Source organism: Caretta caretta, chromosome 7 (assembly GCF_965140235.1).
Source record: "Caretta caretta isolate rCarCar2 chromosome 7, rCarCar1.hap1, whole genome shotgun sequence".
Taxonomy (NCBI): Eukaryota; Metazoa; Chordata; order Testudines; family Cheloniidae; genus Caretta; species Caretta caretta.
The window spans coordinates 116,541,542-116,613,630 of record NC_134212.1 but is presented as its reverse complement, the minus strand read 5'-3'; positions in this window follow the sequence as shown (position 1 = coordinate 116,613,630).

Sequence of the window (72,089 nt, the reverse complement as noted above, 5' to 3'; positions counted from 1 at the left end):
TCTAATGTTGAGTCTTGTGCACAAACACAATGTTTCTAGTGACTGTCACATTTGGGGTGGCAAGAATTTGGTCCTCTTCTTGCCCCAGGCATATTGACCATGCATGTTTCCACCTTTGTCCGGTTCAGTGATACATGCAATGATCAAGTAGGCTAATCCAACATCCTTTTTCCTGTGGCTGTGTGTGAAGGGGAGGGGGCAATTGGTACTTTCTAATTTTTTCCTATCTTTATGTGTTTAATGTAATGGCTCTTGGGGGAAGTTGGGGGGGGGGGAATCTCCAGAAATATTTAAACCCTTACACCGTTGTCACTGTATGTGACACTCTCACTTAACAGCTGGCTCCATTGGAAGAAAAAATGCTTACATCAGGAATTTGGATTTATATCTCAGTTTTCAATCAAAGAGACCACACACTGCCTTCTTGGGAACCAGGTACTGCATTTTTGACAGATGGCTTTGTGAAGGGGTAGACAATGGTGTCTAACTTTAGCGTTGCTTGGGATCCTGGATGAGCAGAGATCAGAAGTGCCTGCTGGCTTGTGTCAAGGCTGATTCCTCACTCTGGCACTTCGAGTGCGGGGGGGGGGGGGCCTGCAAGGATTCTAAAAATGAATACTGGCCACTCCAGGCTTGTATTAAAGTCCCGAGGTTACAGCTTTTCTCTGACCTTGGCTTGGTAAACGCTGCCAGCACCCAAATGCAAGAAAACCCTCTGGGACCCAGGAAGGAGCACTTGGGAATTCCTCCCAGTGGGGTACCCTCAAGCCCTTTCACCCCCAGGCCCCCAGGGAAGAGCTGAGAAAGAAAATAAAGGAAATCAGCTGTTGCCACCAGCTAATCAAACAACATGCACAAACCTCTTAGGACACAAAAGCCCAATCCTGTTCTTAAAAAAGGTAAATTTTATTAAAAACGAAAAGAAAGAAAATCCCTCTGGAACTTAGGCTTTTGCTAGATTTTAAAAGAGCAATTCCAAAAACTAAGCACCCAAAATAGCTTTCTTGGGGGTTCATCTTAAAGGTTACAAGCAAACAAAAGCATCTGGAGTTAGCACAGAGGAGTCCACTAGCCATAAGAAATAAACCTAATCGTGTCTTTCTAAACATTCGTGATCTATTTACGCATCTGGGGGTTCCAAATAAGTAGTTCAGATATGATCTATGATCATACCTGGCTTTCAGCTTCTCATAGCACAGGGGTGGCCAACTGTGGCTCCGGAGCCCCATGCAGCTCTTCAGAAGTTAATATGCGGCTCCTTGCATAGGCGCCGACTCTGGGGCTGGAGCTACAGGTGCCAACTTTCCACTGTGCTGTGGGGTGCTCAACCCCCTGCTCTTCCCCAGGTCGTGCCACCACTCCACCCCTTCCCCCGAGCCTGCCATGCCCTCGCTCCTCCCCCCTCCCCACCAGAGCCTCCTGCGCACTGCAAAACAGCTGACTGCGGCAGGTGGGAGGCGTGGGGAGGGAGAGGAAGATGCTGATTGGCGGGGCTGCCGGTGGGCGGGAGGTGCTGGGGGCTGGAAGGGGGGTAGCAGATGGGGGACTGCTGATGTATTACTGTGGCTCTTTGGCAATGTTCATTGGTAAATTCTGGCTCCTTCTCAGGCTCAGGTTGGTCACCCCTGTCATAACATAACTGCTGCCCTGCTCCCCTCTTTCCCGGAGAACAACAACAGACACAAAGGGGAAGTGTTTTCCCCATTTTAAAAAGTTCTAGCCTTCCCACTGGCTCTTTTGGTCAGGTGCCCACTTCCTTTCCTTTACCTGGGGGACTTTGTTAACCCTTTACAGGTAAAGCAAGCAGAGAACAGCCACCAAGAGGGACTTTATAGCTAGCTGGCTGGGTGTCCATAAAAGGGAGCTCGCCCATCACACCTCATTTATCACATCTTGTTACCCATCTTCTGTTGATTAACTCAGGGAAACTGTGATAGAGTGGTTTCTACCCAGAGACCCATAGATAATACCTGTATTTAAGCAGCTGCTTGCAATGTATGTGTATTGTAAATTGCCTGATTTTCCTTGCACTTACACCAGTTCTAAATGAATTAACACAATTTACTGCAGTGAACTTCATCTGCATTTCGTGTGTAAGATGTGAATCAGACCCTGCCTGCCTGTGTACCATTGCCTGATACACATTAAAGAAGTAAGAAGGGTTTAAATTCTACTGAGCTTACTAGAACAATCACTGCAAACTCACTTCCTTTCTTATTAATTTGTGTGTTCAGGTAAGAGAAATGCACTGTACATCATTTAAAAATCTAATGAACCCTGGTTACCCTGACTTGCTCTGATTTAGCACCGCAATATTATTCTGTCATTGTGCTGCAAGCCAGGCCTGTAGTGTGCAGTATTCAGAGCTCTTATAAAAAAATTGGCTTTAACCTTATCAGAGGGCTAGATTCTGCTCTAATTTACATCACACTTGACCACTGAAGAGAACAGAATGACACCAGCGTATATCAGGGCAGAATCAGGCTCTAAATTTTTGCTTGCAAGAGATATGGTTAAAGATGCTGATGGATGTGCAGAAGATCGGCTCTATTCTGAAGCCACTTCCCGGGAGGTGTCACAGTCAAATAAAACACATTAAACCAAATTAAAGGAATCCGTTTCCCCTACTGTGCCTGCTGACGGGATGATCACGCAATGCTTGCTGTGGCCAGGCGTCCTGATGCTAGCAGGGCTGGAGACACAGGGGTTCCTGCGGCTTTTCCCTCTCTAACGAATAAGCCCTGCTGGGCTTGCAGTGCTCATTGGCATTCTGACATCAGATAGTCGCTTCTCAGCCCACTCCATGCCCTGCGCTCACAGAGGGCCTCCAGCCGAATCCTTCTGTCAGTTGAATACTGTGGCATGGCTTGCTTCGTTGGTAAATTTGCAGCACAGCGGGGGACAAACGAGCAGGTTTTTTTGCCCTCCAGTGGGCTTATTGGTTTTTATCTGGCTTTTTGGATGCAGCCATTCCTTGGACCATATTGCAGAGCACTGGCCAAATCTTGAAGTCGTTCCTCTAGGGTAAGAGGGTGGCTTGCTCTATGCACTCACCTAGAGGCGCATGGATGCATCAGGGGTCTCTAACTCCCATATATTGGCTACCCACATTGCAGGTGATAATGTAGGTGGGCATGCAGCCTCCATAGGGGCCACTACTCCCTCTCCCTCCACCATGCAGGTGGGCAGGGAGTGATCAGGCATGATTAGGGGAATGGGCGAAGCTTTGCCTTCTCCCCCCACCTCAATGCGCCGGCCAACACAGCTGAGCCCATACTGAAGGGGCAGTGATCTGTGCTTGGTAAAGAGCTAGATGACGTTATTTCCACACTAGAGCAAGTGGAAAACCAGGCAATAAGGCTTTGTCTACACTTAAAAATGAGGTCAACCTAGTTACAACCCTCAGGGTGGTGAAAAATTTCCTGCCTCGAGCGCTGTAGTAGTTAGGTTGACCTAATCTCTGGTGTTCATGTGGGTCCACGAAAGAATTCGTCCATCGACCTAACTACTGCATCTCAGAGAAGTGCATTAATTCCATTGATGGAATGCAGGTTTTTTCCGTCGAGGTAGGAAGCGTCTACACTACAGTGGCAGAGCTGTTGGTGCAGAGATAATGGCCGAAATTGTGGCTGTCTCAGGCAGCAAAATTATGCATGGCCCCGCATTAGCCCTGCAAACTTTGTTGGAGTAAACTCTGAATGTGGTCAGCAGCAGGACTCAGCTGTTATCGGGAAACGTGTGACTCGTACATCCAAGAATTCCATTAAATGGCGGATAAACCTGCCCTCCGTATAACTTTCCCATCCTGCCAAAATGTGGAACACCCTGGGTAGTCCCACATTCCAAGCCTTCTGAGCATTGCCTGTCAGCAGTGTAAATCCCTGTAGTGAGCAACTGTACAGAGGCACTGGACTTTCTCCGCCCTCTCCCCAGTCGGGCTCTTGGTATGTTAAACACAGCCGGTGGCAGCAGGTACTAATAACTATCTTCCAGAGAAATGTGCATTCTTATCAAGTTTCAGAGTAACAGCTGTGTTAGTCTGTATTCGCAAAAAGAAAAGGAGTACTTGTGGCACCTTAGAGACTAACCAATTTATTTGAGCATAAGCTTTTGTGAGCTACAGCTCACTTCATCGGATGCATACTGTGGAAAGTATAGAAGATCTTTGTGTGTGATCTTCTATACTTTCCACAGTATGCATCCGATGAAGTGAGCTGTAGCTCACGAAAGCTTATGCTCAAATAAATTGGTCATTCTTATCAACAACACAGGGTTCTGGAGTTTGCTGCCTGATTTGCTTCAGACTCAGGGGTCAGGCTGAACTGCTGTGCTTAGAGGAGCAGGAAAAGCTGGTCGTTGTAGTCACTTCATTCAGAATACAATCCGGGCTCACTGTTGCCCTGCACTATGGTGCAAAGGAAATTGGTGCACAAAAAAGGGGAGGGGAAGGGAGTACCTATTTTAGGACTAGCTTTCCTTCATTCCAAGCACACAGGATCTGGCTGCCGGTCTCTACTCCTTGGAATTTGAAAGGGGGCAGGACAGAGGTAAAAATAGGCCGGTACGGGCCTGTAAGGCATACCGGTAAGTAGTGGCTGCCGGTACCAGCCCGTGCGCAGCCGACGTTAAAGTCGCTGCCTCTTTTGTGCGCCCCTCCCACCCAGGGAGGGAGGATGCTCAAAGGGGCAGCTCCCCCAGGGCCCAGCGATCTACAGCCTTAGCAAACAGTGAGTTGGGTTTTAGCTCATGAGGTAGAGGCTCATGCAGTAAGCTCCAGAGGCCCCAGGTTTGATCCTGCCCGCCGACGACCGGCTTCTGTCAGTGTTACAAGTGGGGGCTCGTCCGGGATTCCAACTGGGAAGTCTCTGAAGCTCCAGACTTGCTTCCTCAGCTAGGGGAAGTATGTAACCCACGCACCTTCTGCGTGTGGTGTTCTGTCCCATAGAATCATAGAATATCAGGGTTGGAAGGGAACTCAGGAGGTCATCTAGTCCCCAGGTTCGATCCTGCCCGCCGACGTCCGGCGTCTGTCAGTGTTACAAGTGGGGGCTCGTCCGGGATTCCAACTGGGAAGTCTCTGAAGCTCCAGACTTGCTTCCTCAGCTAGGGGAAGTATGTAACCCACGCACCTTCTGGGTGTGGTGTTCTGTCCCATAGAATCATAGAATATCAGGGTTGGAAGGGAACTCAGGAGGTCATCTAGTCCAACCCCCTGCTCAAAGCAGGACCAATCCCCAACTAAATCTAGTGGCACCGAGAGAGAGAAAATGAGTCTGCTCTACAGCCTTAGTTAACAGGCAGTTGGCTTTTAGCTCATGCAGTAGCGTGTTATGCACTAAGCTCCAGAGGCACCATGTTCAATCCTGCCCGCTGATGACCGAGGTCTGTCAGTGTTACAGTTGCACATTATTAGAGATTTCTGTAGGCTGACCATTAAGAATGGATTGTTGAATCTATTACTTGACTTGGGGACTGATTGTAACCAGGAGGAAGGGTTTGTAGGACTGGGGCTTAATTTTAATGATTCACAATATTATCCTTGCAAATATTTCCCAGATACATAAGCAGCTTGTGTCTACCACAAGCTGGGATAACATTCCATACCTCGATCATAAGCAACTGAGCATCTCCTGTGGAAGTTAACGGATATCAACCACCATGCTGTGCTTTTAAACCCCTCCAATAGTCAGCATGACTAACTAGGAATCCAAGCACGTTTTAAGTATTGTAACAGCAAGAGGAGACTATTTAATCATTCCTAATCAGTCAAATATTTAAAGCTGTTAAAGAAGGATTAGTATGCTAGAGCAATTTCCTACTTTTTTCAGCAATTGTTAAGATATTGAGAGAATTCAGTATAAAGCTGCAGGGAGAGGGGAAAAGGAAGATGATGTAATGTTCAAATAGTAAGAAAAGTGGGTAACATTCCCCAGTGTTTATTTCCATGACTGTATTCCTTTCGTCTTTGTCCCTTTTCCCTCTGGTTTGCCATGAGCACATAAATGTGTAATATTTTCTGTGTTGTATGACAGAGCGCTGCAAGAATTTGACCTTTTCAGTATTCCATAAATTAATAACCTAAATCATTCCTCATGTCAGAGTAAACAGCAAATACTATAAACAAAAAAGACTTTGCATGCAGATCCGCAGATCTGCCCCACCTGTCTCTGCCAATGAGGCATGAAGTTTACCCGTTACTTATTTCATTTCCGCCTCTCCCCAGAAGACTTCCTTAATCCAAATAAAAAGTCAGTTTAATACATTGCCAGATAAAAGGGAGTTCAAGGTTATAAGCACAGCCAAGCTCCAAATGGAAGGGTGTTTGGATGTGGGGTTTGGTTCACTCTGTTATAGAAATAGGAGCCCAGTTTTGATATAAATATATATGAGCATCCAAACTTCCCTAAATGTCTAAGGCCAGATTCTCTATTGCTTTCTCTATAGTCATTTAGATCAGTACAAAATCAGTTTGAAATACTGTTAAATCAACATGGGAATGATTTGCATTCACTTTGTACTGGTGTAAATAACTACACAAGGTGCCCGGCACTGCTGATGCAACTCTAGTGTGTCCAGATTGGGGCCACCTTTAGCTACAAGTACTTTCAAGGTGTTAAAATACACTAAAATCTGACTGATAAACTGTACATGCTGGTGCATTGCTGGGTTTGGTGGGTTTTTTTGTTTTTGTTTTTTAAACCCATGTCCAATATATACTGGGTTTGGAAAAGCTATTTGAAGAGAAAATTTAAAAGATACTAAGATATTTGTAAAGCACAAGTTACTTGGTCTGTCTCCTTCTGTCCTTTAATTTGTTTTCCCTCTGCCTTCCCAATGAAAGGTCAATTACCAGCGAAATACTTTTGCACAAGGGCCAGTAATAATTTCATTTCTGTCCACCCATTTTAATTTTCCTAAGAAAACATGGATAGAACCTTTGGCGGGAGGAGAGCTTTTTTCCCAAATATTACTTCCAAGAGGATTTTCTTTTCCCATTTTTCTGTGGACCTGTCTTCACATATTACTTCGGATCATGATTTTGTTATATATCATAATCTAAGCAAGGTTGGGTCAGTTATTGAACATGGGAAATCAAGGGGATCCGCAGGCGTTGCAGGAAGTAGCATTAACGATTCACTGGATGGCGCTATAGAGTCAGCACTGAAGCGGTGCCCTCTTGTGATGCCAACAGACTTTCCGATAAGAGGTGAATCTCAGGCCTTTGCTACTGGAACAGTTTCTAGAAGAGCTGGTTAACCCTGGTCCCCCTGGCCAAACACCAGCTTGAAATTCTCCCCATGCTTGGAAGAGTTATTTTTCATTTCTTCTTTGGAAAATTATTCTGTTTGCCAAAAATGGCTGCCACTTGAGTGATGGGTTTGTTTGTAACCCACATATATAAAGGGCCTTATGCTCCCCTTCAGAAACTGTTACAGAGGGCTCAGGACTGTTGGGGTTCCGGCTCACTACTCTCTACAGAACCAACCCCCTTCAATCCCATATAAATGCCACATAGTCATCCTTCCCGTACATGGAGATGCCCTGCACTGAGTGGAACCCCGAAATGAGGGTAGGGGGAATCCATTTAATTAATTTTCCCTCAGATCACACACAGGGTCCACTGGGCCAGATTCTCAGATGGAATAAGTTGGCGCTGCACCACTGAAAACAATTAGTTCTTCAGTGGGGCTACCCCAGCTGACAATGTGGCTCGTTATCTCCTATGGTGTGGCAAGGGTTACATAATGTCCATTTGGGAGCTACAAGTACCACTTTGGCTGGAGGCATGACGTACCTCTGAGGTACTCAAGGGGTCAATGATGATTGGGATCACTTACCTACCTTTTGGCTAGCTCTTACAAGTTATCATGTTGAGGGCTCATTCCATACAAAAGCCACCAATTTTAGGAAAGGTCATCTTTCTTCTCTTCAACCTCTTCCTTCCCCCAACAAAACCCAAGACTGTTTTGTAGGAATATAGTGTATCTTAATAAACAAAGGGAATTGCTGAGCTTTTCTAGCAAGACATTGTTGTGATAACTGGGCCTATAAATTTACCTGCTTTGTAAGCTCAACTGTAAAAAGTGACAGGTTTCAGAGTAGCAGCCATGTTAGTCTGTGTTCGCAAAAAGAAAAGGAGTACTAGTGGCACCTTAGAGACTAACCCATTTATTTGAGCATAAGCTTTCGTGAGCTCATGAAAGCTCATGCTCAAATAAATTGGTTAGTCTCTAAGGTGCCACTAGTACTCCTTTTCTTTTTGTAAAAAGTGAGTGTAAGGTCGTAAGACATAACAACCTATAACAACAAATGTTGATGGGAAAAGGTGCAAAAATGAGACAAAGACTGAAGTAGTCCAAACAAAGAGGCCTACTGAGGTAACCCAGGGACTGTGTTAAGATTGTGCTTGGTAAACAAGAAAAGTGTGGAACTGGAAATCAGTTAACCAAAACTGGTGTTAAACTAGCCTAACTGGTGGACAAAATAATGAGGATGGGCTATTCCACTTACCTCTCCCTTTTGGAGAGAAAAATTGAATACCAGAGTGAGTTTCACCATCATGGCTACCACCTCATCTCAGTTAACCTTCTCTTTTCCCCCAAAAGAACAGTTATTGTCTTTGATACCATCTCAGACACTGTCAAACAGTTATTTCCTCCTAAAATTTCTCTCTAGCTAAAGGGACAATGAACTAGGGCTGTTGTTAAAACAAGAACCTTACTACTTTACATTTCAAATACTTTAACTGTTTCTCCTTTTCCGTATCTTTAATAAAAAGTTGAAAAAGATTTTTAATGGTGGGTTTGCCATGGTATTAAAGAGGCTGAGCTCCCTGGATTCCCAACCCCAAATCTTGTTTAAAACTGTTTAATGTTGGACAGTGACTAGATTATATTAGCACCTTTAGCCCATACATTCCACCTAAATTGATACACCACCACCAGATGTAGGCAATTAAAACAATCTCTTATTTATCCGGATGTTAAACTGGATTGTTGTGGAAAAATATCACTTGCCTTGAACATCTTGATTTATGATCGGATTCTTATCCTGCTTAGAGAATTCATTAAGCCAGACAATATTTACTGTGGGTGCATTCTAAATGAGAGAGGTCTTGCAGGAGCACTGACTACACTGCTTGGGATTTTTATGAAAATGCAGATGCTGATCAGGATACCAGATTAATTAGCAGTTGTTTATGTGCTGGTTCTCTCAGCCATATTTCAACACACGGAACTGACTAATAAAATCCCATCGCAAACACTTTGCCTTGTACCTACTTGACTCATGATTGCAAAAATCAATAGCAATTTTAATTAGCAGAGAAATGTAGGTGCTGAATTATTTAGCTTGTGTTTACATTCCCATGTATTCATCATCCAGTTTTGATGGGCTTTGCGTTAACAGGCCTCCTTCCACTGTAGTCTTGGACTGAGCTGCATAAACCTGGGAATGCCACCAGCCATGGAAGGTGAAATCCCGGCTCCACTGAAGTCAGTGGCAGAATCCCATTGACTTCAATGGGGCCAGGATTTCATCTGAAAGGCTGATTCCTGGCACTTGCACAGAACCCCAAGGAAGTCAAAGGGGCTCGGGTCCATGCCTGTAGAGCTTCCTGAAGGATCAGGGCCTAAAACTGCCCTTCTCACTGTCCCCCTTCTTGGCATTTAAGATCAACTTGCAGGCTCCAGAAGTTGGTCCCAGAAGTTAACACTCAGGGATGGTTGGGAGGGCTTTCTGAGCTTAGTACTGCTGCCTATAGACATGGATTTTGTTCTTCCTCTGCCAGTGCCTATGTCTACCAAGATTGAGAGCGATGTGTGAGACAGCTGGGGTTTCACTTTTGTCCGATTATTGTTCTGCTTGTTTTTTTTACCCAGTGTGATATAATTCCTGACAAAATTAGTGGTTTTTAATTGCACCCATTGTGTGTGTGTGTGTGTGTTTGTGTAATTGATGAGCTTGAATCTGGAACACTGTACAGTACATAAGCACCTAAGTGCTCTGGCAAGAGTGGCTTGCCAAATGCAATCACAATGGAGTTCTCAGACTGCAACAATTACCCCAGGCAGCAACACCCACAGACAATGAAACATTTGGATTCTTTCAAGGGCATCAAGACTGATGAGGAAAATCATATTGTTTGGTTCTTTTGAGGCTGTGCTTAATTCTCTTGCCTGCTGTTGTTTTGGAGGTTCTGCTATATCATCAGAAAAATAATGCATATTTATTTTCTCTTGCATATTTATTTTCTGCAACTAACTTCTAAGTTCAAGTCAAGCAGCAGTTAATACTAACGGTTCATGTACACTGCAAGGGCCAACCTGGGATCTTAAAAATCATTATTACAATCACAGCATTAATGGTCCAGCAGAACAGTAGAGAATGTTGACCCTTCCCCCCAAAAGGATGCATAGGCAGCTCAAATTTCATTACCTTTATTGCGGTCATTGGGCCCAAACTCTGCTGCAGGGAGCAAAGGCTGCAATCATAGGCTACACTCCTTGCTGTACTGAGGTTGAGGGATCTTTACCCTCAACTGGCCAGGCTATCTACCTTAGCAGTTTCCCAAGCATCTCTTCCCATGATAGCTACCTTATCTGCAATGCTCGGCTGCATGTGCTACAGGGAACGGGTAGCAGAGAATTCTCTGCTTCCTTTCCATGTGGATTTTTGTGCTGTGCATAGACCCATTGGCCCTGGCCATCCCACACCCTTTCTATATATTTCAGTCGCTGAGCAGTGTGTTGTGGACCTGGGTATATAAGGCAGCTTAAGTCAACCTAACTCTGTATGTGTCTACACTACAGTGTTGCTCCCGCCACTGTAAGTCCCCACTACATAGACTTAATAACTCCACCTCCACGAGAGGCGTAGCGCTTAGGTTGATGTAGTTAGGGTGACACAATGTCTGTGTAGACATTGTGTTGCTTATGTTGTCTGTCAGCTCGGTGCGGAGCTCACAGCTGGAGCTCTGCTGCCTGGTGTCAACAGCCCCCAGCCCCGTCCCCCCTGCACTACCCTAGTTAAGTCTGTGCCACCACCAGCAGAAGGAGGGTAGTGTGGACACAAAAACCTGCAGTAATGACTGTAGTGGCTGTACGTCGACTGAGCATAGGTTGACTTAATCGTGTAGTGTAGATAAGGCCTCAGAAGATGCTACTTATGCTGACAGGAGGGGTTCTCCAGTCAGTGTAGGTAATTCACCTCCCTGAGAGATGGTAGCTAGGTCCATGGGAGAATTCTCCTATGGACCTAGCACTGTCTACACGGGAGGTTAGGATGTGGATTTTTCACACCCCTGAGTGACATAGCTATCCTGACTGAATTTCCTAGTGTAGACCAGACCTAAGAAAGGGGACATTTTCCCCACCCTGAATACCCATGAGTCACCGTACCAAGAGAGAAAAAACCCAATATTTTAAAAGCACCTCTAAACTTTAAATCCCTTAACTCAAGGTAGGCTCCAAAACTTGATGTAGTAGATTCCAGCATATAAAAAAATCTTTCTTTCAATTTGCTCTATGATATTACTGAATTATTAATGACAGGTTTCAGAGTAACAGCCGTGTTAGTCTGTATTCGCAAAAAGAAAAGGAGTACTTGTGGCACCTTAGAGACTAACCAATTTATTTGAGCATAAGCTTTCATGAGGTGAGCTGTAGCTCACGAAAGCTTATGCTTGAATTATTAATCTGATTATATTTATTTTATCATAACTTTCCTATCTCAGTTACTGCAATTGCTGCTTTGGTATCATCCTCATGTATTGGAAGAAACAGATACTATTTAAGAACCTTGGCAAACATTTTCCAGTTTGCTGTGATAAATGACTTGTCTCAGGGGAGATCAAGATATCAAACTTCAAAGACTTAGACCTTACTCTGAACAATTCATCAAGAATTTTCATCAACATACTTAAGTTTACTGCAGGACAAAATCCAAAATTCAAAGATGTTCTGAAAACCTTTAAAAAAACCCTTCAAAGTTCACTTTTGCTGAAATTCAGAACGAAATAATTGATATTAGGAAGAAGGGTTTGAAAAATATTGTTGAAGATATTCACAAAAATGTTGATTGGGGTCACATTTCAGGCAGAAGAACTTGACAAGGGATGCTGTGAATATATGTTTTATGCTACTCTGTTCACAGCAAAGGCAAGGAGTCTTAGTGGAGTAGCCCAATTGCACGGTCTCACTGCTGAAGCTAAAACACAATAAATTTTGAAAGACTTTCACTAACTGGGTCTTGACCCTCAAAATATTTCATAATCTTGCTTTGATTGTGCCAAAATGATGTCAAGGTGCAAAGGAGGTATAATTTACTACAGAAATTAAACAAGCAAATACCTTGCACGCACTACTTGAATCACCAGTTACATCCAGTGGTTACTCATGTGTTTGAGAAATTCTCAAATTGTAAGTGTATACACTTTTTTTTCAGGCATGAATTGAGTGTGCTGTGCAATGCCAGCACCTGCAAGGGTCTTATAGAAACAAGAGGGTTTGGTCACCTGGAAACCATGGAAATAATCAGTAATTTGGAAGAGATTCAGGCTATTCTGTCAAACTTTGCAAATGGACATGGCGACCTATCCATTGAAGCAAAAGGGCTGTTGGAAGTTATGGAATCATCCAAATTTTTGTTCTTAGCTCAGGTTATGAGAATGTTTTTGAAAGATTTTGCTCGTGTGAAAAGTTAGCTTCAAAAGGAACTAATGCACTTTGCTAAAGGAGTTGAATTGATTACTGTTGCCTGAGAAGAACTTCAACAAAAGAGACATTTGAAGATTTTTTCCGTCAGATTTCATCCAAGCACCCCGTATTGAAAGATGCATGGGATGAAGCCTCGGTATTAAGATGTGCCTCCAAAAAAGCTAAGGTATTGTCCCCAAAATTTCAAGATTCCATAGTCAGTGAGCACTTAACCAGGATTCCGAAGTGTAAATGAGCATCAGTGGTCCCAGATTTATCATGAATTGATGGATGAAACCAGTCGTGAATTGCAAGGGAGATTTTCTGAGAAGAATTCCAAGTTATACAAAAGCTTGTCAGCAACCTATTCCACCAGCTCTTCAGACTTCTTGAAACTGGAATCACTGTGTGCTTTGATTAACTGACTTGTTTGGACTAGATATTGAGAAGGTGAAAGTTGAAATGGTTGTATTTAAACCACTGATAGAGAAGAAAAATTGCAAAGAATTTGCAGAAGTTCTAGGTGCTGCTAAGGAATTAAAGGAGGCTTTCCCGTGTATTTTTGCAATACCTATAGTGGCCTTGTTTGGAGCAACAACTGCAGGTTGTGAGAATCCAGATTCTTGTTTGAAAAGAATTTTATCACACCACAAGATGAGCATGACCAATGAAAGAAAGAGAAACCTAATTCTTCTGACCTTTGAAAGTGATTTGACTTGAAAACTGAACCTGGATGTCCTTGTGGAGGAATTCAGATGCCACTATCCAAGAAGACTTCACCTTCAGTTTCATGAACAGTCTTTACGTTACACAGCACTTACATGTTAAGATCTATACTCATATATTTCTGAATCTTTGAATTTTTATTTCATAAAAATAAAGTAAAATAATAAAGGCTTCTGACAGACTGCATTTTTCACTAAGTGCATGAAATTCTGAAGGAAAGGACAACTGCCTTTCTTATCATGGAGTGTTCCTCCCACCCCTGATGCCAATGTCCTAGCTATGGGGCTGATATGAAATCAGTGCAACTAACTGCTATCTACTCTACATGTATGAGATATGAATGATCACACTCACCCACACCCCTACCTGATATGGATTCCTGTCAATCCCCCTTCCTCTAAAGACAAAGCTGGCATACCTTGTGATTAGACCTGTGTGGAGAATGAAAGTTTTGTTTCATGAAGGATTTTGAGATTTCAAAATTTGGTTTGATTTGACTTGAGAAATAATTCACTCTGAGAAATAGGAACAAAACCTCAATTTTGAAATTCTCCAAAAGATAATTTTATGTTGTTTTTGTTAAGGGTCCCAAACATTTTTGTTTTGACCATCAGAATGTTGGTTTTTATTTTTATTTTGACTGTACAATTTTGTATTATGCTATGGAATACATTAAAAAGATCCAAACAGAAAGTCATTTCAAATGAAAAATCGAAACTCCTTCTTCTGAAAATGTCAAAATGGGACCTTTCAACATTATTGGAATGCCACCCAGTCCTGGGTTTTTTCCCGCAACGAAATTCCAGCCAAATTGACCAGATTTCAACAGACTCACATATTCCAACAGAATGTGTGGTCCTGTTTAAGTTTCTACAAACCAGCTCTATTTGTAATGATTATAAAACAAGAAGAGGCATCCGCTAACTGCAAAACTTTAATTTATTCCCCACATCGAGCATTTTTTATGCAAATATTGCTTATTTTCAGGCTCAGAGTTTGATGTGACAAAGCCATGAGCTATCTCTTTTTTAAATGTTGAGATTGATTAGTATTTTTAAAAATTCATTTGTCAGAAAATGGTAATTTTTGTTTGAAATTTGTATTTGTTTGTGTGAAAACACCACAAGAGGAAATTTGCCAATTTGCCCCTAGATTCATTTGCCCTGACACAATCCAAAAAAACATAAGCAAAATACGAATGTATTCTGGATGCAAAATGTGTTATGGTGTTTGTGACACCAAAAGCTGCCTCATTAGAGATGGCGAGACACTAGCTCAGTCACAAGTAACTTCACTGAACCATGACACTAGAGTTTAAGTTAGAATCTGATCATGTAAAGCACTGGGGGCCCTCCACTCTCACTGAAATCAGCAATGAAGGACATTGAGCAACTCAGAGGACCCTAAAATTAGACACAAATTTTATAGTGATACTGGAAGAGCAAATTTCAACTGCTACAGTTTTGAAAACGAATGGATACATTAGAACACTTTGCATCTACATAATCTGCCATCCAAGGATCTAAAAGCACTTTACAACCACTCTTGAATTGCCCATATGAGGTATTTAATATCCCCATTTTATTGTTGAAGAAATGGAGCCACAGAAAAGTTAAGTGACCCACCCAAGACCACACAAGAAGTCTGTGTCAGAGTTGAGGACAAAACCCAGATCCCCTGAATCCCATCCACAAGGGTTATTATTCATGGGTCTCCATGGCAGCAAGGTATGTTAAGTAGAGCTGGGAGGGAAACACTTTTCCTGTCCTGTGAAAATTTGAGATTTTGATTTTTTTTTTCATCCCAAACTGGGATGAAAAGTTAAAATCTCAAATTTTCACAGACCAGAAATAAAAAAAAACTTTTGATTCAGGTCAATTGAAACATTTCATTACAATCCTTCCCAAAAGGTTTTGTTCTGATTAACTTTTTTTTTTCATTTTTGTTAACTAACTTACATTTCAAAACAAAGTTGTTTCAAACAAACAAAAATAAAGGGAACTTTATTTGGAAAATGTAAATATAGGTCCTTTCAACAACTTTGAAATCTTTCAAAAAAAATCGAAAAGAGAAATTGATCAAAATGAATTCCCACAAGAAGTTTCAGTTTTGATAAATTGACATTTTCTGATCAAGTTTTAAGGAATGTTCTGAAAGAGGAAAGGGATGGGGTTCCCGGACCAAGCAGAGGCAAATATGAAGATCAAAGAGGAAACTAGGGCAAGATTGTGAGACACACAAGGGGCACTCACAAGTCTTGGGAGAAGCATGAACAAGACAGGACATTGGAGGTATTGAGAGCTGAGATGTAGTTAGTATGAGTTGTACAAGACCTTGGAGGCAATGATGCAAGATTCTTGTACAGCTCATATATTTTAGCCTACTAGGTAATTAAGTGGAAGATGAAGAGGATCTGGGTTCTGGTGGAGAAAGCTGTGTTTGAATGTACAGTCATAGCTGGTTATGATTTCATTTTAAGTATTGCAGTCTTTGCTTTGGCTGCTTGAAACATAATTAAATGTTCCTAGAGTTGCAGCTGCGTTTGAGACATCATTGAAAACAAGATGCTACATCTCAAGGATTTCTCAACATTCATGTACTGGTAAATTAAACTTTTCAATTGCTTTTTTCTTGCTTGTCAACTTTTTATGCTGGAATTTTCACTAAATAAGGTGTCTATATGCATCACCCTTCAGTTAGCTTTAAGTAGATGTAGATGCTGCAGTATTATTTCCCTTTTAAGGGACTTGCTGGTTTAGCATCTCCACAGGCATAGAAGGAATTAAAATAGTGTTCCTTACTGCAGAAATGATTAATGGCAAAGTCTGGGGATTGTGTTTGTGTGTTGGAGCTGCAGTAGCATTGTGTTTACTGCAGCTAATGCTGATGAAGCATCTTCAATGCACCTTCACAGCTTTTGGAGGTCCTTGGTGAACATACAAGCAACTGCCACGAATATGGAAGCTGCAAGCACGAACAGATCAGAGAACAGATTTTGTGGTCTATTAAAGTTCTGTGCTTTGAAGACCAAAGGAAAGTAACCAAGCAGAGCAAATAGCCGTTTTTGAGACCTGCTGATGTGCCATGGGCAGCTGTGGAGTACGTTTCATTTCAAAACAAATGAACTTGGTTAGCATATTGCACCATTGCTCTGTACATATAGAGAATCGGAACTGATCAACTGGGCAACAGGCCCCGTCCTGCTAAATAGGGCAGAGGGGTATATCTACTTATATGCTCTTCCTCCCCCATTGCTGGAGTATCCTGCACAGCTGGGAATCTTGTACACTTTACGGGTAAGAGACTGCCCTTTTTGAGTGGAAGAACCTGCCAGGGCAGTGCTCTCTTCCTATATTCCTGATCCTTCTGCGGCTGGCTCACAACTTTGCCAAGCTACCACAGAGTGAAAGCTGACCAGAGTCTTGGCATTTTGCACTGCTACTATTCAGAACCCTGTTGGCAACTTTAAGTGATTCAAAAAAAAGTCACTTTTGCTCTGCGATAGCCAGAAGCTTTCTGGGGAAGGTAGAGAAGGAGAGCACCACCTCATACCCCATCACAGTTAGGAGGGCAGTGGGGAGAGCGACAGCTAGAAGCCAGAGGGGGGTTGAAGATGTACACCAAATTTATCAGGCATTTATTAGGTCTGGCTACTAGAATCCAGGGACAAGCATCCTGGTAGGGAGATTCCAGCAGTGCTTCTTACCTGAGCATTGTCCCTGGACAGTGGAACTCCATCCACTGTTCGATATGTGTCTTTTGCTTTTAGTCCTCTGAATTGGTGGATGTGTACTTCTCCAGGCAGCTGCATGCTGCCTCCCATGTGCACTAGTGCTGGCTGACTTACTGTTACGTTGTCTAATGGTTTCCCAGTGCTAGTGGTACCTACAAGCAACATTGACGTATGCTGTCTAATCCAGAAAGGAAGAAGCTGAAGTCGGGCTAAAGTGTTAGAAACCAAGGCAAAAGAAATGAGATTTGAAGAGGGATTTTGACGGAGAAGAGTGACAGCTCTTAGCTGAAACCTGAAATTAATCCCCTTGGGCTCTTCTTCCATGCTAAGAAAGGAAAGGTTTGGGTTAGTTTAGCTGAATCACAGCTACTCAACTCGGCTTTGCTAGTTTTGTCACCTGCTGTGCTCAAGATGTGGCAGTTTTGTCCTCTGCAAGGTAACCTCCCGCTCTATATGGACTCATTCATAATGCTCCTTAGGTGCTTGGCTAAATAACAGCTTGGCTAAAATGCTCTGCAGAGTTATCAGCATCTGTGAGCCAGGGCGTGGTGCACAGGTGTACCCTTTGGAATTTGTGAGACATTCCATATTCACAGTGACAGTAATTATTATAATCAGTCTTTTCTGTAACAGGCTTAGGAGCCCACTTGTTTCAGGGCTTGATTTATCTGCGGAACATAACATAAATTAGCTAGCAGCTGGACTGAAAAACCACCCACAGATGTTTCCTAGTAAGAGCTTGAGTAAGTCCACCCACTGTGAGTACATTTAGTCCTCCCAAGATGGGCAGGTGTATAATTCGGTACATTTTTCAATTCAGTCTTTAGAGAAATAAGAAATGAACTATCCACATTTAATTAGAAGAAACAGGGTCCCTTTGTAAAAATGCCACCACCGGCGCTATCAAGGGCTGGACACACAGCAAGATCATGCCAGTAGAAAACAGCAAGTCTTCCTTTGTACCAAAACTAGTTACAGGTTCTCAGCTCAGGGAGTAATAAAGTAGTTTTCCTTAACACATTTAGTCACATAATTCAGTCTGCCTAGATACTAGGGCCAGAGGCAATGGCTTAACAGTCTGAGAAACCAATTTGAAATACTTGGGCTTGTTGGAAACCCAAGCTCAACTTCAGTTTACCTTTTATCAGTATTAGTTCTACTCATTCAGAGGAAGTGTGAGAATTGTCACAAGGGGTCAAAGGGCAGAGGCAGTAGTGGGAGCTTCCTGCATCTAGTAATAGACCTTCCTACTTCTACTTTTCCCCTCTTTCTTCCCGTTTTCCCACTTCATACAATTGAATGAAGGTCTAGTTCCCTTCCCCCCCTGCCATTTTTTGCAATTGCCATTCTGTAACTTTTAAACATTTCTCCAACTTTGGAAAAGTTAGAGTAGAACAAGGGGGACAAGAGGAACCCTAGAAATCATCCGTTCAATTAAATTCAGTGGAAAACCCCCTACGATTCATAATTTAACTTTTGTGTTGTCAAACAAAAACACAATGCACATTTCAATTTTCAATGAAATGACATGACAATGCATGTGTTGAGTTGAAATTTCCCATAAAGAAAAACCAGTGAAAAGAAAACTATATTTTCCTGTCAAAAAAAAGCCATCTTGGATGAACCATTTTTTTGACTGGGATATTATTTGACCACCTCTCATACAGATGTGGAGTTTTATATAACTCACCAGGGTAACAGTTGCTCCTCAAGCCTCAGAATGTCCATGGTTCCAATGCCAAGAACTCTTCTGATATTAGAGGCTCAAGCTAAAAATCTGCCTCTCATGGAGGTGGGGGCAGTGCTGATTTTGTTCCCCTCTGGAGTACTTCCATGATGGGGCTTGTCAGAGACTTGGACATGGGCAGTTGTGTCAGTAGCTGGAGCAGGAATAAAGGTGCTCGGGGTCAGAGGCCAGATCCCAGAGCCAAGGGTCAGAGCCGACAGTCAGAGCCAGGTTACCTGGAGTAAGTGAGGCAGGGGCCAAAGCAGGAGCAGGGCTGGGTCTGAGGCTGGAACAAGGCTAGGAACACGCCGGCATAAGGGCTATCACAGCCATGGGCAAATGCTTTGAATAGCCACCAAGCTGCTGCTGTTGAGCTTAAGAGCTGCTTTGCTGACTTTTCCCATTAGTCAGGTGCTGTAGCAGCTAATCAGATGGCCTACTGCAGGCCAGCTGCACTGGTTAGGATGCCCTGAGACTGATAGGCCCCCATTCCTGATAGGGCTGCTGGTGGGTTGATACATTTATTGTGCTTACAGACTATAGGGCCTACTGCTAAGCCGACTAGGCCTACCAGAGTCTTTCCTGGGTTTGGGCTGTATCTGTGGAAAAACAGAAGTTTTAGTAAAAAAAAGAAGCCATTTCTGAAGTATAGGAGTCAAAGAAGATCTTCCTAAAATGGCTTAGTGGGTAACCCTCCCTCCTTTTCACCTTTTTTCCTAAATGCGGATATCTCAAAAAGCCAAAAAACCACCATATTAGAATTTCCTGCAAAATAAGAATAATTATTGGAGTGTACAAATGAAGGTACAAATGCCCCAAAAGGGGGGTAAGAGTGAATAATGCCATCTCAGTCATATCTCTAGCACAGGCTATAGTTTTTAATGGCCTAGAATACATTGTCTAAATGTCCCTTTCTCTGATCATGTCACACTCCTCTTTGAATCCTCCCATTAGCTCCACCTTCTCTATCACATTATATTCAAGCTGCTTATCTTCACCTTTGAGGCCCTTCACAGCTCTGCCCCTTCCTACAGCTCTCTTCTTATATCTTGCCAAGTATTTCTACTTCACCAGCCTCAACCACCCACTGGTCCACTTCTCTGTCAAACATCTTTGTGCTTTCTTCTATGCCACCCCTTATAAAACGTCCTTCCTGGTTTAGTATGTAAAACCACTACCCTGCCCTCCTTCAAATCCCTTTTCAGGGCCTACTTTTACCACACCGTTTATAGGAAATTTCCATCTAGTAAAGGCTAGATAGATAGCTTGTGTGGTTTGCTAATACCCATTTTGTTTGCTTAGTAATATGATATATTTTAAAACAAACAAAAACCTTTACAATGACTCAAACCCTCATCTTATATGTGGTTAGCCTATATAGCTGCTTACTCCTACATCTGTGAACTTCCCACCATTCTTTCTGTTGTGCGTTACACCCACTTGGAGTCATTATTATTAATTATTTGTATTGCAGCAGAGCTGCAGTCATGGACCAGGACAGGACCCTACTGTGCTAGGCACTGTACAGCCAGAACAAAACACCTGTCCCGGTCCCAAAGAGCTGACGGTGGAAGTATAAGTTGAGGGACCAGGTGGATAGGCAGACAAATGGAGGAGCACAAAATAACAAGGAGACAATACTGCTTAACATGGTAGGCTGTTGTCTCAGCACACCAGCAGCATACCTGTGGTGGAGTTTTTAGTGAGCATTACAGCAGAGGAGAGTTGTAAGGAGGGATATAACTTCGTGGATGTTTACAGGGAGTTCCACTTGTGCATGAGGGGCAACCTGGGAGACAGCATGAAGGTACTTGTAGAGTCTGATCCTACAATATAACTAAGTTCTTTAGGGCAGGGATTGTATCTTACCATATGTTTGCATAGTGCCCAGCACAACCAGTCCCTTATCCTGATGCCATAATGGATAATTGAGTCAAATGAGCACAACAAGACGCCAGATCCCTTACCTGGAGAAAATCAGCATTTCTCCATTGAAGTCAATAAATCTGCACCCATATAAACAATCTGAGGATCTGGCCCATTGCCATTAGTCTTAGTTCAGCTTTCCCTCTTAGTCATTTTGTTCTTGCTTCAAAGAACTGTGCTTTCCAAACAACCCCTGGTGTTTCAGTTTTAATCACTATGATTTACTCATGTAGCTGACAGGCTGTGAAGCTGATTTCTGAGCCATAGAGTAATGTACAATGGTAGTTAGTCACAGGGCAACACAAATACATAGTACTGAATTGCAAACACTTCTTTGACAAGGAAATATACTGCAGTCACTTTCCCATGAAAAAGGATGGTGCATATGGTGTTAGCAAAACATCTGAACTCATCTAAATGTTTTCTAAGCAAGGCTCTGTCGATACAAAATGGGATCTCCTCTGAAAGTCTGGCTAACACATGGCCATTGGATCTCATCCAGAATTCTTATAGCTACAGACCAGGGATGATGGATTCTTCCTAAAAGTGGGTGGGTGGCAGGAGGCCCCTCCCCCTCCTTGGCCCCGCCCCATCTATCCTCTTCCCCAAGGCCCCGCCTCCTGGCCAAGCCAGAAGTCGGAGCAGGGCCATGGATCCTGGGCCCCTCCACCTGCCTGTGATGGGGGGGCCTCAAGAGCAGCCTCCAGCCCATGTCCCCGCCTTCCTGGGCCCCCCAACCAGCGCAGGTGGAAGGTCCGTGATTCCCCACAGCTGCCCGGGTTCCCCAGGCCACTCTTACCCTGGCCACACTCCAGCTTCCAGCCTGGCCAGGGGGCAGGGGCTCAGCGGGGGAAGAGGAGGGGCAGGGAGCCAGGTCCGTGGCAAAAAGTGGACGGGCCATGGCCTCTTGGCCACCCCTATTCTGACGCCCCTGCTGCAGACCCCATAAGCACTTCCCATGGCTGAGTTAGCTGTACACTTTGACATGATTGCAGGACAATATGTTCTAAAGGCTGTCAGCCCTATTCCAGTTCTCACCCCTTTTTCTTGATAGTGAATATCTCTGCCCTTCAAAAATCAAAATATTCCGGAAAAAACATTTGCTATATTTCTCAAGCTAAAGTCAAAACCCGCTAGTCAAGATTAGTTGTCTATGCGGAATGGGAATGGGTTGCTTCAAAGTCTCTCTCTTTAGTCTTCTGTGTTAGAAGATTTGCTCACTCACTTGTGATGGGGTCTGTTTCAAACACCAGGAATAAAAATCAGCTCCACTTTTTGAAGTACTGTGGGAAATGGCACAGAAATTTCTGGAGTGTATCGAAGAAGGACCAGGTGGCTGAATGCTGACTCATGCTATGAAAAAGTGGAAAGAAACTCGCCACCCGGAGTTTATTTCAACATGAATTCTCCCAGCATTTCTCACTTCACATGTTCAAAGCATGTTAGTGAGCTAGGGAGGAGACATTGTTTCTCTCAGACCAAGCAAAGCATCACCACCAACTATAACAGGCTCTGCAAGAACAAAGAAGAGATGAACAGGTGGTTAAGCTACATGACAAGGGAGTAGTGTAAGGACTGTATTCTTGGCTGTGCTGTAGATTTCAATGTGACTTTGGGGACAAATCATTTAAATTTCTTTGTGCCTCAGTTTCCTCCTCTGTAAAATGGAATAATGCCTACCTGTCATAAGGCTAAATTAGTCAATGTCTGTAAAGTGCTTTGAGATCTTGGTTTGGAAGTGCTGGCTGCCATAGGAGAGCAAAGTGTTATTAATATACAATGAATGTTCCAAGAAAGCAAGCCCATAAAGCAGTTTGTATTGTATCAACAGTAATTACCAGTTTGTTGTTTCACACTGTTTTTCAGACACCCTCGAACAATGGAAGGCTGGGTGGTACTTTGTCTTTTGCAATACGAACACTGATACATAATAGGACTATAAAGATGATAAACAGTCCATTGTAATCGGCAGCTGAGCAGATAAAATCGAGGCTGTCTCACCAGTAGTGTATTCTGATACAGCAGACCATTGATTCATTTCACATCTCATTTCTAGTCCAGCTACAACACAATGCATTTTATTTTCACCCCATGAATACTGCATCTCAAATAACAATTTATCTCCAGCACAATCCTCTGGTTACTTTTACATGCCACATCTTATTGGGACGTTAGTAGGAGCACAGAAAATGCTCAGCAACATATAAAAAAATGCAAACAAGTTGAACGTTTAATTGTGGTTAGAGCTGTTCCAAATGGCTCTGTGGTTACTGAAATGACTGAACAGTCATGTTTCCTGTGGCTGCCTGGTTAACTGGTTAATCGTGCATAACCGACAGGGTTCCGTTGCTTTTAGTAATGGGGAGTCGCAGGAAGATAAAATGACCATTCTGCTGTTAGTACAGCTATACAGACGAGTGCCTGATGCAGAAGAGCGGCCAATGTTTCATTTACTGGCTGCAGCTCCTTAAGTCACATGCTTTGAGGTGCAATGTGAGTCTGCAAGACTGGCCTCTTATTGACAACCAGCACTTGATTTAGAAACAAGTTGTCTCACTTACTCTACCAGGCTGGTTCAAGCTACGAGTCACCTGCTCTGGCACTCAATCGACTGCCTGGCTGGAGGGCACAAGATTCACAGCCCGATCCTGCGTGCGCTGTAGTCAGTGAGAGTTTTGCCTTTCACTGTCACAGAAGCAGGATCAGATAATAAGCATCTAGTCTCTTTCGGCCACAGTCCAGCCTCAGCTCCTATGCCACAGCAGGTACCCTTTTCAAATACGTTGCTTCTGAAAGGAGTTGGAGAGGTAGCACTGGAACTGGTAGTTCTCTTTATCCACAGAACAGATACAGCACGGGCAGAAGAGGGGCCATCCAGTTCCTAAGATCTACCATTTGGGCTGCCAAAGAGGGTGCCAATTTGCTACCATTTCTGGGGGGTTGGGCAGGGGGAGGTTATGGATGTTGAAAGATGTCCCATATGGATTGACATTTTAGGATTCTCACCCGACATAGAGACATTGTCTGGGATTTCGCAATACCCCACTGGACTCTGGATTGACTCAGATGGCAGGCAGGTTCCACTATTATAGGGTACGGATACTTACCCACATGGCTTTTGGGGAAAAGGGGAGTGGATCTAACTTTCCAAGCCACAAAGCAGCAAGAGCGGGGGAGTGGGATAGTTGTCTTCCCTTCTGAAAATCTGGAGAGAGAAGGTGAACAGCCAGGCATCAGACCTCCCAAAAGTGGCCTGTTAGAAGAGGGGTTAGCCCATCCCAGCTGTCATTGTAGGGAGGAAGGATCATTGCTCTCATAGCCATTGGGGAAGGTGTTTCTTCTCTCTCCTTCCTCTGGAATTCAGAAGAATAGGGAGAGCCGAGGCTGTGGATTAAATATAGCCTAGGTGAGGCAGATGGAGGAATGCCAATAGCCAATTTTCCCTAAGCACAAAGGGAGTATTATTTAAGCTAGGGATGGAAAAGAACACAAGGTCATCACAGCCATGCCTAGCCAATGCAAGATCATTCCCTACAGCATGTAAGCCAATTCAGTTCTCAAAGTAATGGGGCTCCCATCATCACCCATGGGAGATCGTTCCATAGCATTATAGGTCATTTATGCAAAATGCAGTTTGCTGGAAGCCTCCCTGAGAAGGAACATAACATGGCAATAATCAGTGACATGGGGAAGGGGAAATTGTGCAACCTCTAAAATGTCCCTTGCCATTGCTTAATGTTCTGGAATGAGGTCACTTAATGGATGAATCTCTGTATTTTCATATGAAGAACAATGCCATACAAAGTTAGACTAGGTCCAAAATTGGTTTCCTATTGGTACAGAATGTGTTTCTTCTGCAAATCAGAAGTTGTGTGTGTGTAAACTTTTAAACTCTTTGAGGCAGGTACTGTCATTCCTTCTATGTTTGTATAGGATTTAGCATAATGGGGACCTGATCTGGTTGTGGCCTCCATGTGCTATCATAATATAAATATTAAATAATAATAATATCAATACTAAAGATCAGTTGCCACCTGCCAGCTAAGAAGTATGGCTCAGGATTATGGATACTCACTATTTGTAATTTATATTAATCCTGTCCCTGCTGAAGGCGGTAGGAGTTCTGCCATTGTCTTCAATAAAGTTAGGATTTCACCCAGAGAGTTTAGAGAAGGGAAAAACCTATTGGTGTAGATCTTCAATGGGCACTCTCCACTTGTGCATGGACTAAACTGCGTGTACACATTTCCATGTACACTTGTAGAGATACAAACACCAGGACGTGCACCAGCACCTTCATGCAACCTTTAAATAGTAACAATGGTGTGCAAAGCTCAACTACGATTTCTGTCTGCACTTGCAGTTAATTTGCACATGGGTTCAGCTGCACCCACTAGTGACATATGCTGTCAGAAGTAGGTACATTTCTTAGCATACACAACGTTTTTGTGACTTACCCAAAGTCACATAGGAACTCCTGACTCCCAGTCCTTTGCTTTTTGCCACAAGACCATTCTTTCCATCTGTAGAAACCCTCTAACAGCTGGATCTTGATTCCATCATTTTATTGTTTGCTTGTAATTCCTAAGTAGTCTCTCAGTTAACCACTGGAGTTAGTTGCTGAACATATATATTAAAGAAATGTAGAGCATTTATACATAATTCAGAAAAAATGCTTTGGAAAATAAGATTGCTGTCAAAATGAAGCCTGATGACAAGTAATAGGACTTCAGTGAGCTGTAATTTTGATCTTTCATAATTCTTGAGACATCCTGCCTACCCTTTCTCTTTGGGTCTTCAAATATTCATGAGTTGGCCCTGTGGAAAAAAAAGTCTGAATTTTGATTAAAAGGAATAAGAAATATTTAAAATACCCTTTGTCCCTGTCTATTTTCATAGAAACATACGTATGTAGGACTGGAAGGTACCTTGAGAGGTCATCTAGTCCAACCCACCGCGCTGAGGCAGGACCAAGTGTTCCGAGACCATCCCTGACAGGTATTTGTCTAACGTGTTCTTAAAAATCTCCAATGACTGGGATTCCACAACCTCCCTTGGAAGTCTATCTTAATGCTTAACTATCCTTATAGTTACAACGTTTTTCATAATATTTAACCTAAATCTCCTTTGCTGAAGATTAAGCTGATTACTTCTTGTCCTGCCTTCAGTGGACATGGAAAACAATTGATCACTATCCTGTTTATAACAGCCCTTTAACATATTCGAAGACTCATCAGGTCCCTGCCTCAGTCTTCTTTTTTCAGGGCTAAATGTGCCCCGTTTTTTTAACCTTTCCTCAAAGGTCAGGTTTTCTTATTTTTGTTACTCTCCTCTGTACTCTCTCTGGTGTGTCTTTATCTTTATTAAGGTGTGGCACTCAGAACTAGGCACAGCTTTGTTTTGTGTTCTCTCAAATCACTGTTGAAACTACAGTAGTCACAGAGAGACTGATATGCTACTCATAGAATCACAGAATCATAGAATATCAGGGTTGGAAGGGACCTCAGGAGGTCATCTAATCCAACCCCCTGCTCAAAGCAGGACCAATCCCCAACTAATGGTGAATTCATCCTGAATTAAAGTCAAATAAGAAGCCACATGCAAAAACTACATGTACTCCCACTGTGGATCATGCTGAAATTTTACCTCAGAGTGTTTTATCTATGACGACATTATCCACTATTTCCAGTGGGGTTCAGAGAAGGGCCGGCACTCTGTCCCCCCACAATTTCAGAGCAGACATTCCAGCTAAAAGGATCAGCAGTGAAACCTCTTTACAGTGTCCTCACTATGCTTCAGAATTAAAACCCCACTAAACCGAATGGGATGATTCACACCCATGGTGTCAGCCTGTCTACTGGCCATCTTATGAGGGCAGCCTCTGCCCATATTTGGAAGGATATCTTCAGCCAGGGACAAAGACTCTTTGTTTTAATGCAAATTTAATTTCTGCAGCATGTGATGGGGCTACCAGACTGTTACAAGTACTTTGCAGAGTTATTGTAGCTGTGTTGGTCCCAGGATATTAGAGAGACAAGGTGAACCTGAAGGAGAGCTGTGTTTCTTGAAAGCTTGTCTTAGAAGTTGGTCTAATAAAAGATATTACCTCCCTTACCTTGTCTCTCCATCACAGGTACTGTGAACTACAGAACATCAGCTCAATCTGACTTCTGAATGGCAATGAGATAGAACCCTCCCTGCAATCAAAGACATTAGCAAAAAGACCTGTTCGGTAATTGTCACGGAGTCCCCGGGTGATGCTCTGGAACTGCTCCCTGCTCCAGGATGCTGATGAAGTCTCCTCTCTATGAGCAGGTTTCAGAGTAACAGCCGTGTTAGTCTGTATTCGCAAAAAGAAAAGGAGTACTTGTGGCACCTTAGAGACTAACCAATTTATTTGAGCATGAGCTTTCGTGAGCTACAGCTCACTTCATCGGATGCATACCGTGGAAACTGCAGCAGACTTTGTATATACACAGAGAATATGAGCAGACTGTCTTCAGGGCAAAAAGCTCACACAGCTTCCACCTTCCTGCATCTGACCTCGGAGCATTCAGCATCGTCTGCCTCTCCGTGCGCTTCCCACAGCGAGTCCGCCCAGGCGGGGTCCTGGGGAAGCCAGAGGGTCCTGCACCCCAACTTCGCAGTCAGACGTGACTCTCAGCCAGCCAGAAAAACAGAGGTTTATTAGATGACAGGAACACGGTCTAAAACAGAGCTTGTAGGTACAGAGAACAGGACTCCTCAGCTGGGTCCATTTTGGAGGCAGTGAGCCAGACAACCAGGACTGCACTTCACTCCTCGTCCCCAGCCAGCCACAACTGACTCACCCTCCAGCCCCTCCTCCTCTGGGCTTTGTCCCTTTCCCGGGCCAGGAGGTCACCTGATTCCTTTGTTCTCCCACCCGTTAGCTATCACCTTGCAGGGGGAAGGGCCCAGGCCATCAGTTGCCAGGAGACAGAGTGTCGGCCATTTATGTACACTGGCCCTTTGCTCTGCAACAATTACACCCTCTTATCCCCCCACCTAGAGACTTAAGAAATGCATAGGGGAAACTGAGGCACCCCTACAGTATTCAGAGGAAACATTAAGAACAGTCCCACTTCATCACAGTAATCTAGCCCCATCCTTTGCCAGGTCACATTTGTTCCCTGCAGTATATTTTCCAATGCTTGTTCATTTCCAGAGTGAAGTGTAACAATAATACAGTGTGATTCACTTACCAAATACTCAGGCTATGTCTACACTACAAACCTTACAGCGGCACAGCTATACCAATGCAGCTGCGCCACTGTAAGGTCTCCTGTGTGGCCGTTCTATGCTGACAGGAGAGAGCTCTCTTGACAGCATAATTAAACCATCGTCAATGAGAGCCTGTAGAAGCATCTCCCACTGACACAGCACTGTCCAGACCGATGCTTTGTCAGTGAAACTTATGTCGGTCAGGGCTGTGTAGTTTTCACACCCCTGACAAACAGAAGTGCCAGCCTCTGTGAGAGAGGCAAGGTATTGTCTTTTATTGGATCAACTTCTGTTGGTGAAAGAGACAAGCTTGCGAGCTGACACAGAATTCTTCTTCAGGTCTCTCAGTAACAGTAACATTTTCCACACGAAACAGAAAAGTACAGAAAGACAAAGAGGTAAATGAAGAATGGAATCTTTATAAGGAAGATGATTACAACCAAATGTGTGAGGTAACTGTTCTTCAAAAGAAACATCAGCACACAAACCCCCCTGTAAATAAGTAAGTGCTCCCCATGGACCAGAATTTCTATCCATGTAAATTGGCATTTAAACAGTCAGCTCTTATAAACCATAACATTGTGCGTGGCTGATAATATGTCAGAAAGATGAGGTTTTTTTACACTGAACTTCCAGATATTGGATTTTACATGCAATGTGCTCAGTTGTGAACAATATAAAACGTAGCAAGGAAATGGGAGACACCATAATAATAATAAAACCGTCATGTTACATTTTTTTTATGAGCATAGATAATTTTATTCTGTGTGAATCAAGCCCATGTTTCAAGTTCATTGTGCCTTTTTTATTGTATGTCACCAAGTACAGGAGGCAGAAACGGAGTATTAGAAAAGGACTGGGGTTTGAATTATGGTGACTACACTGCACTAGAATGGGGGTTCTGACAGTAGGAAGATAAACTCTTTAGTTTGCCCCCCCTCTTAATGCCACCAGCTGTGTTGGGATACCACTGAGTCAGCCTATTCTGCCAGCCTGGGTCCCCTTTACCTGGTCTTCTTGGGCTAGGCTCACAAGCCTCTTCCTGCCAAGCACACAGGCAGGGCCACACCCAGCTGCACAGAGAGAGAGAGATCCTCTGTGGAAAGATTCAGCCTTACAGGCTTGCCCCAGCACTCTGGCGCCCACTCCCTTTAACGGGTACAAACCCAAAGGTTTTATGAAATTGGCCCCCTCCCTCAATGTGGAGGAAGATATACACAACTTCTTGCCCCCAGTTAGAAATTACATAAACTGGTTATATTATAAACAAGAAATAAGTTTATTAACTACAAAAGGTGAATTTTAAGTGACTATAAGGGATAACAGACAGAACAAAGCAGATTACTGAGCAAATAAAACAAAGTACACAAAGATCAATATACTTAAGAAACAGGATACAAAATATAATTTCTTAACCCTAAATGTTATTTGAGGCAGGTTGCAAAGTTTCTGTGGTTCAGAATTCCAGTTACATTTCTTTTCAGAGTGGACTCCTGTTTTAGTCTGACCTCCCCGCTCTTTCCCCGCCCCCCCCCCCCAGCCTTCTCTTCATGTGGCTTTAGCAGTCTTTCTTCCTGGGCAGACAGGCCATGGAGAAGAGGAGTCCCATTTGCCTTCCTCCCCACACTTAAATAGGATTTACATAAGGCGGGAATCCTTTGTTTCCCAAACTCGACCCCCCACCCTCCCATTCCCTTCCAGTGGAAAGTTACAAAAAGTCCCAGGTAATGTTTAGTATCAGGTGACAACACCACCTGACCAAGTAATGTCACAGTGACGTCCCCGGAGGCCTCCCAGGAGGGAGAGAAATTAGTATCCTCATGGTCTTGTTGTTTCTTCCTGATGGCCCATCAAATCTGTTGGCCTGTCTTCTGGTGGGTGTCTTCCCAATACACTCCCTGTTGTAATTGTTACATAGTCCATATTCCTAACTTTAGATACAGAAAGGATACATGCATACAAATTGGATAATCACATTCAGTAAATCATAACCTTTCAGTGATACCTTATAAGACTCGTCTTGCATAAAATATATCTCAGTTATGTCATATCCATATTATAAGCATATTTCCATAATGAATATGGAGTGCACCATCACATGATGCAGGGCTGTCTTGAAGAGCTTACAGACAGACTGAAGCAATGCTTCTAACAGAGATGCGAATGCTTCCATGTCAGTGGTTGCCTAATAGTGACAGTTCTGTAATGGAGAATGGTATGAGGAGACAGTAAGCCTGATTCTTTGTTGTGAAATAAGTCCCGCTCTTCAGTCAGCATAGAGCTGCTGATGTAGTGATTCTACGCTACCTTCCTGACAGTCACCAGTGGAAAGTTAAATGGGGGAATAGCTAAAGTGCTGTTGCATTCTAGCCATCTCCGGCTGCTAGAATGGCCTTTGGGGGCGATAGAGGGCCAGTTGAAAATTAGAGCATCCATAAGACTATTCCAAGTGGCACCTGGTCATTCCCAGATAATGTGTAGTACACATGGGCCCCACTTCCTTTTTCTGAGTTGAATGGAATTTCCTGCAACAAGGAATTGGGGCCAGTAAATTGTATTCATTCTGCATCTCCAACATTCACAGGTCCTTCTCTTTGACTAGAATTCCTCCTAAGAATGTTGAAAACACAGCAGAGACAGTGAGCCAAAAAAATCTCCCTTCACCCGAACTTCTGCAAGTTAGGAATATCAGAATTGCCACACAGAGATTCCCAGAGGGATAGCTTGGTCCATCTACTCCAGTATTCTCTATTCAACAGAGTTCGGTACTGCCTAGTTCAGGGGAAGGTGCTAGGGTACCCTACAGTGATCAATGACAAAGTAACATGCCCAGAGGGAAAGTTTATTCCTAACCCGTAGTCCCCCATCAATTGGAGATTTTTACACCCAGGCATGAGGCTTTATATCACTTTTTAAATCCCCTTTAATGTAACTTCAGGTGTTACCTTGGGACCAGATTTTCAAAGTTAGGCATGCAGTTTCACACATACGTTTGTGCACACCTAAGGGATGCACACACCAGAAAGTTCAGGGATGTGCTCATTGAGTCTTTACACATGTGGAAATATGCAATAGCACATGGATATTTGTGTGCATAGGTTGGGTCCACAGGCATGTAATTGCGCATATTATACTTTGAGAATTTAAACCTAGGTTGTTGGTTTTTTTCTGTTATCTCTGGATCTATTGCAGGGGTTTTCAAACCATAATCTCCCTTGTGAAAAAGGAAACACACAGTGTTAGTTCTGCACACCCAGGCTCTTGAGGGTTACTGAAATTGAAGTCCCAAAGGTCTCCAGGCAATATGTCTCTCTTTCCCACGCTCAGCTTTTTAAATGCCTGGCTCCTGTCAATAATCAACAATGATTTTGAGGTAATTACGAAGGGATTATAAGGCAGATGATGGGGAAGGTGTCTATTACTCAGGAATGAGTTAGAAAGTAAAGGCTATTTAAAAAAAAAACACCCTAAAAAAGTAAGGAATGAGCTGAAATCCCTTCCCATTTCCTAAAGCTCTGGGAAGAAAAAGCACATTGTCCAGAGAAACTTTATACAGAGGTTCCAGTGTACATGGTGACTTTACTGGATTTCCTTGCCTGTTCCCAGTGTTGAAATGAAATGCAAATCATCCTGAGGTTGAGCAGCTGTCATATCACTAGGTTCCTTTCACTCACCTTATCTTACTGTTGCTCTTTCAAGCCCAGACACTTGTATCATCACTGAGTTTATTATTTGCAGCCAGGTCTGATGAAAACTGTTGATAGTATCATTGTGAGGGAAATACATTTTTTTTCCTCAAGCAAACCCATGTACTTTTGTGTATCTCAGATTGACTTCAGTGTTTTGAAGTGAGGGGCGGAAGGGGAGAAAAGAGGTAGGAATGAAAGGAACCTGCATGAACCTTGAGAATCGCCTAATGCAATCGGAAAAGGAGGACTTGTGGCACCTTAGAGACTAACCAATTTATTTGAGCATAAGCTTTCGTGAGCTACAGCTCACTTCCTCGGATGCATACTGTGGAAAATACACAAGATGTTTTTATACACACAAACCATGAAAAAATGGGTGTTTATCACTACAAAAGGTTTTCTCTCCCCCCACCCTACTCTCCTGCTGGTAATAGCTTATCTACTGATCACTCTCCTTACAATGTGTATGATAATCAAGGTGGGCCATTTCCAGCACAAATCCAGGTTTTCTCCCCCACCCACAAACCCACTCTCCTGTTGGTAATAGCTTATCTAAAGTGATAAGAAACAAAATTTACCTCTGAAACAAATGCAGCTCAGCATGCTTATGATCTATACACACGTATACATCGGCCCACCTTGATTATCATACACATTGTAAGGAGAGTGATCACTTTAGATAAGCTATTACCAACAGGAGAGTGGGTTTGTTTGGGGGGGGGGGGGGAAGAACACCTGGATTTGTACTGGAAATGGCCCACGCTGATTATCATACACATTGTAAGGAAAGTGATCACTTTAGATAAGCTACTACCAGCAGGAGAATAGGGTTGGGGGAGAGAAAACCTTTTGTAGTGATAAACACCCATTTTTTCATGGTTTGTGTGTATAAAAACATCTTGTGTATTTTCCACAGTATGCATCCGATGAAGTGAGCTGTAGCTCACGAAAGCTTATGCTCAAATAAATTGGTTAGTATCTAAGGTGCCACAAGTACTCCTTTTCTTTTTGCGAATACAGACTAACACGGCTGTTACTCTGAAACCTGTCTAATGCAATCAGTTTAATTTCAGGATGTGCAGACGTCATTCCTGAAGCCTTTCACCGTCCCTCAATTCTCTACTGCCAGTGTGGAAGATAATAAAATCCATACCATTCTTCTGCTCAATGAGAAGATAGCATGTTTGTGTATGGTTCACATTGTCTGTTAGACTAGGAGAAGAGCAAAACAATTTTTTTCCATTTGACACCAAATATAATGTAAATGGTCTATCTAGACGAATGGAAATTGTCTCTCTTTTGTGTGTCAATTCTATCAGGGATCTAACAGGACCAACAACTGCCTAAGCCGCACCGGCATTATATTACGGTAATAATACAAGTCTTATCTATTTAGTTATTATTGAAAAAACTTTTTCCTACTGAACTGCTTTGGATGTGCCCTATAGCATCTGAAAGCTCATGCTCTGTGTATGTTTAAAGTGGCTTTGACGTTGTAGTTTTGGACTAACCAAAGACTAAGGTACGGCTTAATGTGAAAAAGGGTGGCAGAATCTGGCCTTAGAAAGGATATACTTTTGTTGACCCAACAGCATCTCAAGTTCTCCAATACACTGCTATGAAAAGGGAGGGATATTTCCTGCTGGAGCACGTACACTGCTACATGTACACTGCTGCTGGCTCTTGCTCCACCGTCCTGGTAGGAGTATGTTGGTGATGGGGCACGCAAGAGCAGAGCTACGCCAAGCCTTCACTGACAAAGGAGCCAATCCACTACGGTCTCTGTGTCAGTGTCACATTGTAGAACAGCTGCTGGACTTCTCTTAGTTGCACTGGGTCTGGGACCAGTAAAGAAAATCAGGGAGCTGTCAATTGGTTCCCTGATGCATCTTCCTTTCCTATACTGAGCAGTGCCTTAGTGCAGAAGAGAACCTAGCCCTGTATTTCAGATGGCACTAATGCCAGGATAATATTAAGACATTTGGAATACATCATCTTCTTTTATTGAATACGCTAGGTGGAATGGTCTCTCCTTAGTCCCCATATGTTATTAACTCTTGTTTCATATTCAGAAAGGAAAAACACAGATTTTCCTTTCTAGCTTCTTGACATGATAAAATGAAAATGGCTTAAGGCAATAATTCACTTGGACTTTCCTTCTGAGAACAGAGACAGGTAATGCAGTATTAATGTTGATTTTATCACTGCTCCCTTCTCCAAGGGGAAAAGTCAACTGGTCAGTTCAGATTTAAGAGAATTCTTTCCTTTATATCTGACAGTCATGTAGGAAGTTGAACTGGCTGTATATAGGGTCCCACAGAGGCTGACCACCTTTAAATTCAGTTGAAGTCAGTTGTAGCTGAGAGTCAGAGATGCTCAGCATCTCATTGTATGAGGCCATAAAAAAAGAAACAATCTTCATTTAAGAGCCTGATCTCACACCCATCAAATATAATGGAAAGACTCGTTTTGAATTCAATGGGCTTTGGTTAAACTTTAAAATACAGTTTACCATGATTTCTGGAGTCACACTCCATCTTGAACAGGAGATATTTACACCAGGAAATGACTTCAAAGTTCAAACACAATCTTCCACAAAGCTTGTAACTGAGGATTGTCTTCCATTTACCAGGGGCCATGCCCTGTCTGAACTACACAGAATACAGAGACATCTAGTGACTGAATAATATAGTGCAAGTAAACATATCAGTATACAGGTTTCAGAGTAACAGCCGTGTTAGTCTGTATTCGCAAAAAGAAAAGGAGTACTTGTGGCACCTTAGAGACTAACCAATTTATTTGAGCATGAGCTTTCGTGAGCTACAGCTCACTTCATCGGATGCATACCGTGGAAACTGCAGCAGACTTTATATATACACAGAGAATATGAAACAATACCTCCTCCCACCCCACTGTCCTGCTGGTAATAGCTTATGTGATGATCACTTTAGATAAGCTATTACCAGCAGGACAGTGGGGTGGGAGGAGGTATTGTTTCATATTCTCTGTGTATATATAAAGTCTGCTGCAGTTTCCACGGTATGCATCCGATGAAGTGAGCTGTAGCTCACGAAAGCTCATGCTCAAATAAATTGGTTAGTCTCTAAGGTGCCACAAGTCCTCCTTTTCTTTTTATATCAGTATACAATTCAGGGTGCTCGATCTTATAGCCTGCCAACACAAACGAAAAAGCAAGAAACTAGAATAAGTCATTCAGCATCCTCTCCATGCGCCACTAATCAGACCATCTTCTCGGCCTCAACTGCTTTACTCCTCTGAGCCATAGTCCCCACATTTCCACCCCCATCCTGAACAACTAACGAACATCTTTGAACTCCAACCATGCTTTCTACTTATATGTTCATGTATTAGCGTGAACATAGCTTCAGAAATTCCATAGTGTGCAGTCCTGCATGCAATTGGTATTGGTGCATGTCAGATTGCAAAGGGCACCCTAGAAGAAAGCACTTCTGGGTGTGGCAGATTAGCAAATGACTGAAGCTAGCATAGTTTGCAGACTGGAAGGAAGTATACTAAGAGGCAAGTGGAATAGGTAGGTAGCAGAAGCATGAAGGGCCTTGGAGGTCAGCAGAAGCAGCTTCAGCTGGATATGGTAGAAGACGGGAAGCCAATGGAAAGATTCAAAGGGGGTCATATGGTCAGAGTGATGGGCAAGCAACTGCAGTTTGTACGGATTGGGATAGGGTGATACGGGGCATCAGGGAGGCCAGGGAGTGGTTACAATAATCAGGATAGGAGATAAATAGGGTATGGAGAAGAGTTTTGGCTGTGTGGAGAGAAAGTAAAAGGCAGATACTAGAATTTTGCAGAGGGAGACGTGGCAAAGTTGAGGGCAGCCTGGATGCGTGGAGAAGGAGAGAGGAAGGGGTCTTAATTGTTAGTTATCTGTATTATCATCACACCTGGGAGCCTCAGTCATGGATCAAGATCCCACTGTGTGAGGCACTGTACAACACAGAACAAAAAGATGGTCCATCCCTGCCCCAGAGAGGTGGAAAGACCCCTATGACCATAGGTCAGTTTTGTTTATCCCTACTCTACAGATATGGAAACTGAGGCAGAGGTGATGTGATCAGCCCAAGCCCACAGAACACATCAAAGGCAGAGCCAGGATTAGAATTCCATCCAGCCTACACCACAGTGTGTTTTCAGATCCTGTGACAAATGCCTGTACACTCTGAATGGATTCCATCTGCCCCAAATGACGCCCATCCAGCAGCGTTAGCACCTCAGCGGTATGAGGGGCAAAGATCTGAAATCTCATTTGGAACACTATGAAATGATCTTTGTTCTCTTAACCTCCTCCTCAGAGCACCGAGTTAAGCAAAAGATTCTAGCAGCTCCACATGTTTATTTTCCTTCTAAAGACAGTTTCTAAATATTTTCCAGCTTTGGAGGGTTTGACGTTTCAAGGACAATGCAACATGCTGTTCAGCATGTACTGTGCTACTCAAACGGGAGACGGGAACTTGGGTACAGATCATTTCCCAAGAAATTTTCTATGGCCTAATACATTTTCCCAACTGCTAATGCAATATATGGTCTAATCACACTCTAATGGGTTGAGTCTCCTTTGGATGCTGATGCTGGTGTGAAATTCCCAAGGCAAAAGTTTCAAGCATCCCTTATTGGTCTTTAACTCATTCTATTTTTCATCAACATTTGATTTTAACCCCTTTTCAACCCTGTGTAATGTTGAACAGCACAGATAGTTTTGGTGAAATCTAATCTCTATTAGAGATAATCGATTTTTCAGCTTTCCACAGTCAGTTCTCAGAAGGCAAGGTGGCACTCCGGAACCCCGACTTGTGTGCTTACACCAGGAGTTGGGCATGTGCCACTTTACCTCTGTGATGACCTCTGTTGCACTGAATGTGAACTTGGTTCCACTGAAGATCTGGCTCGTGGGGCTTAGCCAGTGTCATAAGACTTAAGCAATACTGCAATGAAATCCAGTTTATCTGACTACCGCACTATTTAATGTGGCTTTATTTAATGGAAGGGACAATGTCTTATACTTGTATTGCTATTTCTCCATCTTTTGCTGTACTAAACCTTTTTGCCAAAGAACACCCATTTCTGGAAGCAGGGGACCAAAAATCAATGGGGTTATGGCAGACTACAGCAGGGCGAGAGGAGAACTTTGCCTAGTGCATTATGCTTCAGCCGTCACAGTGCTATGGAATCGAGCTGTGGGCTGGTACAGCATCAGTTTGATTCCATGATTACAGAGTTTATTTTCTGTGAAAAGTGGAAATTCAGATTATATATTATTCATAAATGAATAAAGACTCATCATTGGTAACTACTGCACTGCATAATGTGGCCACAATATGCTTCTATAATAAATGAGCCCAGGCAATTATGGCACAGCTGTAAAACAAATGCGGAGGAGATTAGCAGAGACTTTCAATAGGTTTACTGGGTTCTCCTTCTTTAAATACCTTTCATTCTCAATACAGCCTGATTGCGTACACTCTCTGGCACTAAGGCAACAAGCAACTACTGCGTTCTTGTATGGAAAACACCAGTACACTGGATGTACTGACAATCTATCATCAGAATGCAAAGATTATGCTGTTGCTCATTCATAAACCGTAAGGACAAAAAGATCTCCTGAACTGGAGCATGCCATGACTCTTAGGCAAAGAGAAATGATCTCACGCAGCTTTGTTTATACAAAGGGAAGAAGCCTTCCTGAGGGCATAGTTTCTCTCTTTCTCTCTCACACACACATATATAAGGAGGTCACTAGACCTCTTACAAACAACCCTCTAACAGTCTCTTGTCCATGTCACTAACGGCCTGGGCCTGCAGCTGCACAGATGAGGATTCCAAGCAGTGGAAGTCACTGATACAGCTGCCGAGGATGATGCTGTCGTCAGTCTCAGAAGGCGAGATTAAGCAGAAGGCAGCGGATACTGCAGAACACTGAGCCCAGCACGTCATGATGCATTAGCAGCTGGGGGTGAGATACTGGTTCATGGGCCTTTATTACATTAGCACCTCGGGATCCCAATCAAGAATTGAAACCCTGTTATGCTAAGCACTGTGCGGACAAGTAACAAAAAGAAAGTCCCTGCCCCAAGGAGCTTATGATCTGGATTTAAGAGACGATTCAACAGGGAGATAAAAGAGACAAATGGGGAGAAGAGGATAGTCAGCAGAATTCTCGGCCATTGCTTAGTGTGATGATTTGGGGAATCTATTTACAAGTTATGAATTCCAGTTTATGATGAATTCCCTGTGTATTTATATGAATCTTTATCAAACTACAAACTCTGTTTTACATGAAGGGCTTTGTCTGCCTGCCTCCTCTGTGGTCTGCTTACCTACATGTTGGACTGAAATCCCACGGGGTAGTGATGAAGGGCTGACAATGCAGGGTCATGAAATCTTGATGGTTCTCTGTTCACATGGAAGCAACCTTGGACAAAGAGCTGACTACTGTCCAGAAGAACCCAGGTGGGCTGGTAACTAAACAATGAGTCACCTGGCAAGGGACTTTTCCACCTGACAAAGGGGATTGTTGGTTATAAAAGAAAGGCTCGCTCTCTCTCTGGCCATGTTAGACAGAGAGAGTGAGAAGAACCCAGAAGCAGAAAGCTGGCTGGTGGCTGCAGGAGTGAGAGGAGGCTGTTCCAGAAGAGAAGCTATATGCAGGAGTGAAGAGGGAGAGGAAAAAATCCCAGATTCCTTAAAAGATTCTGACGTTAACCGAAAGAACACTCAAGAGGGATGGGGAAACTGAGGCAGGGATGCATGCAGTTGTTTCATTGCTTTGTCTACATCTGTATATTTCTTGTGTGGTTGCAAGTAAAGAGTAATTGTTTTAGAATTTTGCAAAGCCTGTATGTTATGTGCATCGACTATCTTGTCTCTGAAGAGGTAAATGGTAAACCAGAGTGCCCACAAGGTTGGAGATGGGGGAAAGGGCTGCTTAGGTAACTGGAATATCTAGGGGATCAGCAGGTAACTGGAATATCTAGGGGGTCAGCTAGGGTGATCAGACAGCAAGTGTGAAAAATTGGGAGGCGGGTGGGGGGTAATAGGCACCTATATAAGACAAAGCCCCAAATATCGGGACTGTACCTATAAAATCAGAACATCTGGTCACCCTAGGGTCAGCACTAGTCCTGGGGGCCTAGGGTAGCTGGACATTAGATCCCACTTCTGTGAAGGGGCTACAAACAGAGTCCATGCCCAGGAGGTGTGTCAGAGAGGCCAAGGAAAGACAGTGCTGGAGCCTACCTAGAGGAAGGGAAGCTTAAAAGCATGCACACATGGATTGAGAGCCTTGCTCGGCTGTCTCTCTTTCTCTCTCTCTCTCTCTCCCTCCTAGGAACACCAAGCTATTAGGTGTACTCTCAGTCTGAACAGCAATCTCATTCATTAGCCAGTGACTCTTAGTATGGAAATATAGGGCCATTCACTGGATCATTGTACTTGCATTTTAAGAGACTAAACATCTTCAATATATATAGGGTGACCATATTTTCCAAAGGAAAAATGGGACATCATGTGGGGCTGGCCTGAGCCCCACTTGCCCCCCTGTGTGAGGCTGGTGTTCCTTCCCCCTCACCCTCTGCCATCCTCCCTGCCCCGTGCTCCAACCCTGCCTGCTCCCCGCGTGCTGGAACTGTGCCTCTCCACACCTCCCCGCCCCCTGCTGGAGCACTGCCTCCCCCCCCCCCGACGTGGGGCTGGCATCACCATTTGCCTCATGCACATTCATTCCTCCACACTGCACCCCTTTTTTTTTTGACAAAAGTGGACATTTGTCCCGTTTGCTTTTGCCAACCGATCCAATCGGCGAGAGCAAATGGGACAAATGAACAATTTTGCCGAAAAAGTCAGGACGGCTGGGACAGGGCTTAAAAAAGAGATTGTCCCAGCCAAAATGGGATGTATGGGCACCCGAAATATATATTAGGGCTGTCGATTAATCACGGTTAACTCACGCGATTAACTCAAAAAAATTAATCACAATTAATCGCCGGTTTAATCGCACTGTTAAACAATAAAATACCAATTGAAATGTATTAATGTTGGATGTTTTTCTACACTTTCATATATATTGTATTCTGTGTTGTAACTGAAATCAGTGTTTATTATTTTTTATTACAAATAGAAGAAATAGTATTTTTCAATTCACCTCATACAAGTACTGTAGGGCAAGCTCTTTGTCGTGAAAGTGCAACTTACAAATGTAGATTTTTTTGGTTACATAACTGCACTCAAAAACAAAACAATGTAAAACTTCAGAGCCTACAAGTCCACTCAGTCCTACTTCTTGTTCGGCCAATCGCTAAGACAAACAAGTTTGTTTACATTTACAGGAGATACTGCTGCCTTCTTCTTATTGACAATGTCACCAGAAAGTGAGACTAGGCATTTGCATGGCACTTTTGTAGCGGCATTCCAAGGTATTTACTTGCCAGATATGCTAAACATTCGTATGCCCCTTTATGCTTCAGCCACCATTCTAGAGGACGTACTTCCTTGCTGATGACGCTCGTTAAAAAAATAATGCGTTAATTAAATTGGTGTCTGAACTCCTTGGGGGAGAATTGTATGTCCCCAGCTCTGTTTTACACACATTCTGCCATATATTTTATGTTATAGCAGTCTCGGATGATGACTCAGCACATGTTGTTTGATTTATGAACACTGTCACTGCAGATTTGACAACACGCAAACAAGGTACCAATGTGAGATTTCTAAAGATAGCTACAGCACTCGCCCCAAGGTTTAAGAATCTAAAGTGCCTTCCAAAATCTGAGATGGATGAGGTGTGGAGCTTGCTTTCAGAAGTCTTAAAAGAGCAACACTCCGATGCGGAAACTACAGAACCCAAACCATCAAAAAAGAAAATCAACCTTCTGTGGGTGGCCTCTGACTCAGACAATGAACATGCATCAGTCCACACTGCTTTGGATCTTTATCAAGCAGAACCTGTCATCAGCATGGATGCATGTCCTCTGAAATGGTTGTTGAAGCATGAAGGGACATATGAATATTTAGCACATCTGGCAGGTAAATATCTTGTGGCGCTGGCTACAACAGTGCCATGCAAATCCCTGTTCTCACTTTCAGGTTACATTGTAAACAAGAAGCAGGCAGCATTAGCTTCTGCAAATGTAAACAAAGTTGTTTGTCTGAACAATTGGCTGAACAAGAAGTAGGACTGAGTGGACTTGTAGGCTCTAAAGTTTTATATTATTTTATTCTAGAATGCAGTTATTTTTCTATATTTGTAAATTCAACTTTCATGATAAAGAGATAGCACTACAGTACTCGTATTACATGAATTGAAAAATACTATTTCTTTTATTTTTACAGTGCAAATATTTATATTCTGTGTTGTAATTGAAATCAATATATTTGAAAATGTAGAAAACATCCAAAAATATTTAAATAAATGGTATTCTTTTATTGTTTAACAGTGTGATTAATCGTGATTAATTTTTTAAATTGCATATTAATCGAGATTACTTTTTTTAATCACTTGACAGTCCTAATATATAGTATACGCTGATGAGTGATACCGTGGGTATGGACATGGAAGCTAATTCTTTGTTAATTTGTCTCACTCCATGTCCTGTGATAGAAGCTGGAATGTTTTAGTATTACTTGTAGTAGGTCATTATTAATATTGACAATAAAATTCAATATTTTGATCAAAGCATTCTAGAACTGTGACAATTCATTAAAAACACACAGCAATGTGGTGAAATCTCAGTCCGTGAATGGAATTAGCTGTTTCATATGCTGTATTTTCCATTTCAAATTTCACAAGCCATGTCTCCTTGAAATGATATACTTTTTAAAAAGTGATTTTAAAAACTTCCCTTAAATAATTATAAAAGGATAATTTGCAGGGATTGACCCTGGGGCCACTGAAACTAAAAGCACGAACCACTATTGCCTGAACTAATGAACCAGGTTCTTAACAGTAAATTCACAAAACTTCTGTGTGTGGTCTAGCTATTAGACAGGGCCAGAGGCCCACACTGGTATTATGAGTTGCAAACAGATTTACGTTTTTTTCAATATTGGTGTCCCTGATAATAAATAATAAAATTCATAACTCTTGCAATGGAGGAAGGGAAAGGATCTTTATAGGATGAATGAGACAATAGGGGTGGGATTTTCCAGCTTACCGAGGTGATTTAAATACCCAATTCCCCTATATTTCTCATGGGAACTAGGGAGCTATATCTCAGAGGGCTTCGAAAATGCCATCCTACAGCTTTAGGCCCTGAACCTGCAAACTCATATAAATGTGTTTCACTTTACTCATGTCAGCTGCTCCCTTGCAGTCCAACTGTATCCCAAAATGCCTTATTTAGCTGAACAAAGCTAAATATTAGAGAGAGTGTAGTGAGGTCAAGTGGCCTCCCTCCCTCCGGTCCGGAGAGGGAGGGAGCTCTACCCTCCTCTTGGTGGGTGGAGCCAAACCCACCCCTCCACCCTGGCCGGAAGTACCAGGGCAGGGCAGGAAGTATAAAGGGAGGGTCCTGCAGCTCAGATGGGAGGAGATGGATGCCTCTGCCCTGCTGCGGTGCCTAGGAGCTGAATCTATGCTCTGCTGCACCCTGCCACCAGAGGAGATAGACCCAGACGAGGCGTTGCTGGGATTACTGTCGACTGTGTACACTGAGGACCTGTGGAAGCAAGAGGAACCGAACCCTGGGGAGGTAGGAAGTAGCTCAGTGGCAGTCGACAACTGGCTGGCTACAGGGGTGATCGCTTCTAGGTTGAGCTGTTGTGGCTGGATCCCCTCCAATCCAGTGGCAGACCCCTCTGACACTGTTAGGGCCCTGGGCTGGGATGCAGTGCAGTAGGGCTGGGCTGCGTCCCCCCTGCCACCCCAACACCAGGGTGGCCGACTCCCCACTTGAGGCCAGGAGGCCTGTGCTCTGTGATCCCTCCTGCTAGCACCCTAGACTGCCTACCGGTGTGCAAGTCCCTTACCTGAACCCGTAGACTATGTGGGTTCTCTCCCTTACCTGAACCCCAAGACTGTGTGTTTGTTGTCTGCCTGCATCCACAAGCCCAGGCCAAAGCCTGCTCCCTGCTCTGCCCGCCCAAAGGGCTAGGGCTTATTGACTTGGCGTATCTGCTGACTGCCTCTGCTGGGAGGCTTAGGCTACAGCCTGCTACCAGCCCAGCCTGCCTGAGAACTAGGGCCCTAGACTGTTAATTGCTGCCAGCCCTATTGCGGGGCTGCGAGCTAGAAACTCCACAGGGCACTGCCCCACCCAGAAGCGGGGACAAGGGCCCAAGACTGTTGTTGTATGTTTGCCTCTGTCAGACGGACCCAGAGCTCTAGACTGCTTACAGCTCGGACACACCGGTGTGACCCGAGGACAAAACCCCAAGACAACAAGGCAGAGTGGCCTGCCTCCCACTGGAGAGCGATGGAGCACTACAGAGGGGGATAAATTGGCAAAAGGAGACATAAAAAGAGATGAGCAACTAAATGAGCTGGTGAGATGATGATAGGAGTTGCAGAGGAGAAGGATCTTGTGCTAAAATGGACAAGGGACCACGTGAAGGGACAAAGAAGAGGCACCTGTTAGATTAGCTGAAGGGATAGAAAGAGAAATGGGAAGAGGCAAGGTCCCTGAAATGAGTCTAGACCAAGTCACAAAGTTACTAGATGGACCGAAGCCCATCAATGTGTGTAAAATAATGGTATAATTTCTTGATCCATTCATATTCTTTTTCCATGAAATTGGCGCCTGATCCAGAGTCCACTGAAGTTAAATGGAGACTTTCTATTTTGGGTCATGGTCTTGAACAGTTAGTTTTGAGAGTAGCTTAACATTGCCACAGAGCATTTGCAGACCAGCAATTGCAGCATCTAAGAGAGCCGGCTTGAAATTTTGGCTTTGATCCACTCCAAATGCTGAACCCAAGAGCTGCTGAAGTCAATGGCATCTGTCCATCAGCTTTAAGAAGGCACTCAACACCTATCAGGATCCAGCCCACAAACAGCAGGTTAGTCAATATATTTTAATTGGTCAGTACCAATTTTGGGAGCTCATTAATTTGGCTGATTTCACACTTAATGACTAACTATTAATTATTTGGGTATTGAAAGCACCTCAGTGATGGATAAGCAGTGACAAGATGCTTTCCAAGTGATAATGCACACATAACCAGTGGTAGAAGTGACCGATGGCTAATCCAGCCCCTCTGTGTATAGAGTTAGGTGCTCATGCATTTCCCAGGAGGTATAATATATAAGCTGGTGCATGCAACTAATTGTGACACATGCAGAATATTTTCCATTAATTTAGGTCAATTAGCTGCCATGATGATAAGCGCTATATATCCAAATAAAATAAGCAGACCCCCAAGCAATCCAGATGAAGTCTGGCCTGCTCCTCAGTTGATGCAAGTCAAAGTAGCATGGAAGTCAGTTTACACTAGCTGAGGACTTGGTCCTGCCGTATCTTAATTTTATTTTGAGTGGGAGAATTTCCAAGGAATCATTAGGAGAAAGGAATTCCATGTTCACGAGCCCCAACTCCTTCACTCTTTGAAGTGAGAGCTGGAGGGATAGAGCTCTAGGAAGAAAAGGGACATTGAAAACACCCCCTGCTGCTCTGAGGTGGATTTCTGTGAGCTCTCGCTCTGCCTCGGCTGCCACCAAACACACAAACAGAGCTGGCCACAGAAAGCTTCCTTATCCCCAGCATGTTAAAAGGGAATTCACAGAGACACCTACTGGGCTGTGCAGTTACCTCAGCTTTGGAGCTATGCCAGGGCTGCCCGCTGCTAGCTCTGACTGGTCGCTCTGACTGGCAGAGACGGCCATATGAAAGCTAAGTCAGCTAGAGCTGTGTGAGAAATGGTAATCGCCCTCCGTCCTTGCAACCAGTCCCCTGCTTTAATCACTATACAACACTGCTTCCCCACAGATAGTTTTATTTTCCCTCAGTGCAGTATATTTTCTCTTACATTCCCCTGTGTGCACGCTCTGTTATAAACAAATACTTTTGGGGAGAGAAAGTCTGTTCATTAAAATATGCCAAGCGCTTGCCTGACCTACCGCACAATTCCTCCATGGAAATTGTCACTCTCTTTAATGTGTGTCAGCTTTGCATCGGCCACTGAAGACAGTTTTCCCACCATGTCAATAACTGGAAAACACAGTGTCTGGCACATACGGTATAAAAATGTAAATCTTTCGCAAGCACAGTTATTTATATTGTGCCCTGGCATTTATGGATGGTTAAAATAACTACTTTAGGGCGCACTGTAAAGTACTTTATCAAAACTATCTTAACGTGTCTAATTACAGTCAGAAAGCGGAATTTACCAGAACATGGCTTTTTTAAACCTTCTAGAAATGGCAGAAGACTGGCTTTTTCAGCACTCTACCAGCTATTAGAGGTGGGAACACGTTTCTTGCTTAACAACATTTAATGAAAGAGGTGAGTGATTAATGACAAGAAATTACTCAGGGCTTGATTCTCTTCTGACACTGGTGTAAATCAGAAATAAATCCATGGAACCAGGTCCTCAAATGGTGTAAATCAGCATTGCTCCATTCACTTCCACTATACTGATTTATACCATGTGAGAATCTGGTCAATTAAGTGACACTTAGGAGAATTAGGACTATTTGGACTCTTTGGGACAATAATACGATCTTCTTTCATGTCTTGCATTGGCACAGCCTTGGTCATTAGCAAATAGTAATAAGGTGAATGGAAGATATAGGTCCTTTGTTAGCACAATGTAGTTCACAGCATTCGCTTACCAGCTGGCTGCCTGGTGTAGCTGAACTCTTCCATTCTAGAAGCTACAGCATCCACTGCTTGTTGAACATGGATATTTGGAAAAAGAAAAGGAGTACTTGTGGCACCTTAGAGACTAACCAATTTATTTGAGCATGAGCTTTCGTGAGCTACAGCTCACTTCATCGGATGCATACCGTGGAAACTGCAGCAGACTTTATATACACACAGAGAATATGAAACAATACCTCCTCCCACCCCACTGTCCTGCTGGTAATAGCTTATCTAAAGTGATCATCAGGTTGGGCCATTGATGACATCTTCATCATCTGGACCCATGGAAAAGAAGCCCTTGAGGAATTCCACCATGATTTCAACAATTTCCATCCCACCACCAACCTCAGCCTGGTCCAGTCCACACAAGAGATCCACTTCCTGGACACTACAGTGCTAATAAACAATGGTCACATAAACACCACCCTATACCGGAAACCTACTGACCGCTATTCCTACCTGCATGCCTCCAGCTTTCACCCTGACCACACCACACGATCCATCGTCTACAGCCAAGCTCTGCGATACAACCGCATTTGCTCCAACCCCTCAGACAGAGACAAACACCTACAAGATCTCTGTCAAGCTTTCTTAAAACTACAATACCCACCTGCAGAAGTAAAGAAACAGATTGATAGAGCCAGAAGAGTTCCCAGAAGTTACCTACTACAGGACAGGCCTAACAAAGGAAATAACAGAACGCCACTAGCCGTCACCTTCAGCCCCCAACTAAAACCCCTCCAACGCATTATTAAGGATCTACAACCTATCCTAAAGGATGACCCAACACTCTCACAAATCTTGGGAGACAGGCCAGTCCTTGCCTACAGACAGCCCCGCAACCTGAAGCAAATACTCACCAACAACCACATACCACACAACAGAACCACTAACCCAGGAACTTATCCTTGCAACAAAGCCCGTTGCCAATTGTGCCCACATATCTATTCAGGGGACACCATCACAGGGCCTAATAACATCAGCCACACTATCAGAGGCTCGTTCACCTGCACATCCACCAATGTGATATATGCCATCATGTGCCAGCAATGCCCCTCTGCCATGTACATTGGTCAAACTGGAGAGTCTCTACGTAAAAGAATAAATGGACACAAATCAGATGTCAAGAATTCTAACATTCATAAACCAGTCGGAGAACACTTCAATCTCTCTGGTCACGAAATCACAGACATGAAGGTCGCTATCTTAAAACAAAAAAACTTCAAATCCAGACTCCAGCGAGAAACTGCTGAATTGGAATTCATTTGCAAATTGGATACTATTAATTTAGGCTTAAATAGAGACTGGGAGTGGCTAAGTCATTATGTAAGGTAGCCTATTTCCCCTTGTTCCCCCCCCCCCCCGCGAGATGTTCTGGTTAAACTTGGATTTAAACTTGGAGAGTGGTCAGTTTGGATGAGCTATTACCAGCAGGAGAGTGAGTTTGTGTGTGTATGGGGGTGGGGGGGGTGTGTGTGAGAAAACCTGGATTTGTGCAGGAAATGGCCCACCTTGATTATCATGCACATTGTAGGGAGAGTGGTCACTTTGGATGAGCTATTACCAGCAGGATAGTGAGTTTGTGTGTAGTTTTTGGGAGGGGGGTGAGGGGGTGAGAGAACCTGGATTTGTGCAGGAAATGGCCCAACTTGATTATCATGCACATTGTGTAAAGAGTTGTCACTTTGGATGGGCTATCACCAGCAGGAGAGTGAGTTTGGGGGGGGGGGGGGGCGGAGGGTGAGAAAACCTGGATTTGTGCTGGAAATGGCCCACCTTGATTATCATGCACATTGTAGGGAGAGTGGTCACTTTGGATGAGCTATTACCAGCAGGATAGTGAGTTTGTGTGTAGTTTTTGGGAGGGGGGTGAGGGGGTGAGAGAACCTGGATTTGTGCAGGAAATGGCCCAACTTGATTATCATGCACATTGTGTAAAGAGTTGTCACTTTGGATGGGCTATCACCAGCAGGAGAGTGAGTTTGTGGGGGGGGGGGGGGGCGGAGGGTGAGAAAACCTGGATTTGTGCTGGAAATGGCCCAACCTGATGATCACTTTAGATAAGCTATTACCAGCAGGACAGTGGGATGGGAGGAGGTATTGTTTCATATTCTCTGTGTGTATATAAAATCTGCTGCAGTTTCCACGGTATGCATCCGATGAAGTGAGCTGTAGCTCACGAAAGCTTATGCTCAAATAAATTGGTTAGTCTCTAAGGTGCCACAAGTACTCCTTTTCTTTTTGCGAATACAGACTAACACGGCTGTTACTCTGAAACCTATGGATATTTGGGAAGAACTTTTCTTAGCAGGCTGCTTCGAAATTCAAATGGATTTTCAGTTTTCATTTTGACAGGTTTCAGAGTAACAGCCGTGTTAGTCTGTATTCGCAAAAAGAAAAGGAGTACTTGTGGCACCTTAGAGACTAACCAATTTATTTGAGCATGAGCTTTCATGAGCTACAGCTCACTTCATCGGATGCATACTGTGGAAACTGCAGAAGATCTTTTTATACACAGAGACCATGAAACAATACAATAGATAAGCTATTACCAGCAGGACAGTGGGGTGGGAGGAGGTATTGTTTCATATTCTCTGTGTATATATAAAGTCTGCTACAGTTTCCACGGTATGCATCTGATGAAGTGAGCTGTAGCTCACGAAAGCTCATGCTCAAATAAATTGGTTAGTCTCTAAGGTGCCACAAGTACTCCTTTTCTTTTTGCGAATACAGACTAACACGGCTGTTACTCTGAAATCTGTGTATAAAAAGATCTTCTGCAATTTCCACAGTATGCATCCGATGAAGTGAGCTGTAGCTCATGAAAGCTCATGCTCAAATAAATTGGTTAGTCTCTAAGGTGCCACAAGTACTCCTTTTCAGTTTTCATTGGGAGTTAGGCACCTTAGGCACATGCCTATCTGCAACTTTTAGACCCCAAATAACTTTAAAAATCTGTCCTTTACAACTTGAAATACAGCCCAGTGAAGTTAACAGGAAGAGTCTCAGGGAATGTCCAACACAGCAGTTAAACACCCGTGGCTGGTAAAATTGCATTGTAGACATTCGGGCTCAGGCTGGAGCTCTGGGACCCTCCCCGTCACAGGGTCCCCAAATGTCTACACCACAGTTATATAGCCCCACAGCCCAAGCCCTGCACGCTGGAGTCACCTGACAGAGGCCTTTAATTGCTTTGCTCACTGACTTCAGAGAGCTTTGGGTCAGGTCTTTATTGAGGCAAGGCAGTTCTGCTAATCTCTGCTGCCAAGCTTGCCATCTCCCTGTTTATTGAATTTAGGACTCAACGTCTTATAAATGGCACGTGACAAAGCCCAGGGAGACCCCCTTCTAAACTGGAAGGATGGGAGCCTGGCAAGCAGAAGGGCTGTTGTTTGGTCCTGCAGCTACCCGTGAGGGATGAAGGGAAGATGAGACTTGTCAGGGGGTTATCACTCCCTCTCTAAAAATAAAGCATAATTGATCATAGACAGGGAGCACTTTTTGGCTATTGTAAATGCATGAGTGCAGAGCTTGGTGACCCGCTTGACTCTCAGGAGCCTTCACTTCAGTTCCTATCTATCTTCAACACAGCCTCAGTTAGCTGCAGTGGCTGTTCTCTCCACCTACAGTGCAATGAAGAACCCAGCTAGCAAGCCTCAGTTCTTTCTTTCTTTCAAACTCTTGCCTTTTTTTTAAATCAGTTTGACAGCGATTCAACTGATATCTGTACCTGACCTGTTGTATAATCATCTCCCAGGTGCATCTGTTATATGGGCCTTGGTAGCAGGGGATTCCAGGTCAGAGGATTTGTTTTCACTCTGCTGTAGATTCTTATCCTGAAGTGACTTTAGTCATCACTTCTCACAGTCAGAGGAGGAAGCTATGTGAAGCACTGTTAGCACCAGCTTCCCAGACAAAAACCTCCATGATTTTGCCTCTGTGTTGCTGACTGGAAAATGGAAACGGTTTTATGAGGTCCATGAAATATTTCAATGTTTCAAAAGAAATTTTAATTCTTCACTGGAATAACTTTTTTGAAGTTTTCCGTGAAACATTTTTCTGAAATTTCATAAATGTCAGTACTTCAAAATTTTGTTTTTTCTTCTTTTCACTCATTTCTCCCCCCTCCTTTTATTCTTTTAGCTGCTCTGTAGCTTTTCAAGAACGTATGCGACTATTGAAAAATTAGATGGAACAGTCACGGTTTCCTCTTTCTTTTGCCACGTCTGCGACTTTTCAAAGTTGTGGACGTTTTGAAATATTACAGAAAGGCAAAAGAAAAGAAAACAGTGATAAAACAACCTTCACCCCCAGACCGAGACATTATTCATTCAACTTCATTCGGTGGCCAAAAAGGAGGAATAAGAAAAGAGAAAGAGGGAACTCCCCCCAAAAGTCAAACTATTCAAATGTCCAGTGTCAACCACAAATAGAAAATTTAAAATAAAGTAGAAACTTGCCTAAAAAGCTCCTTGTTTTAAAAGGGTCAGTTTTCACTGCATAAAAATATATATTTTTTTTAATTAAAAATGTTGACCGGCTCGATCTTTCACACTTGTGTGACCCTGTGGGCTGGTGTGTCGATGCCATAGCACCCCTTCTGGCCAGTCTTGCAGCAGAGTTGACTCCATCTGGTGGGGAGGTCAGTCAGTCCCTCTTGTCTGAGTCCCACTGGCGTGTGTGGGTTTCCCCCTCATTCCTAGCAGGGTCTGCTGGTCCTGTTTCCAGGGGGCCTGGAAACCCTCTCAAGTTCTTAAGTCTCTCAGGGGGGTGGTAGGGGAACCCAGGCTTTCCCACTCCCTGGGGTTCCCGATCAGGCCTCTTAAGTCAGCCAGGCAGAATCAGGACTCAACAACTCTGGCTGGGCCCTGAGCACCTGCCTACCTCCTCTGGTTTCTGTAGGCTTTTCAGCCTCTTGGTCTGGTTGTCCCTTCTCAGGGTGCTGTCTCTGAGTGGCTTCTAAGCAGCTTGCTGGCAGGGATTCCCTTTTCCAGCCTGCTTGCTCCTCTGACATCTACCCCACCCCTTTGCTTCCCAGCTCTTTTATTTTCCCAGCTGCTGTGAAGCTGCCAAGTATCTGCATTAAGCCCTTGCTTGCTGTGCCAGTGTGGGCTCCATACACCCCGTGACAAACCCACACTAAACACACTATGGCTCTCTGTCCTCCATTAGTGGCTAGATCACGTATAGAGCATCAAAGGGGAAAAAATTGCTGCTCTCAGGAGATACTATCACAATGGGCACAGTATAAAAAGAACCTGGAAAGAGAGAGAAAATTTCTCTTCTCCTGACTAGTCCCAGGCATTATAAAACATACACAAAAGTTCCCAGGAAAGAACATTATGCCATTCTGTTTAAGGTAGGTGACCCACATTACTTCAGTATCCGAGTGCCTCACAATCTTCAGTGCATTAATTCTCGCAACAGCCTTGTGAAGTAAGGAAGCATGATTATCTGAGATACAGAGAAAGACTAAATGACTCACCCAGGAAATCTATGTCAGAACAGAGAACTGAACCTGGATTTTCAGAGGGCCAGTCTCCTCCCCTGTATTGCTCCCTGATTTTTCTGAACTACCCTGGAGTTCTCACAGTTGCAGCATGGTCATTTATAGACTTTGCTGACTGCCAAGGCTATATTCCCCAGCAAGGATCTTGATCCCCAGCAATTCTGGAGAGGATCACACCACTGCCATCCCATTTCACACAAGGTGTCGGAATTGAAGATAATGGCCAAAATACAGTGACTGGAAGACTATAATGTAACAATTATATGTACAATATATAAATGAGAGTTGATCAATGTATCTAAGCCAACATGGGATTTTAATGTTTTAATGCTAAATCAACTATTTTCCAGTTGATTACTTCGGAATATGTAAGTCTCCATTCTGTTGTGTAGGGAAGAAAATGTACATAATAAAAATTAACCCCCCCACCAAAAAAAACAAAAACAAAACAACCCACAACAAAACAGCTCCAGCAAGAGCCTCAGCAATTGTTTGCTTTGTAAGCATAAGAACTTTACTGAATTCTTCTGTTGGAGCAATAGTCCCACACTGCACTGTTACAGAGGCCAAGATAACAGTGACAGGGCCTCTAATCATGGAACCTTGTTCCAGTGTTTTTGGTATCATGCAAAAAACAAATCCTCACAGAAAAAACAAAACAGTAACCTCACCCCAGTCCAACAATACACAAAACACTAGCAACGGGTACCTAGCAAGATAATTATTAGTACTTATTTCAGCTTAAATATCCAGCACCAGAAGTGCCAAGTTTTCTCAGTTAAGTGACTTTGGGCAATGATGAGGCATTTTAACAACTTTACACTGTAAAGGCACAAAGTGCAGATTAAAGCAAATTTGAGCTTTGTTATGTCTCCGGCTGCAAAAGCTTTGAGAACGTGGCAGACTGTAATCCCAATATTGCATGTTAATTGTTTTGTGCAGGTTTAATGCAAACTATAACACTTTTTGAGCTTCAGGGAGATAATAACAAGCCGGGACAGGCAGCAAATTTACAAGAGAAATGTCAAGGAAGGGGCATTTTGGCTTAGTGACTCTAAAAGGCACCTGGAACAAGGAAAGCAAAGGTCTATTCTTCCACCAAGAAGCCTGAGAAAAACAAGCCCAAAGGTTTCCTGTCATTCACACTTGTGTGAAGCAATAACGGTAAATAACCTGACTGCATAGTTGTCATCTACCACCCCACACTGGAACCTGGACAGGGTATCATCAAACAGTTGAAAGCCAGACTTGATTAGCAGCTACATCCTGAAAGAAATCTTTCCCAAACCCCCTCTGCTAGGCTTTAAACAACTTCCCCACCCAGCTTTTCCCAGTTCATCATCAGAAACAAGCTCAGCACAGACCAGGACACACTCACTTAAAGCAGCACCAGTCCCTGCCAGAACAGATGCAAAACCTGCAGCCACATCTCCACTGCTATGATGATCAATACCCCTCACAATACACCTTTCAAGATCCATAGGTCCTACACATGCCATGTACATCATCTAGTGCCACCAAATATCCTAACAACGATGTGGGTGAAACTAGACAGTCACTATGCTCTCGAATGAACTCACACAGCAAAATGCTAAAACACCATAACACTCGTGGGTGAACACTTTTCACAAAACAATCCCTCCATATCTGACCTCTCTGTCCTCATCCTCAAAGGAAACCTGCACAACACCTTCAAACGACAAGCTGTGGAGTTTAAACTCAGCTTTGCTAGCCACTGAAAATCATGGACTGAATAGAGCCACTGGTTTTATGTCTCATTACAACAATCTGCAACCCGTTAGCTCTCCTTTGTCCTATGACTGGAGAGGTGTTAATTGCCCACTTTGTTTTGAAGGGTGTCTTGCAACATATGATAACTCATTATGCTTAAACTATTCTACTTTGTATTTAGTCATGACACCCTGGTCACCTTTCCCAGACTTGAAGAAGAGCTCTGTGTAGCTTGAAAGCTTGCCGTTTTCACCAACAGAAATTTGCACCCCACTCCCACCCCTTTTTTTCTCTCCCCTATAATATAAAAAGCATTAGCCTATTTTATAGGTTGGGAAATATACAGAGGGGGATTGCACAGTAACTCCAGGGAGTTGCTCAATTGTATCCTGTATATTTAAATGTAAAGTATACAAACACATAAAAGAGTATCAAATGAGAGAATAAACCAGATTCCTTCACTACCTCTCAATAAACACAAAAAGAAAAGGAGTACTTGTGGCACCTTAGAGACTAACCAATTTATTTGAGCATGAGCTTTCGTGAGCCACAGCTCACTTCATCAGTGAGCTGTGGCTCACGAAAGCTCATGCTCAAATAAATTGGTTAGTCTCTAAGGTGCCACAAGTACTCCTTTTCTTTTTGCGAATACAGACTAACACGGCTGTTCCTCTGAAACCTGTCAATAAACACAGACCTTCATAGCTTTGTTGTATCAGCTGTTCACATTTGGATATTTGTTGGTAACAGTCAATAGGCATCAGCGTTGATATCTTTCACTCTACATCTAACTATATAGAAGACTGCTTAATCAATGACACACATGGTTCCATATTTTGCCATGTAATAATATACCAGGGGTCCATCTGAGTTTAATAACTTCTGCTGAGACTTTATGCCATACACATTTAAAAGTGGGGTAGGAAATGATTAGAATAAATAAAGAAAAGTAAATGCTAGCCAACCTTAATGCAGGCACAGCTGAAACTTGATCTCACTCAGCTAGCAGAAGTTTCCATCCCATCAATGACAGGTTTCAGAGTAGCAGCCGTGTTAGTCTGTATTCGCGAAAAGAAGAGGAGTACTTGTGGCACCTTAGAGACTAACCAATTTATTTGAGCATGAGCTTTCGTGAGCTACAGATCACTTCATCGGATGTAGCTCACAAAAGCTTATGCTCAAATGAATTTGTTAGTCTCTAAGGTGCCACAGGTACTCCTTTTCTTTTTGCATCCCATCAATGAAACCATCAATGGGTGTAGGATTGAAACACACATCTCCACAGAGTACAATAGAGAAACAAGAAACAAAAACAAAATCACTCAAGACCCAGTTACCCTATTCCTTGCACAGTGTACTTTCCATTCGAGTGAACTGTATGCTGAACCCCAGACAAGAGCCAAAAACTGAACACTTGCAGGATGCTCCTGTGTTTCCCCATGGATGAAGATGAATATCCCACAGTTAGGGTGTTTATGGGCACATGTAGAATGTCTCCAGGTGGGATCAGGTCTTTAAAACTACAAATTTGCTAAACCAATAGCTAGGGTGGCTACAAAATTCAAAACCACCCTATCTCTAGGTATAGGTATCTCTAGGTATGTTACTAACCCTTGTTCTGTGAGTGTACCACAGACTGAGGACAGCTATTCATGTGCATCTCCGTCAGTGACCTCAGCTGTTGCTGTTGCCTCTTTCTTTCATCTCCCCGGACAAGGCAGGTATTCAAGCAATTCAATCTTTTATTCGCTTGGCAAAGTAACTTAATATAAATGGATTTATGAGCAGCCCAGCTTGTTTCCCACAGTTGGGTGGATCTGGCTCGTGATTATGCCCCCCTGTACTTGGAGCACATTTTCATTATTTTCCAGTGCCGTCCAAAATTTGTTGAAATATCATCTAGCTGGGCTACCCCACAAAGATCTTTTTTCAGGGCTCATTATTTATTGAGGAAATCGTCACAATTCACATTAAGGCATGTGCCAATTACATGTGTGTTGTGAATGCTTTCCTAGCAGGCAGCTTGTGAGCATTCATTTTGTAGATGAATAATGAACATGACAACTGCAGGCAGAACCAGAACTGGGGACTGTCATTTACATAAAGGCGTGCGGGGATTGGGTTTTTTTAATTAAAGTAAAAATACTGGTCACTGACAAATCATGCTAACCAAAAAGGAGTATCCATTAAAACTGGAATATGCTAACGAGACACGTACAAGGTACTAAGCAATTGCTGGAACGCCTAAAGGATCACGTAATAACAAAAGCTTTTTCATATTCACAATGAATTAATTGCCCATGAAAAAACACCAGCCTGATAACCCTGGAGAGAAATAACTTCTTTTGTTATCTATAATACAGGTAACAAGCATAGGTAAGAGCAAAACAGGCTTCCCTCCTGGTGTTACCCAGGCACTATAAGTTCATCATCTGAGACATTTAAATCACTTGCTGATGCATTTTGGTTATATTGCCCAATAAAACAGTTTTGCTGAATACACTGCTTGATCTGGAATGGGTTTTTTTTTTGGATATGCTACCTGAATTAATGTGTTCCAGTTTCCCCTCCCTCTTTCTAGAGTCAGGGGGAAGCCTGCCTGTGCCTTTAAGCATGCTGCACGCAGCAGACATTAAATCAAATTAGCAGAGGTTTACATCCACCCATTCATCTTAAACCTTTATTACAAAGACTTGACAGCCGGTTAGCTTTACTACTAAAAAGGAAACCACAGAACATAATTGTTTGATTAACTGAGCTGAAATATGTAAGCTCTTTGTTTGGGGATCATTTGGAAAATATTTCTGTAGTGCAGGCTGTGCGTAGTAGTGGGGGATAGTGTAATATTTGGGTGGGCAGGGAATTCTCCTACATTCTTCTGTACTAGAGTAGAGTGAATAATTTCCAGTATATTATATGTCCAGTGGTTTTAGCCAGTTTTTCTGCTGATGAAATATCACTCAGCAGAACACAATTTCCTTAAATTTATTTGGTACTTGAGATTACTTGAGGACAATTCTTTTGTATTTTTATTCTAAGCAAGAGACAGCAATGTTCAATATTTTAATGATGTAGCTTAGTTTTGATTGGTCAGTGACATTATTTCTGTTCCTAATTTGAATAAGCATGAAAGCACTGATATCAATGGGAGTTAGGCAGCTATCTGTATCTTTAGGCATCTAAATAACTTAAAAAATCTGTCCCTTCACCTCTCCCTGCCTCTGCTTCTCCTCCTATCATTTTGTCTGTCTTATCTATTTAGATAAGATCTTTGGAGCAGGTACTGTCTCTTACTCTGTGTTTGTACAGTGCCTAGGACAACAAGGCCCTGACTTGGTTGTGGCCTGTAGAAGCTATTATAATATATATACTAAATACGTCTTTGTTGTAGAACTTTGCAAGCTATAAGTGATGTTGATATATCCTTAAACATTGCTATATCACTGCAAAGGATCTAGAGTGGTGACATCTGGTTGTGCTGGAAAAATTTGCCTGTGAAACACTATGGAGCTGTGCCTGCAATTATGTGGTTTGGTTCCCCACAAGCAATGGAAATAATATTCTGTGGTTTCATGTCAGCTTGTAAATTTTTGAACAACCTTTTAGAGCCATCTGCAGGATCAGTTTTCATGAGTGAAAGGTGGCTCAAACACAATGAATGAGCTTTGGTTTAATTGAAGGTTGCATCTGATCTAGACATTTAAAGGATAGGTCTCCAGTGGGAACTGCTGTATGGAAACCTTTAGTGTTTACCATTATTAAATATATAAATATATTTCTCCCAAATCACTGCAGATATGGAACTCATAGACAGAAAACAATTTTTTAAAAAAGATATTCTTGAATGTATCTGCATGCAATTCAAAACCAAAATTGCAATATCAATTACCATATGTATCCCATTTTATTTACCTACAGCATTTGCTATAGTTTTAAAGGGGATCACTGTCTAATGCTTTATCTACAAAAATTTCAAAGTGCTTTGCCAAGATTAATTAAATTACACCACAAAGTTAAGATGAGTCACAGAGAGGTTAATTGACTCATGCAAGGGTACACAGAAAGACAATGATTGGAACAGGAATAGAATCCAGGAGCCCTCATTTCTAGATAATCACATGATCACCATTGACTATTATCAATAGTCAGAGCATTTAGGGCTTGGGAAGCTTCACATCATGGAAAGCCAGAACTCTAAGGCTATGTCTTCACTACTGCCAGATCAATGCTCCAGGATCGATGCACTGGGGTCAATTTAGTGGGTCTAGTGGAGACCCGCTAAATCGATGGCAGAGTGCTCTCTGGTCGACCCCGGTACTCTATCAGGAATGAGAGGAGTAAGGTAATTTGACAGGAGAGTGTCTCCCGTCTACCCAACACGTTGTAGACACTGCAGTAAGTCGACCTAAGCTACGTCGACCCCAGTTATGTTATTCACATAGCTGGAGTTGCATAACTTAGGTCGACTTACCACGGTAGTGTAGACATAGCCTCAGTCTGCTTTAAAGGTTGACTCTCACAATGATGACTCATTTAAAGTAGGAATAATTCACAAATCATAGGCATTGAGCTGCTATTGTAAGAAATTTTTGGAAGATTTTCGTTGTTTCATAGAGTTTAAGGGCAGAAGTGACTATCAAATCATCTAGTCTGACCTCCTGTGTGACACAGGCCATAAAATTTAATCCAATTATTTCTGTATTGAGCCTGATAATTTGTGTTTGGCCAAATCTTATTTTCCAGAAAGGCATCCAGTCCTGATTTGAAGACATCAAGAGATGGAGAATCCTCCGCCTCCTATTAGTTCCTTACTGATGACCTGACACTCAGGATCTGGTATTTTAGGCATTTATAAATGGATGGAAAGTGGGGATTATACCTGCTTCACCATGGCTTAATTTCTCAGGCCTCAATAATTAATGCTTGGACTATGCTTTGAGATCTTCAGAGAGAAGCCATTCGGAGAACTGCAAAATTAGGATGAGCCTAAAGGGGATTGTCTTTTCGTTTATGGCTTCTTGAAACCTGGCAAATCAGTAATTAAAACAGTTCCACTCAGTTGATGAAAGAGAATTGAGATCTGTGAATATTCTGCACTGAGGCACCTGGGACTCTCTTCTACTCAGGAAAATGAGACAACAAAATGAAAGGTTAATACATTTACCTGTTGAATTGGAATTCATTGAATTGGATTTCATTTGCAAATTGGATACAATTAACTTAGGCTTGAATAGAGACTGGGAGTGGCTAAGTCATTATGCAAGGTAACCTATTTCCCCTTGTTTTTCCTACCCCCCCCCCAGACGTTCTTGTTAAACCCTGGATTTGTGCTGGAAATGGCCCACCTTGATTATCATACACGTTGTAAGGAGAGTGGTCACTTTAGATAAGCTATTACCAGCAGGAGAGTGGGTTTGTGTGTGTGTGTGTGGGGGGGGGGCAGGGGGGTGAGAAAACCTGGATTTGTGCTGGAAATGGCCCAACTTGATTATCATACACATTGTAAGGAGAGTGATCACTTTAGATAAGCTATTACCAGCGGGAGAGTGGGGTGGGAGGAGATATTTTTTCATGCTTTGTGTGTATAAAAAGATCTTCTACACTTTCCACAGTATGCATCCGATGAAGTGAGCTGTAGCTCATGAAAGCTTATGCTCAAATAAATTGGTTAGTCTCTAAGGTGCCACAAGTACTCCTTTTCTTTTTGCAAATACAGACTAACACGGCTGTTACTCTGAAACATTTACCTTCATCTCACTTCTGTGATGTGCCATTTAGAAGTTGTTAATTTGTCAGTGGAACTCTTTCGTCTTCCGAACAAAGGATCCACCCGAGGCAGCTGTTCTAATGTTCCAAACTGCGTAACATGTAGGATTCTCAAGCCACAAGTAAGGACGGTTCCTTTCCTGCATTTCATTAAATAGTCTAGCAGACACATTGGAGAACTGGAGGGCACGAAGTGCTCCATTAATGGACCTACTGGCATTTACACTAGGTTTCAGTCCCTCACCTAAAATTCAGCTCTTGGGCTGCCACTGACTTAGGCCATGTCTACGCTAGCATGTATGTTCATCTGAGCTGCATGAACCTTATGGAAGAAAAGGCCTTTCTTGTGGAGATGAGTGGGATCAGTTATTTCAGGTGCTGTATGCCTATGAATACATCTGCGGCTTAAGAAATTGATGGGAAATGCTGATAGAAAGCCTGAGAGATCAAAAGGACAATAAACTGCTCTTAGGAAGCAATTTGCTTGTTTGGCTTCACAGTGCTACAATCAGGCCACGTGTGTTTGCGTGTGTGTGTGTAAACCCTGTTGTCCCAGTCATCTGTACACACAACTTCCACCCTGAGATACATTCCAACTTGTACCACCTTAATAGGGTGAGCAGCTATTTCCTCTTTCAAAGGCAAATGAATGGGAAATTTGTTCTAAACTCATTGAATTTACTTTGTGGGAATTACACGCGGCTGCTGCCAGTTGGAGCATAGCAGGCATGCACCCACTCCCATTCCTTCTCTAACATGACCTTACACAGTGCATCAGAGGAGGCTATTAACTAAGAAAGTCATACTGTAAATTAGGGGAGATTGGCTACAGCTGCTGTCAACTCTGTACCGCCAATGTTTGCTATTTGCCACCCACAGAAGGGTCAGATCTCATTGCCAGAAAAGGGAATAGTCCCCAGGAAAGAACACAATGCATCCAGTAGAGCATACACTTTATAATGCCACTCAGTGGTGACCTTTGTCAAGGAGAGAGCAAAATGGGTCGCTGCCTTGCAACCTGCACACCACATGCGTGTGGCCTTCCCACTCCTCAACACCACTGTTTTATTGACATTCTCCTGTATACTCCTTTCACAGTGGGTCTTGTCCTACAGTCAGCGAAGCCCATGCAACTTTTGCCATTGACCACAGTAGGATCTGGATCACGTCTAATACTCTTTTCTCTAGGGATATCTCCTCTCTTTTTGGATGTACATGGATCACGGCAAATTTTTTTCAGCTTTATCTGCTAGATTCTTTGATGTGTCAGATCTCAACAAACTGTAGATATTATTCTCTGTTGTTTTTATTACGGCAGCACCTAAAATTTCTACCCAAGATAGAGGCTGACTCACTGTGCGAGGTGCTGTACAAGCACATACAAAATTCCCTTCTCCAGTGATCTTACACTGTGGGAGAAAGGCAGTGTAATTATTCCCATTTTACAGATGGGGAATTGAGGCACACAAAGTTTAAGAGACTTGCCTGGGGTGACACAAGAAGTCTGTGGCAGAGCAAGGAACTAAATCAAGATCTTCCGATTTCCAGAACAGTGCCTCAGCCACCAAACCGTCCTTTGCCTCTGTATTCACATTTTGGATTGTTCAAACAACTTGACATCTTATACAATAAGAGGCCATGCACAGGCATTTAGGAATTAACTATGCCACTCACTATGCCCATTCAATTGGGAGTAGAACAGGGGTCCCTAAATATTTTCCTAATCTGAATCACATCTCATCTCAACAGAGAGGGAGTGTATTATGGGCCCTCTTCCCCCTTCCACTTGCAATCAAATGAAAATGCCGTTAGTGCAATATGTTTTGTCCTTTTTGGAAAAAGATTAATCACAGCACTAACTTTCACTCTTCATTTAATCACTTCTCCGTTCTGTTTCTCTCCGCTGGGAACAAGGGTGCAATTGTCCTCTCATGACTGGCCAGTTGTTGAATTTAGGTAAAGTCCCATAGGACTCCCTTTTTTTCTCAACTGGAAACCAGCTGGAAATGTGGAGAACATTTTTTGAGGCGATATCCCTGAAACTCAAACAATTTTGACCGATGTTATACTCAATTAATTTAATGCTCAGCATCCCAACATCCAGCATGACCCAGCAACTCCTCCAGCACCCCTGCAGCCCCAGCGTTTAATTTCCTCAGAATGCCTCTCCAAACAAAGAGAAGCAGCTGACGATCCAAATCCTTCCAGAATCCCATCAGTTGCTTGAGTTTTACAATTGTTTGTGTGACTTGACTTCTATAGGAGTCAGTCGGGCACAATGATAGAAGAACTGAGCATCCTAGGGAGGCTCAACTCTGCCTGGCTCACACAAAAATTTTTGCGGATCCCCTCCCCGAGACGGAACTTTACTGCGTTTCACATAATCAACGCATTGTGGAGATTAAAGCGGGAAATTAGGTCATGTGTCATACAGTCCGTCACCCAGCGCAGCCATATATTCTCAAGTGTTTTAAATGGCTCAGACAATGGGCCTTCCACCTCATATCTATAATTGATACTACACTTTCCGCTGTTTAAATAAAGAAGGTGGCACTTAGCGATAGCATTGTATGTTGCCATGGCATAAGAGCATTCTGAGAATTACAGCCCCTCGAATGAATGAATTCTGAACTCTAGGCTAGAAATGGCTTATGTATTTGTGTTCAGGAATCATTCTGGGAAGTACTATAGATTAGACATTCCAGGAATGACACCATGGTATCGTGGGGACAGCGAATACAGAGTTGCAATAGGCACACCGGTAAAGCGTACTGATGGACGATATAGTCAACATGTTTTTAATGCACAACTTTCTATGTGAAGCTTGTGATGAGGTGCTAGACCATTACCTATTGTGTCTCTTTGAGCGGGACTTGTCTGTCTTTCCATGCTTTTCCTCTCTTCCCCAGAATCTGAATGGTGCTTGGTGACAATTTTTGTCAGCTATTTCACAGTGTTTACACTCTGTAATAAATGTTTCTCAACTAGGCCTAGGGGAAATTCCACAATCACCAAAACACACTTTACAATGGTTCCCTATGCATTTATTATTCCCCCTAGTATATAATCTTACAATATAAGGTGTCTTGCCTCCCAAAGGCCTTTACAAACCTTATGTGGTCACACTTTGTATTAATGGTTTATTTATAAATAGCTTATAAAGGATTAGTAAATTGTAAGTATTTTAATAAATAGTGTGAAGTTGTACTCCATAATGTTTTATGGAAATATGTTTATGAGTGTAAATATAATGTAACTGGAATATGCTTTATGCAAAAGGTCTCCTGTAAGGTATCCGTCCAAAGTTTATAATCTACTGAGTGTGTTCATCCTATTGGTATGAATGTATCATTCTTGTATCTGAAACTAGAAATATATAGCGTAACTCTGAGGTCCTATTGTAATTACGCAAAGTGTGGGCCATTTATGGTGGCTTGGAATCTTGATGGCTCCCATTGACTAGGACAATTGACTATAATGGCTCTAACAACGAGGAGTCCTTGTGGCACCTTAGAGACTAACAAATTTATGTGGACATAAGCTTTCATGGACTAGAACCCACTTCATGCATCTGATGAAGTGAGTTCTAGCCCACGAAAGCTTATGCCCACATAAATTTGTTAGTCTCTAAGGTGCCACAAGGACTCCTCATTGTTTCTGCTGATACAGACTAACACAGCTACCACTCTGAAACCTGTAATGGCTCTGTTTACTTGCAAGCCTTCCTGTGTTCCTGTGAGTCAGGCCAGAAAGAATGGAGGCTTAGGGTCTCACAGGACATGTGACCATGTCACATGATACTGGAATCCATCTTTAACCTGGTGCTTTTCCATTTAGAAGGAAGGGTGGGAACCCAGAGAGAAACAAAGGATTCTTGCTTTGTGCCAAAGATATAAAAGGGGGTAGAACAGAACAAAGGGGGGCCAGTCATGAGAAATCCCCTAGTTACCACCTGAGCTGGAACTAACAAGGACTGTACCAGGGGAAAACAGGCTCATAGGGAAATTCAGCACGTCAGGTGACAGTCTCAAAGGGGTCTCTGTGACTGAACCTGTCACAAATGGTTAATCAGTTGTTAGAGAATCTAACAGGTCAATAAATTGCTTATAACCGTATATGACACCTTCTACAAATGTGCTTATAGGTGCATACTATTCATACCTGTAACATGCTGATAAGATATATTATTAACCCTTTACAAACTATTTATAAGTGTACCCTTACTACCCTTCATTTATACTGGAGTCACTTCATCCATGACAGAAATGCAGCTGCTTCTGCTGTACAACAGAGTAGCTGTTTAACACCCCACAACAGTGCCACACAACAGCTTAAGAGAAGAGGATGAAAACGAATACTGTTGCCAATTTAAACAGATGGGATTGAATGTAGAGTAAACAGAGGCATTATCTAAACTGGAGTTTGCCCTGCATGGCAGGGTTAATGCCGTAATAACACCACCATCCTTGAAAGAAGTATACCATCGAATCTTGAATGACCACATGGGATTGGACTGCTGTTCTTGCATATTGTCCTGTGAACAGGAGACCATCTATGTACAAACCCCCTCTTTCTTGGTAAGGAGTGAGCACGATCTCCCTGCACAGACTGTGCAAATCCTGCCATTGGCCAGGTGAAAGGAGAATTCTTATCATAACGAGAGATGGGCCCAAAGTATAAAATTCAAACCCAGATTCTGAACACCCCAGCAGCTGGATTTGCGTCCATCTCCTTTCCTGGTAAAGATCTTCTCTATGGGCAGGTTGATTGCATGCAGGCCTATTACTAAAAACAACACAACATTAAAACCTCTCTGAGAGTTCTCTCCCCTGAGAAGATTCATTTTAATTATAATCATGAATAAAACGGAATGCTGTTTAAATGCAGTTTTCTTACTTGGTGAACTAGATCATCGGGCAATTCTGCTCCAGCATCTGTGGCAAATGAAGCAGAAATTAACAGCATGGCAATAAGGTGTTTTGCTTGCAATATTTCTGTATTTAAATAAACATTACTGACACGAGCAGCTTTTAGCTGGTAAAATACAACTGCTGGGTTCTTGCCTCTTGTCTCCTAAACAGCTGCAGTTGTACTGCCTAGAAATGGTATCAAAGAGACAAGACGGGAGAGGTCAGAGCTTTTATTGGACCAACTTCTGTCTGTGAGAGACACAAGCTGTTGAGCTTGAACAACAGAGGTTGGTCCAATAAAAGCTATGACCTCACCCACCTTGTCTCTCCAATATCCTGGGGCTGACATGGCTACAACAATACTGCCTAGAAATGGTATCCATTATCTGATTAAACTGAGGCAAGGCATGTGGGAGGTACGACCCCAAACCCCTCTGAACAAGACTAGCTGCACAATGGCTCGGAGAGGTGTGAACTGCCTGTGATATACTACAACTGCATGAAATATTTTTGGGGACAGTATTATATTAAGTGTATGTTTATGTATCGCTGCAGGCCAGGGACTGTTTGCAGCTCCAGGTGGTAGGGTTACTGCAGCTCTGGCTGGGGCGAACAGTAGTGGGGGGTGATTGAGGTGAATCACTCATGGTGTAAACATCCCGAGAGGTACCATGACTTGGGGAGGCTTGGATATACTGGTTCACACTGGGTTTTCCAGAGCCAATAGACAAAGAAAGAGCTTTTGGCATAAAAACCACAGTGTTTACACTGACTCAGGGCCTTCCAGGAAACAGACAGGGCCTTTTGTCCAAGGGCCCCACAACCCTTCTGGAAGGGTTGGAAATACTTTAGCTAGCTAGGGTCCCATAAGGCTGATGGTGGGTGACCTCTGTGAAGTTTTTAGCATGCATGTAGGAACTCTTGCTGTTTTTATTATGTTCCCTCTGTAATGCTTTTACCTTGAGAGTAACTGTGCTTGCCTAGAAGGAGCTGTGTGGTAACTTGTAACTGCTGGCAATCTGCTGCTCATAGCTCTGGGAGACAGAGCAAAGTACAGGCACTAGCCTGTAAGCAGACCGGCTTGCTGGGGATGTCACACTTTATGTCAGGGGGCTGTGCAGCTTTAAAACCCTGGTCAGGAGGGAGAGAGACACGGCTATCCACCAAGAGGTGATGGTTGAGAGCCAGAAACTTTAAGTAGGTGTCCTCGATGGACCGCGGAGGGGGGAATACAAGTGAAGTTACCATGGAACTGCCCTATTCATCTCATTGACTTAACTCTGACCATTCAAATCACATCATTTAACTATTTCTTTGCTGGTCATTGTAACAAAAAGCATCCAGCTACTGGGCTGGATTCCCCTCAGTCACAGGTGCCAGTTTTCCACCATTTTAGCTCCTCCTCATTTCAGAGGAGTCATTCCTGATTTATGCTGGTGGAACTGAAAGGGGAACCAAGCCCATTCCTCGTCCTGCAATCCCAAATGGCCTCTAATACCTCCCTAGGCAGGAATTTAATAACAAAATAAATGACACCCCTAGACAACTGTAAATTTTCATATTTAATTCATTAGAAATCTCAATTAAAAAAAAGTCCCGGTAGCTGCTGCAGAATTTCCAAGTTGCTGTGAAATCCAGAGGACTTGCTGTAGAATGTCGGTCTTGCAGCTGAGCACCTGGGACCTGGATGATGAGTATTTATTACATGAATTGTGATAATGTCCAGGAACCCTAGTCATGACCCAGGACCCCAGTGCACTAGGTGCTGTACAAACCCATAGCAAAAAGAGTGTTCCTGACCCCAGCAGCTTACAATATAAGACAAGACACAACAGATTGATATAGGCAGGCAGGGAAGCATAAGGAAACAACGTAACAACACTGGTAAGCATGATAGACACTGATTATAATACTATAGGCTGATAAGCTGTTAATTTTCAGGTGTTCCCTTGACAAAAATGAATTGCATGTGGCCATGTGGTTGCATGGTTCCCTGCGTTGAAGGGTGTGGTCCATAATGAGGGCCCTTCATTTTAAGTTTTTATTTGATTTATTTTTTCCCCAGGAATTTATCAGTGTTTATTACCACAGCAACAAAAATAGGTGAAAATCAGTGCAAAAAAAATACTAATAATTTTTCTGGGTAAATATCAGTGTCTTTTTGGTAGCTGGAAAGACAGGGGGGAAATGTATTCAGTAGATTGATGCTTTGAATTCTGTTAATCAATGTGGTTTGCTGCAGAACTAAAACAGAACTCAAAACACAATGCCACCTCTGAGTTTAAGAAAACAATACATCTGTAATCCCCAAATAAAAATTTTCATTTGAATAAACAGTTTACTGTTGTAGACGTAGAACTCTTAGCCTATAAATATCTACATTTAATAATTGGGCCACATTATTTGCCGCACATATACTCAACTTCATCCTTTCTGCCTGTTTTTTTTTAAATTTTCGAATACTTCCTTGTGTTCTGAAATGTATTCTGATACAGATTTTCGTTTTTTTCCCATTTTAGTGTGCAAAATCTTTAAACCGTTATCTGCTAACCATTTGAAATGTGTGCAGAGTGGGTGCAAGATACATCAGTACATTCAGATGCACACGCACTTCAGAGCTTGCCTGTTTGTTTATTGTGTGCATCTTCCACACTAATACATAGCCTCACTTCAACAGGCAACTTTGCATATAGACACAGATGAATGCATTATCGTAATATAGATATCTTATGAAATATATTGTATTTTCCTAATAAAACAAGTTATTTTTATATATTTGAATGATAGAAAAGTAGGGTGAAAATCAGAAAAAAAACTGAATAATACTTTTTGTAAAACCCAGGAATTTTTCAGTAAAAATTGGTTTAAACTGAAAATGAAGGGGCATATCCATACCTTATCCAGTGCTTTTGCTCACTGTGTATTAGGACTCCAACCTGGGGATTTTTAAATGAAAGGTGCAATGACATACCATTGACCATCTCATTTCTTTGCATAATGACAGGTTTCAGAGTAGCAGCCGTGTTAGTCTGTATTCGCAAAAAGAAAAGGAGTACTTGTGGCACCTTAGAGACTAACCAATTTATTTGAGCATGAGCTTTCGTGAGCTACAGCAGCTCACGAAAGCTTATGCTCAAATAAATTTGTTAGTCTCTTAGGTGCCACAAGTACTCCTTTTCATTTCTTTGTGTTAACACCATGGCTCTGACCTCAGTTTTCAGGAATGATCCTTCCCCTGGATGGTGTGCTGTTCAGCTCTGCGGAGTTTTGCCACTGAAACAGGACCTGGTCCCTAAAGTTAAAAATGTAATGTAGCCAATGGTTATTGTATCATATGGTGCCATTATCGATGATCTATCTTCTACTTAATACTTGATATAATCTTAAATATTGAGAAGTGGCAACCAGGCTCCCAAACCCAATGGATATTTATAAAGTTCATCCTGTGTGCAGAGCACATATACAGAGCTACATTCACAGGCAAATCTCAGGAAGTTATTCTGATAGTTTTCCTTAGGATAGGTATGTGTCTGCATTTTGCAAGCAGATGTGTGAAAATTCCCAACCACTTCCTTCTCTGTCAGAGGCAGCCAGGTCATGCTCTTGTCTTTCACATGCCTTGAGAAACAGGAAAATAGATGTCATTATCTTTCATTTTTCTACCGGCACAGTGTTAATATCAAATTACAGCCCTCGCATATCAATTAGCTCTGGAGTAAAAAGTAAGCTGATTAATCATTAACAGGTTCATGTCAATAATGCATGATAAATGTTTTTAAAATTTGTGGCTTGTTTTTGTTTTTTTCTCAATCTTAAAGTGCTTTACTGAATATTTTATATCTTCAGTTAAGAAAACGGACAGAAAAAGGTAACTAAGTCAACAATAGCAAACTGACAGGTTTCAGAGTAACAGCCATGTTAGTCTGTATTTGCAAAAAGAAAAGGAGTACTTGTGGCACCTTAGAGACTAACCAATTTATTTGAGCATAAGCTTTCGTGAGCTACAGCTCACTTCATCGGATGCATACTGTGGAAAATACAGACGATGTTTTATACACACAATCCATGAAAAAATGGGTGATTATCACTACAAAAGGTTTTCTCTCCCCCCACCCCACTCTCCTGCTGGTAATAGCTTATGTAAAGTGATCACTCTCCTTACAACGTGTATGATAATCAAGGTGGGCCATTTCCAGCACAAATCCAGGTTTTCTCCCCCCCCCCAACACAAACCCACTCTCCTGTTGGTAATAGCTTATCTAGAGTGATCACTCTCCTTACAATGTGTATGATAATCAAGGTGGGCCATTTCCAGCACAAATCCAGGGTTTAACAAGAACGTCTGGGGGGGCGGGCGGGTAGGAAAAAACAAGAGGAAGTAGGTTACCTTGCATAATGACTTAGCCACTCCCAGTCTCTATTCAAGCCTAAGTTAATTGTATCCAATTTGCAAATGAATTCCAATTCAGCAGTCTCTCGCTGGAGTCTGGAGTTTTTCTGTTGTAATATCAAAACTTTCATGTCTGTAATCGCGTGACCAGAGAGATTGAAGTGTTCTCCGACTAGTTTATGAATGTTATAATTCTTGACATCTGATTTGTGTCCATTTATTCTTTTACATAGAGACTGTCCAGTTTGACCAATGTACATGGCAGAGGGGCATTGCTGGCACATGATGGCATATATCACATTGGTAGATGTGCAGGTGAACGAGCCTCTGATAGTGTGGCTGATGTTATTAGGCCCTTTGATGGTGTCCCCTGAATAGATATGTGGGCACAGTTGGCAACGGGCTTTGTTGCAAGGATAGGTTCCTGGGTTAGTGGTTCTGTTGTGTGGTATGTGGTTGCTGGTGAGTATTCGCTTCAGGTTGGGGGGCTGTCTGTAGGCAAGGACTGGCCTGTCTCCCAAGATTTGTGAGAGTGTTGGGTCATCCTTCAGGATAGGTTGTAGATCCTTGATGATGCGTTGGAGGGGTTTTAGTTGGGGGCTGAAGGTGACAGCTAGTGGTGTTCTGTTATTTTCTTTGTTAGGCCTGTCCTGTAGTAGGTGTCTTCTGGGAACTCTTCTGGCTCTATCAATCTGTTTCTTCACTTCTGCAGGTTGGTATTGTAGTTGTAAGAATGCTTGTTCAATATCTTCATAAATGATCTGGAGGATGGTGTGGATTGTACTCTCAGCAAATTTGCGGATGATACTAAACTGGGAGGAGTGGTAGATACGCTGGAGGGCAGGGATAGGATACAGAGGGACCTAGACAAATTGGAGGATTGGGCCAAAAGAAATCTGATGAGATTCAATAAGGATAAGTGCAGGGTCCTGCACTTAGGACGGAAGAACCCAATGCACAGCTACAGACTAGGGACCGAATGGCTAGGCAGCAGTTCTGCAGAAAAGGACCTAGGGGTGACAGTGGACGAGAAGCTGGATATGAGTCAGCAGTGTGCCCTTGTTGCCAAGAAGGCCAATGGCATTTTGGGATGTATAATGTAGGGGCATAGCGAGCAGATCGAGGGACATGATCGTCCCCCTCTATTCGACATTGGTGAGGCCTCTTCTGGAGTACTGTGTCCAGTTTTGGGCCCCACACTACAAGAAGGATGTGGATAAATTGGAGAGAGTCCAGCGAAGAGCAACAAAAATGATTAGGGGTCTGGAACACATGACGTATGAGGAGAGGCTGAGGGAACTGGGATTGTTTAGTCTGCGGAAGAGAAGAATGAGGGGGGATTTGATAGCTGCTTTCAACTACCTGAGAGGTGGTTCCAGAGAGGATGGTTCTAGACTATTCTCAGTGGTAGAAGAGGACAAGGAGTAATGGTCTCAAGTTGCAGTGGGGGAGGTTTAGGTTGGATATTAGGAAAAACTTTTTCACTAGGAGGGTGGTGAAACACTGGAATGCGCTACCTAGGGAGGTGGTAGAATCTCCTTCCTTAGAGGTTTTTAAGGTCAGGCTTGACAAAGCCCTGGCCGGGATTGGTCCTGCTCTGAGCAGGGGGGTTGGACTAGATGACCTCCTGAGGTCCCTTCCAACCCTGATATTCTATGATTCTATGATAGAGATCTTGTAGGTGTTTGTCTCTGTCTGAGGGGTTGGAGCAAATGCGGTTGTATCGCAGAGGCTGGCTGTAGACAATGGATCCTGTGGTGTGGTCAGGGTGAAAGCTGGAGGCATGTAGTTAGGAATAGCGGTCAGTAGGTTTCCGGTATAGGGTGGTGTTTATGTGACCATCGTTTATTAGCACTGTAGTGTCCAGGAAGTGGATTTCTTGTGTGGACTGGACCAGGCTGAGAATGATGGTGGAATTCCTCAAGGGCTTTTTGTCCATGGGTCCAGATGATGAAGATGTCATCAATATGAAAATTCATCAATGTTAACTGAAACGCCAATGAAACAGAGATTCATGATCAGAATATCTCAACCAATTCATTCTGTTTGAGATAGGCAGCTACTCAATGCAATGAATCAAAGGGCTAAGGTCAAGGATCATGTGATTAGAACCCCTTCAGCTGGTGACCCTATGTACCAGGTCACACCACCACTCACATTTGGCCAGACTGCCCCTCCATCTGGTGATCTATTGTACCAGGTCGCAAGGTCACTCAAATTTGAGGCAGCCAGTCCAGTAATCTGGCCCCCTTCCTTAGCAAAATTCTGGTTGCACTCTTGGCTCAAACACTGGTGAGGCCTGGGCACAGGCTGATATAACCTGGTGCCTGTGGTAATGTCTAGGAACCAGCTGAGGCTAACTGCCCCATTGTGCCGGATTCAGTACATACACATAGACAGTCCCTGCCCCAGAAAACTCACAATTAGCGTTGGGCAAAAGTTTTCAATCAAAAGTTCATGGTGAAAAATTCAGATTCAGAAACACCCAAACTTTTTGTGAATTCATATAAGTTTTGCTGAATTACTTCTGTTAAAATAAACCCCTCTCTCTCTCTCTGTCTCTCTCTCTCTATATATATATATTTTAAAAAAATCAAAACATTTCAAGGACATTTTCTAAATGACAAGTTTTTCTTGTTTGTTATTCAAAGGGACTCTTCATTTAGAAATGTCCTCGAATTTTATTAAATAATTAAAAACATGAAATGGTCAAAATAAAAAAAAATAATATTTTGACCTGAAATTATTTTTTTCCTGGCATTTTGATTTTCTGAAAGTGTCAAAATATTTCATTTTCAATTTGACCTGAAATGACTCCCTCCACCCACCCACATTTTCTAGAATTACCAATGAACACCAACCAAAAAAATCTGTTATTTGCCTAGCTCTACTCAGAATCCACATGTCAGATAGGACAAATGAGGCAGGGTTTGGGTGGCAAAAGGAGACAGAGTATAGCAGGAAAGCACAAGTAACACCTCATTACTTGCTGAAGGGAGAAAAGCCAGGCGCCTGTCATGTCTGTGCTTAAATCCAGCTTCAGGAAGGGTCAATTATATTTAGAGAAGGTTCTCCTCTATTTGATGCAAAAAGGTGATATGGAGAAGCTTGTGAATCTGCAGGAGCATTTGGCTCTGAATATATGGGAATTAACTAAAGAAACAGAGGACCCAGGAAATAGATGAAAAGATATGAACAGGGGTCTGAGGTAGCATAGAAATAATGTTCTGAGAATATAGAGATTGCTTCATTTGTATGGTGCTGCACTTGCTTAGGACATGAGACTGAAAGATCTCTGTGTGGTTGAAGAAAAGTGGTGTTGTTTTCATTGTTAGGACTTTCTTAAGTGGCATAGCGTTATAAAATGTAGACTCATTTAGCATTCTTATCACTCTTAAAAATAAACTTTGGTCATGTTGGATTTTTTAAAAGAATAAGCTGCTCATCCCATTGTGCAGCAGAACGGTTACATGCCTTTACCTTGGCTATTAAAATGTTAGAAAAGGGATTAAGAAGATTCCCTACCATTTAAACGGTTACCTTCACTAAACCCATCTCTCCATAGACACCTGGGATTAAAAGAGGAGTACTTTGCATACAGACAATGATAACGAACAAAATGAAGCACCTGCAATTCAGGTGGGGACAGGATTTATTATTAATCCTGACTTGGAAGTCACAATGAAAAAGCTGTGTGAACCGGAGGTCCAGCGACATGTAATGAAGGTGGCTGTATCATTTATGTAGCAGTGTGTATCTGATGCTTGCAATATTTCATTTAACCATTCCTAGATTCCCTCCACTAGTTGGAGATTTAAGACTCTGAAACCTGTAATTAAAGCACAGTTAATTCTATAAAGTGTAGCACCTTCAATGAATGACCCCCAACTTCTAAACACAGACATCAAAATCGAAGGCAAATTATTAAGACTCAGCCTGAAAGGCCGTGTGCTATCAGGGTTGCAGTCTAGATATGACTGATTTCACAATCAGTAATTAATGCCTTGGTATTAATGAGTTGCTATAGTTTTTTAATTTCATTCCCACATATTAATTTTGTTAATAATTATGTCACTTAATGTGAGCTGTAGCTCACGAAAGCTCATGCTCAAATAAATTGGTTAGTCTCTAAGGTGCCACAAGTACTCCTTTTCTTTTTGCGAATACAGACTAACACGGCTGTTCCTCTGAAACCAGATTAGGTTGGTTTCTAAAGC